Source organism: Electrophorus electricus, chromosome 6 (assembly GCF_013358815.1).
Source record: "Electrophorus electricus isolate fEleEle1 chromosome 6, fEleEle1.pri, whole genome shotgun sequence".
NCBI lineage: Eukaryota > Metazoa > Chordata > Actinopteri > Gymnotiformes > Gymnotidae > Electrophorus > Electrophorus electricus.
This window is the reverse complement of record NC_049540.1, coordinates 24,683,611-24,753,414: the sequence shown is the minus strand read 5'-3', so window position 1 is coordinate 24,753,414 and position 69,804 is coordinate 24,683,611. Positions and strand designations below refer to the sequence as shown.

The following is a 69,804-nucleotide window of genomic DNA, read 5'->3' as shown; positions in this document are numbered from 1 at the left end:
TCGTTTTGAGCCTTAATGATTTATGTAAAATAATTTATGCAGTGCAGCAGCTGCATATGAGTGCTGAATTTACATAATTGTTTTATTAGATTACATGCAGGACTTCATTTGTTACTGAAAACCATACTGATGTTATGGTAACTTGATTCAGTGTGTGAGGTAATGAATAAGGAAGCTTTTAGTATGAACTTCCTGTAGCTTCCTTATGGCGTTTTAAAACTATAGATCACATAGTTCCAGTTGGTCAGAGTATATGTGGTTCAGCATGGCTCAGGAAGATAACCAGATAAAACATGGTAAGGTGTGGCTATGGCAGCATGAAATGGAAAGGGGGAAATATTCTTCGCCATCTACATTGTAAAGCTTGTGACAGTTGACAGATGAGCTTCCATTAGTAGAAAACTAAGTGTAGTGTAATGCCAGCCTAGCAGTCTTGTCTAAGAGATCAGCTCCCTTGGAGACTGAGAGAACAGAATATTACGACAGTGCTGTGTTTTACTGGTATCCTGTCAGACTATAGCTATAATGTGCAGAACAGCAATAAAATGTTGATAATGTGTTGACCTTAAATTACTACAAATTCATTTGCTGTCATTCGCCAATGGAACTTTCTAATCTTCTTTTGTATTTAAATATATTATTATAGGAAATGCAGGCATAAGTATAGTAGTCACTAATTTATAAATAGTTCTAATTTATAAGTGCAACAAACAATCTCTAACAAGCAATCTCTAACTGTATCTTATATATATAAATGGTGAACCCAGAGCTGTACATGATTTCATTGAAATTGTAACTCTTGATAGGTCTTTACTCAAATTAATTTGTCAAGTTTATTATATGCAGGACATGTTGCTCTCTCTCCCCCTTTCTTTCTAAAGAAGGCTTAAATCAAAATCCCTCATAGTTCTGACACCTAGCTTCATCTTCTCCTATATTATCCTTTAAAGCTGAAAAGAGCATGTCCTTCTCTGTGGACTCTGGGAGTCCTCAAATTGCATGCTGATTTACAGACAGTGTAAATGCCCTGACTACTTGCTTTTTTTTTCCCAATAAAAAGCCTCTCTTGTATGAGGTGAGGTGCAATAAGATTAAATGAGTCTTGGAGGCTTTTCGGTGCCCTGCTTCCAAGGCTGGTGATGGGGGAGGGGGTAGCATGGACTGGCCAAAGCAAAGAGACCGTCTCATTAATATATGATTAATAGCAGCTGGCAAGGTGATTAATTAGTGTTTGTGATGGTGAACATTTACCAGGCCTTTATGCCTTTCACTGGAATGCCAATGTGTCTATTTCTTTATCCGTTTGCCCTCCCCAGCAAGTCTCCTGAAAGAGTGCACAACTTCGCATATTCTAGTCTTGTCCTGCTTCATTCTCTAGCAGCCCAGGAGAGCAATGCAGGAATGAAGGCCCTCAAACATGATGGATTGCTTTTCTTTTTTATTTGCAAGTTGAAAATCCACAGTTGTTTCATCCCTGCCTGCTTCATAGCCCCCACAAACACATACACGTTACTTAGTTGTACTTCTTTTGCATGTCTCGTTGGGGCCTTGGGTTCATTACTGCAGGAATTGCCTGAACATTTCTTTGCAAGAGAATTGATTAGTGGGGGTTTGTGTGTTTTACTCACAGGGCTCCTGTCCTGACACTGCTGTAGCCTCATATGAGCAAGTAAACACAACACACCAACTCACAATTAGATATTAACATCTATATAGTAACATACACATCACATACATACATAGAAATGAAATGAATGACAACAATTACAGGGGAAAACATGTTAGCCACAATAAAAAATGCACGAACAGCCTTTGAAAAGAGAGCTTTTCTTTGAAAAGAATCAGCATGGTACAAAAAGCACTTAATATACATTAAACAGAGAAATTTAAAACTAGTATTATGAGCAATTATGAATAAATATGTTTTGAAGTGGTTCACAGTGGGACACTGTTTTGCGTGCTTTGATTTGACTGGCTCTGAAAGCTATATCATCATATCACATGCACTGGGAGAACAGAGGATATCTGAACTTGTGTCCCACATCATATTTAATTGGACACAAGAGGCCTTAAATTATTATGAAACATACATTGGATACAACAACAGTAAACCATTTAGTGCGTTCACTTCAGCAAGCCATTTGCCATCAGCATTATACAGCTCTGTCACTTGGAGATTGCCCTCTCTGTTTGGCCATATGGCCATTAATAATTTCAGATTCACATTACAACCTAACACACAGATGGGCTTTCTGTTTCATGATGCTCAGGACTTGCAACAGCCTTCATAAAATCACTCCAAAGCACGGTGCTCTGCTCAACAATAAAGACAATGGCATAAATTACCCTGTTTATAGGTGTACATTCCAAATTAATGCTCGCCATTAATTGAGATCGCAACGTCAAAGAGGCATCTGTTAGCTTAGCCCAAAAAAGCCCTCTTGCACTGTTGGTTCGCATCCTGCTACTTATATTGTACATCACCTTTAATCTCATGAAGTACTAACATTACCCTGCTGTAACCTACATAATGTGGTGAAAGTTAAGAGAGTTTTAGCACTCACTAATCACCGATTTGATGAGTGTTTATACCACGATGTTAAAGCAAAATGGGATACATACCTAGAGGCACACTAGAGACACCAGGAAATCACACCGCTTGCGTGTGGTCCTCGTGTCCTCCGCTTCCCATGATGCAGTAGCCTCTTTTCGATCTTTAATGTCTTGATGTGTCTGGTACTCTCATTCCATCATGGAAAGAGAACGTCAGCTGTAAGAAAAAGAGAAATTCATCAGAATATATGGCTTTTAATGTAAAAGCCTATCAGCCTTTCTCTCTTTTTTATTGAGTTTGTGGACTGGAGTGATGCCGGCAAAGATCAGAGGGTGAGCGCATGGCCACCTGCAAGGGACGCTTGCCTCCGGCCCGCTTATACAATAAAAAGCCTTTTCTGGGAATTTGTTCAAAAAATGGCCAGACTTTTCATCGTGGCCATAGAGAGGAGTAACTTTTCTTTAGATTATCCTTATTATTGATAATCTCTTTAACTACAGGGTGAGTCGCTACACCTGAACCTCTTCATCTGGGGCTGCTGCAATTGCTCTATAGTGTCAACACTAATCCCATATTTCCACGAGAGGACATTGCCTTTCTTCTCTATCCACATGCCTCTACGGGGGCTTTAAAGAAACAGCAAAAAAGAAGTAGGTTTAAAGTAATGCCATTTTGTTTCAGTGACCTGCATCTCTTGCTTTTTCTTCTCAGTAGGAGGAGCTAGGCTCTAGACTTCATCTAAGTCTGCTAGTTGTACTGCAAAATTTATATATCATGTTAGTAACATAAAGGTAAATTCTAGGCATAAATCTCTTTCCAGAAATCTCAATATGGATGTTACTGTTATGGAACTGTTCTAATAAGGACTTAATCCATATTGGTTTGGGGAATTTCCTTAGACGATGCGGTTCATTTATGGACTAGTATAGTACATTACATTTAGTTATTTTATGGTATTAAACAAATCAATTAAAATACTTTGTGATCATGCATCTTAAATCAGATCACAAAGGAGTTAATGGTGAGTTGATGGTATCAGTAGGACAATTTCAAATTACAGTAAGATGACAAGTTCTGCAATGCCTGTGGTGCCTTTCCTACAAAGAATAAAATCATGAGCTTCCAGCTTTCACTATATAGTGTTGAAAATGTGTGTGTGTGTGTGTGTGTGTGTGTGTGTGTGTGTGTGTGTGTGTGTGTGCGTGTGTGCGTGCATGCACATGCCAGGCATTACCAGTAGAGGAGGACATTAGTTAACCACTAATAAATTGCAAGTCATCAAACTGCTTTCATACCAAAACACATATTCTTACTGCTAATAAGCTTGAGAATGTTTTTAGATAACTCTGCATTGATGCTGTGTCATAGGGTGCTTGACAATTTATATTGCTATGTATGTAGGTATGCATACTTTATATATATTTTTTTAAAAGCAAAAATATTATGTTAAATCTGTTCCACAAGCAACCAACAACAACTCAACCAACAAGCCAATCAACTCAATGACCAACAACTGACCCAAAACTCCTATTCCTTCTGGAAATGTTTCATTATTCCTGTTTCTGCTGGACCTTTGAAAAAAATCTGTTTTAAAAAGGTTCTGATTTAAATTGAAAATAGGTGGTGTAAGCTAGATTTTTAATAACATACTTGACATCAGAGCAACTTAATACCAGTGGAAATGAAAGTCCTCCCATCTTTGGTTCACTTTTATTGGGAATCCTGAGATTACTTTGTTCTCAGCCTGACATCATTTTTGAGGCTTGGTTTATTTTTGCATGGGGTAGTTCACCATAGTCCATGCAAATCAACAGGCTTGATTTATGCACCTCTCTAGTGCCGGCTGGAACATTAAATTTAATTTTGCTGCTGCAACCTGGTCCCACCTTGTGCAGGCCTGACACGGTGAACCGGGCCTGCCACAGCACCAGAATTCATTACTTCTCCCACAATATGCGAAAGCAACATTTGAATGAAACATTTGTCTCTTGTCAGAACAAGAGAGACAAATGTGATTCTGACCTTGCCTATTTTTTCTTTTTTCACATTATAAGCATGTAGAAACACTTTGAAATTCAAATTTCTCTGAAGACAAAATTTTAATCTGCATGTTTTTCTTTGCTTAACTTAGATCTCTGCTGTGCTATTCCTGTACCCTATTTAATTTTTCTTTAGCTTTTAAGTTAGAATTAACTCAAAGAACCTTTCAAATAATTAAGCAAGAGTGAACTATACCATGCAAGATACTTCAAGAGATAATACAAGGCATTCATTTTTGTAATGGTATACTATGCTTTATTCAAAATCTTTATCTTCTGCATATCTTTTACAAGACTCAGTGGGAATGTTTAAATTTGCAGCCAGTTTTACTGTAAACAGATTGCATTTTTGCTGGAAATTACCGGGGCTTGCAAAGGTGTCACCCTGCACCCGGAGCCATGCCATCCAGACCTGCACATGCATAGTGTTGCAGAGAAAGAATGAAACTGTATACATACATACATACACACGCATACGTACAGGCATCCTCGCAATCATACACACATAACAAATTACATTGGAACTGGCTTACGCTGTAGCACTATTGCAACCACACAGCTGAATGCAACAGACGTGCCGGCTTGTTATGTCAGAGCAGCCCCAGATTAGAGCCACATTGCAGTGTATTTGAAAGGAGCGATCCTGATTACATGACCGAGCTGTGAAAGCGTACAACCTTTTGATAAAGTGGATTCTTCCGGCACCCGTGGAGATGGCTGCTGACTTCAAGGGCATGCTGAATATTCTGATTGACTGTTCACCTTTTGCTCCTTCTTGCGATTGTTCTGCCTCAGCAGTGCTTGTTAAGGTACATGCTTCCAAAGCTGGGAACCCTGAGTAGTATGGATTTAGTGTGCGTGCACCAGTATATGAGGGATTTCTGCCATAGGAGACTGTGGTAATGCATGGCTTAAGCTGTCTGCTGCTCTCTTATTACACTCATAAACAAAGGCAGCTATAACTGTTAAAGCTTTTGTATTATGTTTAAGGTTCTGTGTGTTTTTTTATTTGTTTACTGAGATTTACTGAGACCACAGAGAGACGAAAAGAAAGAGAGGCAATGTGTGTTTGTGTGCGTCAGGAGGTGGAAGGGGGGGGGGGGTGATTGACACAGGGATTTAAAGACAGACAACAGCTGTGATCTCATATATTGCTTGTTTCAGTTTAAAGATATATGCCATAAAATTGGCTGGTGTGCTTTGTTGGAAGGAGCAGTGTAAACTATTGAACACCTAAAAATCTTATGAATTTAATGTGTTCTACTATAAAATAATGTGATGCAGATGCAGGTTTAACGCATTATGACTGTGACAGAACAGCAGTATCACCTGCTTTTTCAGATTGATTTCAGGCCCTGAACTTTCAGAGGCATTCTGGAATTGAATGGTTAGAGCAGGTCTATCTGCTCTCTGTCGCTTCTGCGGTGGCATTCCGATGACTCTGGATCCCCTGGGTCCTTTCAGAGCCAGACAGAGCAGCCAATGCTGGGATGCAAATGACTTTTCAAGGTCCTTGTGATTGCTCATTAACTTTCAGCAGGCATAAGTCCTAACTTTATTATTGACTGCACAGAATACACAATACACTGACCTCTGCCATGCGCAACTAAATCTCTCCCTGCCAATCCATCGGACCGATTTTTTGCAACCAACCAGAAAACTGCAGCCAGCCATTTAGTCACCTTTGGTGTTAACATAGTGGTCTCCCAGCTATTCAAACCTATACAGTTTGATAAAGTTCTATAGAGTCTTTTTAAGGAAATATCCCACTCACATCAACTCACACTCACATGTCACATGTCTTTTTACATAAAACGTTGAATGACCTTAAATGTAGAGTATTACTAAGGAAAGATGCACTAACCAAAAACAGGATTTCAGGATTTCAGAGAGGAAGTGTTTAAAAACATTTTTGATTGTGTTTCTAAGTAATTCAAACCATTCTTAAGCATATAGAAAATACAATACATACAATATACAACATATAAACTTCTTATTTAAATTTGTTTAAAAAATAACAAACATAATGAGAAATATGAATATCCATTAAACATATAACATGCTGCATGATGAAGCTTGAAGGCCCTTGGACCCAAAAGATTGAGTAAACAGGATATCATGCAGTCTGCCAAGGACCCAGCAGCAAGCCAGACATATGTGACTGACAAGCTGCATGTTGCCTCTTTAATAGCAGCATCCCAAACCTGCTGCAGCTAGCATTAGAGAAACAGGAAGTGGATTATTTATCCTGCTCCAGGCAGTCCAATTCGGATGCCTTTACCTGTTACATCAAATATTTACCAAAAGTGCTGGAACACTTTCAGCAGGCCATTATAACTCTCTCAGCTCTGCAGAGGCTCAGATCCTGGCTAGCCCAGCGCTTATGCAGATTAGGGGTGGTGAATCAACATATTATAAGCGGCTGACATTCGTCCTGATATATTGAATCGTTAGCACGACAGAATCACTTAAGCAGGATCCACTAACATCAAGTTTCCTCTCGTTATTGACCCCTGCAGACCAGGCCTGACAAGTGGAACTGCACCAAAGTTCATTAATAATGTGAAATAAATCAATTGTGGTGGAAATAGAAGAATCGCTGCAGCGGGGTCATTTAGCTCCATCTTTTTACGATGTATATCGGAGCAATATGTTTCCACTCGTGTTAAACAGTGCCTACATTTGTCAGGTGTTCACTGATAGCCAACATACATCACATATTGTAGAAGTATGAATATTACTGTAAGTCTGTAGGTAGTAATCTTGTTGTATTGAGGGATCACATGCATCTTCTAATAAAATTTCAGAGTAAAATATACTTATTTCATGCATAATTTATATACCTTTTTATAAAATATATGAATAATAATTATTTTTATAAGAATGTTAAAATGAGTTTTGTTTTGATGATATAAAGTTTTTTTTACTGAAAGGTTAGATGTATGATCAAACTGATAAATATCAATGCCATTTTTCATAACCATTTTACTCATCTTTACAAATGGTACCCATAATTCTGGAGAGAGAGAGAGAGAGAGAGAGAGAGAGAGAGAGAGAGAGAGAGAGAGAGAGAGAGGAATAAAATGAGCTGTATTGATTAACTCAAAAACAGTGTGAGACATTGGCTGACAACACAGAGAGGTAACTTGTCTTTTTGAGAATGATTAATTTCTTTTAGAAAAAAGCTGAAGTGGCCTAAAATTGGGTAACTTTTATGACATCATGTGGGAATGGGTAAAACATAATCTAACATTTTGTGATTGCTCAAAGACTTATTGACATTTACTATAATAAATGGTTTTCTCACACACTAAATATGAACAAAGATGCTCACAAAATGAAGATGAATACTCTGATACTCTGAATATTTCAAGAAGCCGTTCAAACTTTTGTATCTTTATCCATCAGTTTTCTGTTGCTTGCAGTAGAAATATAATAGTTTGAGTTACTTCTGAAATATGCTTTAAGAATGAATACTATTTTTATAAGAATCGAGACGACTCATAATGACTTGGCATTAAACATTAAAGTGGTCGATTCTCTTTTGTTATAGAGATGGACATGATTTTAACTGCTGTTAATTTAATAAGCTCAATATGTTACCTTAAATAGTTTGTATGGCTGTGTGGGTTTATGTAACAGGCTACAGTGTCCTCCTTACCAATGTGTCCTTCGGGGCCTATACATGCTTTCTTTTATAAATTGTTATTCATGTGGGTTGTGTTATTGTTTATAAAATTTCTCCCTTATTATTGTTAATGAGAAATTGTTATATTAGTTCTTAATATTACTGTTTATTTTTTTTGCACATTATTTAGCATCTATAAATTTTCCTTTTGATTCTAAATAAGCATTTTGCTTGTCATTGTAAAAAACCCCACATTCATTTCTACAGCTTGTCTGTCTCTAACTTTTATTTCTTCATCATTCTTCACTCCATTGATTCCTTTTCTTCATCAAGTACGGGTGGGGAGTGGCGTGGTAAAGAGCGGGTGGAGAGCGGGTGGGGAGCAGACAGCGGTGGCGCTCGACTACGGGTTGGTGGAAGTGCAGCGTCAGCCACTCAGCACGTCCTTCACCACTCATTGTCTCACAGGGAATGAAGGTCGAATTCACTGACAGAATAAGAAGGGGATAGGGGGAGGTGGCTTGTCACTTAATTTGCCATTCTCACCTAAAATATCTGAAACAGTGACTAATCCTCTTGGAGCCGAGAATAGGATTAACACACTTAGATGAGATTAGGATTGGAGTAAAAACTAATTTTACAGCATTTTTTTAATTCACATTTTTATCATCAGCAGTAAACCTTCTGGAGGATACGGTCAATCTGACACCTGAGCAAACAATATTCAGGTTGTGTGTTTGTCCATGGCCTTCTTTATCCCTCTAAGTGTCAGAAATAAGATGAGCTATGAACTTAAGATGAACTTAAATTTTTTATTTTCTTTGTGCACCTTACTGCAGTCCTGATTGTCTATTTTAAGGTCAATTATCAAAACACTGAAATGCCCATTTAATTGCTTCCAAAGCAATATTGAGCAGAGGTAACTTTTCTAGGTTACCTTTAGCTGTGTAATTGGAAACTAGCTGTCAGAGCATGCATTCAATACTTTAGTAATTTACCACACTACGATATTGTACAAGAAAGGGCCAAAAAAAAAGATGCTATGACTCTTGCCAGGTTAAACATGAACGTCATCAGCACTACTGTTGGAATTCAGTTTTGAATCCTAATTCCCCTGCACCCAGAAATCATAGATAATGCACTTAGCAGTACATGGTTGTGCATTTAGCATTCAACTCTACACTGCTACATGTATATTTGAGACGATTCGGGGATAGATGTCACACTTGTTGGGTGGGGTGTGTCAACTCTACCTACCACTCTAGAACATATCTATTACTAAGATACCTGACAAAACAGTTTTAATACCTAGCTGACATTAACAATCGCACTTCCACTGCTGTAGCCATTTTCATGATTACCAGTAGCATATTGCTGCAATAACACAGTGCACCTTGCTATGCTGACAGCAGCTGAATTAAAGCCATCAGGCTCTACTGATGATCTAGCACTAAAATGGGTGGCTGCTCCAGCCCAGCGAAGATCAAAGTAGAGCTGACCGCTGCTGCCACGTACCAGCAATTGCTGGAGACACCCAGTGTGATGGCCATGATAGGGAGGGCAAAGCAGCCTGCTGCCACTTCCCTGGGGAGATAGCCCATGCCAGCCTGTCTGATCATCATCACATGGTGCATGTGAGCTTGACTCGATTAGGGAGAGTGGATCTTAATCCACAAAAAAACTAGTGAAGCCATAAGTAATCCCACAGCCTATGGACTCAAGGCTGATTGTGAGGGCAGGACTAATGGGAGGAGACAGTGAGAGGCATCCAGACGCCTCTCCATGAGCAAACAAGGTTTGGAGGCGAAGAAAACTTAAAGTAGGGAGCTTAGTATAAAACAGAATAAATATAGACACATGTAATTGGCACCTAAATGCTTTGACTGCGACAGTGACAAGCTCAATAAAGTATTGAAAAGGATCCTCACGTAAACAGTACACTGGTACTACAATTCCTTTTGGGTCATACTCTCACCTTTAACTCCTCCATTTAACCGAGCTTGGCTCCAACAAAACACACTGATAGTGCAACATAATGGGGTGTTCCTACTTCCAAAGCCCTTGCTGTTCTTTCGTCTCTTCTGCCCCCTGTAAAGCAGTATTAATTAATCCTGATTACTGCCGCCGGGCTGGTCATTGTGCCTGATTGAATGGTAGCATTTACGGTCAATTTAGCAACGTTCTTATCAGTGGACATAGGCCTCATTTGTAAAGACCTAATTAGCTGTGAAATACATGACAAGTCAATTGTGGTAAAAGGGGCACATAGAATGAAGCCATGATCAGGATCTATGTCTGCATGCAGTAGATACAGTTGTAATAGTGTCTCTGTAGGTGTCCCGTGGAGCGTTTGCACACTGTCAGGTGTCCTCTAGCCCTTACCCAATAGAGCTAATAAAGTGAGTCACATTAGCTATGGTCACTTCCAACTGTGAAATATGGAAGTTCTGGCTGGGTGGGGGGGTTGGTTGTTTATGTGGAGCTGAAATTCAATATGGAATGAAATAGTCAATTGCATACATAATATACTGCAAAAATCCCTTGCAGTGTGAAAATAAATCATGTCTATTTTTCTGTTCTGCCTGCACATATCTGAAATGTCCAAATGGAAAGCAAACAGTGGAACTCCAAAGACCTCCAAAGGGTCTATAGGGACCAGCAGATAATGGTGCTCTCAGGAGTTCCCTGTGTCTGGGAGGAAGACTGATGCCCATGCCACTGCTGACATACACCAAGGTGCCTATGGAAAGAGAAGCGAGGCCCCAGGCTTCAGCAGGCTTCTATTCCCTCAGGCAGGTGTTGCCAGGCATGTTATGCTCAGCCCCACATATGCTTGCTATATAAAACACCAGGACTCTATCAACCAATTACATACATAAATGATGTGGAAATACAAACATTATAATTTCACCTTGAACTGCAGCTATTTTAAGCACTGCAACTGTATTGTTACTTATGACAGCCCAAAATTCCATGGTGAACAGTTCTCTTTTATACTGCAGCAGTGGAGCCAGCAGGGCAAATATCATTTTGAATGTGTTCCTCACTGTGCTGAATAGGGAATAATCTGAACAGATAGTTTGAGCTGTTGCCTTTGGCAAGCCTTCTCTCTGCCCTGGCCTATAAAGCACACAGAGCTGTATCACTCCACGCTTTCGGTGGCACCCGCCAATTTATGTGGCATCTGATCCATCTTGCTGACTAGCCCATCTGCCCCATGCAGGATATTGGCAACAATTTCACATTACAGCCCGTAAAAGTGCCACGGAGGGACAAATGGAGAAATTTTGCCATCAGTAATTGTTGCAGTGTCGCTCCGTCTACGTTATCATGCTCTGTCATCTCTGATGCCAGGTTTGGAGTTTCTGGCATTACCTGCTTTTTTTTTATATTTAGTTGACAAAATTTGCTGACACATGAACTAATACTATTAATGTCATGAAAGCCCACTATGAAATGAAGATAAATAGCTAATACTGATTTTTTTGTCCCTGCATCATAAAGTTACTCTGAGACCCTAACACTGTACAGTGACAGTTGGTGAACTTAGTAAGCACCATGGCATGACATGTAGTTTGGCATTCCACAGTGTTGAAAACCTATAATTGATTTGTCACTATTTGGACAGAATGAAAGTGTCCAGAGAGAAAAAGACATTTACTCTCATCAAAGGACTGCAAAGTAAACACGACAAAGCCTTTGGACCCTCTGAAGGAAAGAGAAACAGAGAGCAGACAGGAATATCTCACTGGCTGGTCCTGGGCTTAGGCGTCCTGCAGGGGAGCCTGTTTTCTTTCTATACAACGGGTAGGGCAATGGGCGCCCGAGTCAGGATAGGGCCTCAGCCTGACTTGCTGCACTGCGTTTATTTGTGAAGCATCGTGTGCGGTGTCTAGGAATCCAGCATGGCTGCTGTCGCTTGCATCGAGCTCCAGGGCCTGCTGTTTTTAAGTTCCACAGTGGGCTACAGCTCCAGGGTCTGCTGTTTATGCAGTATTAGTGCAAGTTTCAGAGTGGGCTACAGGTCCAGGAACTGCTGCTTAAGTTCCACAGTGCTGTACACTATGCTGGATACACATTGGCTGAAAAGACTTGGGTATTAATAAAGTTAATAATGAGATTTCAACACACATTTTTATGATAAGGTCTTTAATATTAAAGCATTGTGATGAAATAATCAATATTATGTAGAATTACAAGCTGCAATTATGCACTGCAAAAACATAATTTACTGTTTTTGTTTTATCATTGCAGCTGCCATAAAAAAAGCTCTATATTTGTCAGATTTTCTTTTCTTTACTTTTACACAATTTAAAATGGCAGCTGCCCTTTACATTGTGAGAACATCATGATAAGTGGACCAATAGGAATGGTCCAAAAATGACTTGGAATGAAATTTCATAGAACATTTTTTTCTTCTTGTAAACATTGTTTTTGGAAATACCAGGTTTTCATGTACAGCAACTATGTATAGCGTATATTTAGTACTTTATTTCTGCAGAACTGTCAAATTGAAAATATAGTGTACATTAATACTTAGCTCTTTGCAAACATATTTTGAAGCAGCATGTCCAATGATGCTATGGAACGTATATTCAGGTCGACATAAGTCACAAAGGACTTTGATGACTTTTTTTTTTTTTTTCCTGCAGGTCAGAGGTGAGAAGTCCAAGGGCTATTGTGATGCTCTACTTTGTTTAATTAACCATGAGAGAAAAGTTGGGCCTCTGGAGGAACTCCGAATCGCCCTCACCCAGCACTGTGGCAGCTGTTCAAAGTCCTGTTATGAAAATCCTTAATATTTAATACATCGATTAACATTAACAACTCGGGCAGAACTGTTTCAACAATTCCATTATTATTTGATATCTCTCCACAGAGCAATGATGTGTGGCATAATGAAAGGTGGATCTCTATTTCAACCTTGAAGGGGTTCGGCAGCCTGCCAGTAATGAAGACATATTAAACCTTAATGTAGCTTAATGTAGCAGGTGTCATATATCTAATGTACAGAAGCTCTTTCTAAAGCATTATATTCATCGCTACTACCTTAAAAGCTACTAAATCATGTGGGCTAAGTCTAGTCTGGCCATGATTCCCCTTCATTAATCGCTAGAAAAATTGTTAACACACCTTAGCGGGGCTTCCATTAGTGTGTCGCTGCACTATAAATGAGCATTGAAGCCCTGGGGGAGTGCAGACTGCCTGCTGCACTCAGGTTAATGGCCAAAGTTGAACAAGTGACCACTCGATCTGCAAGGACACCGTATTCAGCAGCAGCGCGCTCACTGCTGGATGATGTAGGCCGAGAGCTCAGCCTCAGCTTCTGCTGCTTATAGGGCAGCAAAGGGAGACGCTGGAATTCTCCTACCGTTCTCACCTGTGGCAAAGAGAAAACTCATGGGGAATTTTTTTTTTCTTTTTTTCTGGAAACACAATTTTTAGAAAAATGAAAAAAACTGAGTTATTTTTGATTGATATGGTGTACATTTCAGTCCAGTGCAAATGTACAAGAAACATGCCACAGTCAAACAAATATTTCCTTCTCAGTAAATGTTGCAACAAAAAGGACTCTTTCCACGGTACTTTGCTTGACAGAGGTGAGCTGCTATGATACATTATTTCAATACTTTTTCTGATCTTTGGATGACCTCTGTGGCACAAATATCTTTCTTGTGATAACATCAATCCCAACAACTGTTTTACACTATATCTTTTATTCTTATACTTTGTGACATTTCATATCCTTATCAAAAAAGAATCCATGCATTTATCAATCAGTGCTCTCACACTGAACAGTGCCAACTGAACACAGTCACTTTACCTTCAACATAATGGCTCCAGTTCTCAGGTTAACCCATGACAAAAGTCTTAAGCTCCTCAGCGCTCTGAGACGTGCTGTCTTACACACGGCTGGTGGAGCCAGGAGAGTGTGGCCGTAATTGAGTTTAGCCCGGGCGGCAGCTTCCTCATGCCCATGCCACTTTGCAAGGTAATTACTATGGGGATGAGTCAGCTCCAAGGCAACACATTCCAAAAAGGTATTAGAAATATCAATGGATGTGCAGAGATGAGCACAAATGCTCACTTTGACCCGATGCTTCCAGCTGTGCGAAAATTAGATCAGTGGGAAAGTGTATGTGACAAAGAGGGTAATGAAGTCATGTCAGGCTGCCAAACCTGACGGGAAAGAGAGAGAAAAAATGCCTTGCGGTAATTGCATTTACTTCATCTTGTAATGTGCCCCATCATAACTGCTAATTCAATTGTACATTCATTCTGCCAGCTCCTTGCCATTAAGCACACATTTAATTGCTTCCATAAAGCTTTTAATATGCAGCACACAAAGCAGGGACATGACACCAACACCGCGGAGTACAGCTGTCCCGCCGTCGCTGTGGAGATAACAGCATGGCGCGGGGAGGGGGACAGAGCTGGACAGTCCTCTACCGAATACATCATTATCACTCAGGCACTGGGGACCCATTTCACGCTTGTAATTCCGATTGCTGTGTGTGTATGTGTGTATGTGTAAAGGGTATCATTCAGACACAAAAACAGCCCTAATTAGGGCCTGACAACGTGGGCCTTTGTTGCGTCTCCATGCAGACTGCTGGACAGGAATGTCTTATCTTGCAGCCAGATGAGAGCTTAGGACCACTCCAGAGCCCAAGCTTCTGATAAGGCATACGGCCTGGGTACAAGACAAGGGGAAAGAGAGAGAGAGAGAGAGAGAGAGAGAGAGAGAGAGAGAGAGAGAGAGAGAGAGAGAGAGAGAGAGAAAGGAGAGAGGAGAGCCTCTGAGGCAAGGAGGGGAGGAGCAGACAGAGAATGGAGAGATAAAATCCGTGTTCAGGCATTGCTCCCCTGCCTGGCAAACAGGGCCACACATTAAAGGTGAACAAAGCAGGAGCCCATCAATTCAGCGATATGTACACAATCATTACAGCCGTGAGACAAAGGCTGGTGTCAGTTGCGCTGCCGTTAGAAAGCAGTCTCTCAAATTAAAACCTTGTAGCAAAACTGCATCTGATGGCAGCAGCTATTTAGTGGCAATATTTTACGGGGCAGCCAATGAAAAGCAATAACTGTTTTATTTAATGTATCTGCTCCCTGCAGGGAAGGGGCCTTAATAGAAGCTGTCGATCAATGTCAGGGTAGGGGGCAATAAGAGGTCTGCCTGCAATAAACATGAGGAGAAGATAACGGCAGCCCAGGCTGATCAGCACCTTGTTAACTTCCAGCCCAGCACGCCTGTTTGTCATTTTATTTTGTAACACTCATAATTTGTCATGGTAGATGGCTATCAGAAGGCTGCTCTTGTCTCTCTTTCTCTTGCTTTCTCTTTTCTTCCTCCTCTAATTCACCCCTTGAAGAGAGGTGAGGTGAAAAATAGCAAGAGGGGGAGAACAGACACTTGTAAATAATGTGTATCATCCTGACACAATGGATCTATGCCGCGATCAATGTGGGTATACATTGCAGATGTGTTCTGTATGTGTGTGTGTGTGTGTGTGTGTGTGTGTGTGTGTGTGTGTGTGTGTGTGTGTGTGTGAGTTAGAGATCAGAGGGTGTTCTAGGCAGATGGAGACATCTGTTGATTCACAAGAAACAGGATGTTTACATCTAAGGCCTGAACATGCCTGCTGTCATCAGTTAATATTAGGAAGATATTATTGTTATTCAAATCTAGACAAGGCGGTTTAGATTCAGTAACTTTTGTTTGCACAGATAAATCTGTATTTACCCCAATTTGTCTTCCAATGTAGTGTCACCAAAGCAGATGTAAGGAAGCTGTTGGTATGTGAAAGGAGCTATCTGTCCCATGGATGGCCAAAACCCAGACTGAAACATCCATTTCACATGTACTATTCCCCAAGGCAGTACCAAGAACAACTTGGACCATTTGCTAAAAGCAATGTACCACAGCTGAGCATGTTTAAACTGTAAAATTGGATTAAAAAAATGAATACCCAAGTTCCTGGGGAAATTCAATGCTAACAAAATGTAAACACAGTATCCTGTTATTTCGATAAAGACAATAGACAACTGAAATGGGTTGCCCTTACTTTGTAGCAGGGAGAATTTGCATTTAGAAGTTTAATGTTTTATGAGTTTATGAGTTTAGGAGTGTTCTCAGAAACTCCACTTTCCCTGCACTTTCTCCACCACCTGCAGTGATTAGAATACAGAAGGCTCAATGTAATGAAGCCCAGTGAGGAGGACGAGGCTTTAATCTTTATAAAAACCTTCACCCAAGTCCTCTGTCCCAAAGGAGCAGGTTTTGCAAGGGGAGATTAAATGCTTCTTCACATTAGTAATGTCAGCACAAAATGATTATCTTCTCTGAATAATTTATCCCCTGCACAGTGTAATTTCCTTATCTTTCCCTTTTTGCCTCTTTTACTACAGAGGAGACGGTAAATGGCTGTTAGTCTTCAGAAAACCTATGGATCGTCTTTTCCATCAATCAATTAAAAAACACTTACCTCACACTCAACATGATTTATATCTTGTTAATAGAATTGTCTCACTATATGCCTATATTATTATACCCCTAAATTCCATTAGCTATTTGCTTAATGTTCATTTTAAGGCTAACCTCCAAGGGGAGAGAGATAGGGGTACTATAGTATAATAATAGCCACTGCATACTGGACCTCTTTCTTGGAACGTTGTAGGTCAAGACTCACAGAGGGCTCTGGCTACAGGCACATTCCCCACGGAATCAGGAATACACTACCGTGACCCCATTATTGGCCCACACACAGCCCTTGCACTTCGGAAGTGCAGCATTGCCATGCAGCTATCAGAGAAAGATGGATGTCTCTCCCAGGCCATTTAGAATGCATCACGGTAAACATTAAGTTACTGTAGGCATTATCCAGCCAGGAGGCTTTGGATTGTAAATTTATTGCCATTTGAAAAAATCTTCATTAGTGGAAGCCATGGCAAAGGATGAAAAGTTTATGAATGCAATGTGCAATTGTACTATAGCTGATCATCTTTAGTCTCTATAACTCTCTATAACTAACCCTTAGGAACTGATTAGTTAAATCTAGACTTTAACCAAAATGCTTTTTTTAAAAAAAAAAAAAATTCTGCAACGATGACATAGATGTAAAGAATGTTCAAATGAAACTAAGTTTGTATGAGTGATGCTAATATAACATTTAACAAAGTGCCCTTGACACAGTTGCATGTAAGATACATTTTAAATATTCATTACAGCAGGCCCTAAAGACCCATTACCATTGCAAGGCTCTATACTCCAGGGGGCAGATAGCACTACTTTAAAGGGATGAGTTAAAAACTACCGGATAGTGTCATCGAATAATCAATCCTGTACCTCACCCATGACTGCACTCATCTATTACTTAAGCATGTTGCATAACATTTCAATACATTAAGTAAGAATTAATAGGGGACATGGCGACCTGCTAAAGTGGTTTCATTGAGGTGATCAAGTATGAATTCAAAGTCCTAACTGTAGAAAATAATTTTACATTTAACTCTTACATTAACATTTAACTCTTAACATTTAATTGTACTTAATTCCCATAAGTACCATTTCTAAATTAAAAGTAATGTCTCATATTTTAGCAACAAAGGGAAAATGTAACACCAAAAAAAGAGAAGACAAAATGTGAATAACGGAGACCAGGCATATCCGTATGATGCTTGGTGTTGGTTTTGCAATGAAAGGGACAATATGCTGTTTTGTACCATCCCAAAATAAGTTTAAAAACTACATTTAATTTGTACCTAAAAATGTGCCCTGCACAAAAGAAAAAGAGTGGATTCATACAATAGCTATGTCTGTCCTGAACATATAATATTTCATTCCTATAAATTAAAAAATAACTATTGCATTGAAATTAGAGGTGTTAAAATGGTGTGATTTGTTTAAGCAACATGCTGTATTAAATGTAATAATTTATTATAAGTGTGACGAGAGCTGGCTTAGATAAACCTAAAGGTCTGTGAAAATAACTTCATGATAATAAGGTTATTGTATTAGAGATAGGGTAGCTTTTAGGCTGACTACAAAATGTAGACATTTTATTACCATTTTATTATTATTGCTTCCATTATTAATGGTACTGTTAGGTTATTTTTCACTGGATTTTTTAAAAATTCATTAACTGTTTTCTTTATTTTTGTTTACATTTTCTTTTTGCACTTCAATCAAAATAAATATTCGAATGTATATTTCTGTTAAGAGACACCGTGAAAATCTAGCTAGAGCACAAAATAAATGTATTCTCTATCTAAATCCTTTAAATTATACCTAATCATTATTTGTCTTTTGTCATTTAAAAGAATATACATGCATGCAAACAAAACAGTTTATATTACTACTATTAGCCTACTATTGCCATAAGTCTTTTACCATCACATAATCTAATGTAATAAACTGTAAGGATGCAAATATTCCACTGTAGGTACCTCATAAAGTGAGTAGCTTCAGATATTAGATCTGGATTTGATCTGGTGAAATAATGCGTACAGTAAAAACAGACACAGACACAATAGCACCCTGTGGCTGGAGTGCCAGGCACCCAGACTCAAGCCAAATACTGGCCCCACTTATTAGATTATCCTAAATCTTCATGGCATGATCAATAGCAATGTGTTTATTTTTGTGCCTCAAGTTATTCATTAGAAATTCAAACAGCCTTAAAGAGGCTCATTAGGATCCGATTTGCTGGGGCTCCCGGAGACTTATTGCCCCATGGTGCAGCGAGAGAAAGGCCAAGGGAGCATGAAGGGCAGATCCTCATACACAACCACCTTCTTTTCAGTTTCATGCAAATACATGTCTATTCTGTTGAACTTGTTTCACTAAACATGTTGAGATTAGTATGAATAGTATACATAATTTTACACTTTAAACAATGAGTACAAAGTCACAGAAACTCAGATAGTTATTCTAAAACAACATTAGTCTTTCTTTTTGTGTTTATTTATGTGTTTATATTGGATACATTATAGGTTATCCACAGCTTTGTAAAATCTAACATAAAGCAGTTGTTACATGCACTGTACTGATACAGGCTTTTGAAATTAAACCACTGATAAATGCATCTTATTTTAAAAGCCGGGCCCTAAAAGCTATTCTGTCATTATCACATTATTGCATTACCATTACTCGATGTACAGTAGGCCGTTCAGATCATTCATCACAATTGCATTAGGGAGCTCAGCTCCCATTCGACTGGGGAAATGGAACATTAATTGGCATTTGTTCAAGCTAAACAAAGGACATCAAGGGAATGCTACCAAATTAAAAGACTTTCAAACAAATCAGATAAATCTTCGGGGACCAATGCAGTTTTAAAAAAATGACCAAATGCACTAGAAAATATTTTAAATCAACTGGTTCATGAAACAGAATGTTGCAAAGGTTATTTTAAAATATAGCTCAGCTCTTCTGAAATGTTGCTTACTATATAGAGTTCAATGGGACTGTGTCTTGCACTTTCTTTTTGCATTAGTTTCTAAAAGCAGATAAACAACAACCCTGTGCTACAACAGTTTTGTGATGATTATGACAAAGGCCAGAGAGGGATAAAGTCAACCCTGTAGCAGCATGTCATCTGAGACAGCTTGAGCATGCCCTTTTATAGGAGACTATAGCTGAGGCAGGGAGGGGAGGATGGGGGTCTTTTTTTCTCCTCACCTTCCATCTCAGTGCACCTCAGTGAATTGATGGAATGACCTGGACTTGATCTTTGAGGGCAACATGCCTGATGGTTCCTGCAGATTGATAAATTGATTCAAAACTATTACCATGGTAAAAAAGCAATAAGGTCATAAAAATTGCATTGGTCCAGCTAAGTAAATCCTGGGCATTTTGGCAAAGAAGTAGCTCAGAAGAATGGCAGGAGGAGCAGGGCATGAGGGGGAATGAGAGAGCAAGAAATGACTTTGAAGAGCTCATCATCTTCAATCTATTTTTCCTGACTGTGCTTCATGCCGCCGCATAGAGGCACTTCATTACGGGGGAATAACAGTACACAGGCTGGCCAGGCTGGCCTGCCTCCTGCTCCCTTTGCTCCCCTGGGGGGCTTCAGATGGTTAATACCTCATCACTGGCTTCATTGAACGCTTTAATCTGCACTCCTGTGATCAATAGAATCCCGCTGTAAATTAAAAGGGCCATTTCGTGTAATCAAGCCTGTTAATGCTCATTCTGAAAACCATTATTTGTAGAAGGCATTTAGGGGAAAATAGCCGCAGTGACAAGCCCCCACGTTCACGGAGATTATCAGAGGACAAGGATTTGGTCGCGGCAGAAGGGAAGGGTGAGAGAGGGGGATCCAGACTGTCCCTCTGAGGGACAACGTGCCCTGCAGACACACAGAGGGATTGAGGAAGGAGACAGAGAGACAGGCTGGGTAAGACTGTCTTCTGCTGAGACACAGAGAGAGAGAAAGATTGACCGTAATGGGGAGATGGGGGTGAGATAAGATAAGTTTAGAGAGGGGAGGTGCCTGTCTGCTTCAGCTTCCCTGCACTCATACACGGGCGATAGGGGAAGAAAATGAAATTTTCCAGCCCGCCATTTCTGTGGCAAATTCAATTACAGCAGGCGCTTGTACAAAAAGCTGTAACTTCCCTGGGCCTGAAATTGGAAGAAAGCTAAGTGCTGATGAGATGGTGAATAACTGTGCCGGTTCTGACAGCAGGCAGGTGAGAGAATCTATACACATCACAGACAGCTAGCTGGATGGTCCGCCTGTTCTCAGGAGACGAGATACCTTGTGTAATACCTCTGGATTTTTACACATTTGAAGTGTTAAGGAGTTATGATAAATATTGTCTCACGGGTTTTGGATGATATTCATAATACCAACTTTTGACGACCTGTTAAAAACACATTCACATACAAGTATATGATACAGCCAATAAATCACAAAATATTTTTTGTGCACTTTAATAATCAATAATGCATTTTTTTTTCTGTTTTGAAATAAGATTCAAGTTTATAATCACATTAAAATATTCATGTTTGTTACTTCTTTTCATTTTCCACTTCAGCAAATCATAAACTCAGCCAAACCAGAAAAGTCAGGCTTTATCAAGCTTGCCAAGCGAGCGTAAAATTAGTGGCCTTTCTTGGAATCCTAATCGCCATCCCCATTTGTAGTCCTAGTCTTTGATTAGTCTTGTTTCATTCTTCTTTTTTCTTTCTCTGTGCATGGCAACAATTCCAGATAAAAAATAATGCCAAACATAAACAGTTGGATTTCATTTGGAGAAAATCCTGTGAAGAGTTTATAAGGAGAGATGCAGTTTGTGCTTGATGCAGACTCAGTGAGAAGAGATGACAAAAACCTATTAAACTTGTTTCTTAAAAGGTCAGTAACATTTTGTATAATGACTTTGACTGTTTAATCCAAATATATAGGGCTGCTACTAAGCCCTCTCCTGACATTGATAGACTTGAGTGGCAGTGAAGGATTTTCTCTTGTCAAAACACCAGAGGCAGGAAGATAATGGGAAAATTCTCCTTAGCTGGTGTCGACACAACAAGTTTTCAAAAAACATTGCTTCTCCCCGCAGTTATTGGAATTGTTTGACTTGGCATGACCAGGAAAGGAGAAAGAGGGGCTGCATTGCCTTCGTCGATAGGTGAAGATGGTAAATCTGGCAACCTGAACAGGGGATTTGTAATGTGATGTTTGCTCTTGTGATGGCCTCCAAATCCGGTGTCAGCATCTCATGTGCAATGTAAGACAATTTCCGCACCTGAAAAGAAACTGTCTCGAGTCAATAGACTATAAATTGCTCTTGGAAATGGGATGATCTTAAATAAAGGCCATTTGCTCTTCTTGCTCCCAAGGGGCTGGAGGCAAGCCCCGCCTTTTTTAATAATTTATGTGTTTAGCTGTTTGGTCAATTTACTTTGCTCTTGTGGTGTTCTGTGGGCAAGGCCATCAATCAGATTCATGATGGCAAAAATCCCCCGCTACAGTATTACAGGTTATTAAAAGGATGATGAGAAAGTGGCTGCATATGTCAGCCAATGCCCCTTTTGTCATTTACAGAGAGCATGGCCCTGCGCATAATCTAGTGATTCATCTTCACCCTCCCCATCAACAAGTGGCAGCAGTCTCCAGTCCCCAGTGATGAGCCTCCCTGTTCATTTCACCTTCCAAACACAAACACTGGCAAAGCAGCTTGCTGTCTCTCACTGCACATTTGTTTCATTCCTTACACCTTGCCTGGGGGGTTTCTCAGGCCAGCAGACTTCTGAGTAGGTCTCCACAGTCACCACTCAGGTCCCCAGTGGAGTAAGTTCACTACTGTCATTACTTCAGAAGTGTAACCTGTTTCACTGTGCACACTCTGGGCCTTAGGAGCACATGCACGTGTGCACAAACACAGAAACCCTGAAGAGCAGACAAAGTTCTATTGTTCACTTGGAAGTTCTCTTCTTGTCAAACAGTATTGCCTAAACATGATTTAAAAGTTGGATAGATCAAAGTTCCAGCTGTGAGTGTTATCTCACTAGTCAACTTTCCCCTTAAAATGTCACTGTCCTGATTAGGTTATATTTTATAGGACAATATTATACAAAAAAATGCCCTAGAGAAGAAAAGCAATTTTCACTGTCATCAGTGAAACAAAACACACCAAAATTATTTGTGCATCTGTGTTAACACTGAAAGCACTCGTTGGATCTTATATTACATCCAGTACAATTAGCAGTGACATGTCTGAGATGAATAATGTCCCACAAAAATGTGGATCATTTGGGAGGGTTAGAGAAAAAGATAAAAGGGGATACACATTTAAATTGCAAACCATCTACTAGAGCTCTTTTAGCAAGATTGATGGCAGATTTGGGGGGTTTTGATTAAGCTCTGGTGAAATTACTCTGATTAGTCAGTACTCAAAATCTGAGGAAAATGAATCTCTTTATGAATTGAAATAAAGTGTTATCATTTGTTATTTAAATAAGACAAATGATAGAAGTCATCTCATTGTTTTTATGTGGGACTTGATATTACCATGTTTGATATTACCATCATTCAGGATATTAATAACATAACTGAAAATTTCCACACGTTAATCATCAAACATTTGAAGGCTGAATAATAGAAGGTATTAACTCATAATCTATGAGCTAAATACATTACGATGTTATTCTGCAGTCATAATGCTACAATGACATAACAAGGGCAAGTAAGTTATGCAACAAGTCACAAACAATCTCTAAAAAACATCATCATACTGGGCTCAGATACAGTCCATCCATAAAGTCAGTCCTGACTTTAGCAGCTGGGCTTTTTTCTAAATTAAAATGAAAATGAAAATACATTAGCAGATTTAAAAATACATTTGATGGGAGCACTCATAAATTTAACTATCAGTTATGAATTCAATTTTAATTGTCTTTAACACCACGTAGCTAAAGTGAATGACCCAGTGGTAGTTACAAGCACAATGTATTAGACATTAGTGGCATTGAGCAGTTCTTTTGTGAGAGGAATAGGGATTTTATAACGCAATTTGTTATAAGCCACACAAAATCTCCAGGTCTTGATAGATTTATTAGAAAAGAGCAAACTGTGGTGCCACCACAGCTCCGGTGACCCCATACATCATGGCCCTCGCGACCACATATTAAGTGCTTTTCTCATCCCCCGCCCATTAAAAGTAAATAATCTGCAGAGAATGAGACATTTGTTAAGGAGGCATCCTATTTTTCATACGTGACAGCTATCTGTTCATGCGCAGGGCAGGAAGGTGTGCTGGCGGAATGGGGTGCTGGAGCGGAATGATGATGGAAGATGCAGCAAGGAAGCACATTCCTGTCATCCCCAGCACCACTGCTCAGAAGACGCAGATGCCTGTGGATAATAACTGTGTTGAACATGCTGCATAGAATGGGTCATCATTTCCAAATGTCCATGTGCAGAAAAAAAACAAAACACTTTTAACCTCTTTATAGACAGGTTAAAAAAAACATCATTTTTACTAAAAAGAATTTTGAATTAATTCAGAGTACTAAGCTATCAGATATATAATATTGTATGCTATACATCACACTAAAATTGTTTAATTGTAAGGAAAACCACTGGCTGAAATGAGATGCAAACTTTGTGCAGAAGCCACATAATTAAGTTCATTAACTTGATTATTTCTTTTTCCTGTAGATAAAGGAGAGAAAGAAAAAGCAACCAATCACTACTTAAGTACATGTCATATTAGAACAAATGAACATTAAGGAGCTACATCAGTTTCATGTATTTGCATATTCATAATGTTATATTAATTTAATGTTCCTCATATAAATCATGCAAATTTATGAAGTGAAGGTTTTGTTTTATTACACAATATTAAGTCGTGTTCAATGCACAAGGTGGCTTTGAATCAAAGCACTAGCCAAGGTTAGCTAGTGTTATTTATGGCCTACCTGTCAGTTAATACACAGTTGGGCTTTATTGCTCTTTAATGTTCTGGGGAGCAATAACCAGGAGCCAGAAGTCCTATGATGGTTATCATGAGACCTACATGGCTACTCGCTGGATATCCCCATGCTGACTCCATGGGTACTTTCTTCAAATTATATTAGGCACATACTGTAAATGTGCCCTAGGGTCAGACCTGTGGGGCTGACTTTCTCTTAGGTGTCACAACTATACTGCGGATTATACTGCGCAAGACTATTTGACCTTCTTTTTGTTTCACAAAACAAAATAGATGGACCTTATAGTACTTTTTAGAATTTGTGTTTAAAAATGCTCTATTGGTCTCTATCAGTTTTTAAGTGACAGGGCAATTCATTTTTGCTTATTCATAAATAATTAATCGTTTCATAAAATCACACTTCTAAAATCTACAGTGTATGACTTTGCCTATATCTTGCCTCAGGAACATCCCTCTTCAGTGTCCAGTACTCTGCCAACATAGAGGGAATCCACTTTCCTCAGAAAGAATTCAGAATTCAATGTCCAAAAATATATAATAAACAGGTTTTCTTACAGGAAGCAATATCTTTATTGACCAATGTTATCTACAAGATCTGTTGGTGAGGTGGGAGCATGTTGTAGTTTTATATACACCTATAACGTGTTACCAAGGTCACCTAAAATAAACCATTGCATGTTGTATTAGCTGCATTATATCGTCATTAGGAACTCCTTAACTATCATGGACAGTTATCATATTGACCATATCGCATATGGTGGATCCATATGACAATGTCAGGAATGCAAAACATAATTAGTTTTTTGGCTGGCATGTATGTAGAAGGATCCCATTATAAAGAAGAAAAGGATTCAGCCAAGAGGTTTTACTGAGATTATTACAGTAATGTGATGAAAAATACACAGACTCCTCGGGGGATCTGTTGTGCTCTTCTCACCACTGCTGCTCTGTTGAACTGTGCCAGGAACCACAAAGGCCTCTTTAAATAACACCCTGCACATGTGGAACATTTGGCATATGACCAGGCCAAGGGAAATGATTAGTCGTCAATAGAAAAAATGTAAAGCCACTTGATAAGACCCCTGGTTTGGGTCGTAACATTGTGATTGTTCTTAACTAGTGCAAGTGAGAGAAGCCAGCTGGGTCATATCTCCCTCATTAAGGGCTCATTGGGGGGACCCTGTACCATCAGCCTGGTCTGGATTGTGCATTTGCTGCAATTTGCCACGATTAATAGAGGAGGGTCACACCGGGTCACTTTCAATTTCCACCCAGAGGGGCAAGAAATGGAAACAACTCATTTGCACAGATCTGAATAATTCCTTCCTGGAAAAAAAAGGAGAGAAAATATGGGCTGGCGAGAAAGAAAGAGAGGATAAAGGGAAGGGTTGAGAGCTTGAACATTCCCGCACCTTGCACAATAATAATCCGTGCAGCCCCCATCGCCTTGCATAAAGGCAATAATGAATATGATGGAGGAGGTGAATCCAGATGTAGGAATAAAGCCTCCCTTTCTCCCTGCTGTCTCACTTGGGAGCGTGTGTTGCGTCTAGCGAGCTTTTAAACTTATCATAAATGTATTAAGATTGCACTGGGCCATGAAACAGCTGTAGACAATTAATCTTCTGCAAATCTTATCTGAAGAATTGGTTTCTGCAAAGTAACATCTGCTGCGAGAGGCGATTAGTCATGGGCAACGCAGGCCCGCCACACTTTTATGCATAGGGCACGATCATTGGCAATGAAGTAAAAATTTATAGTTTTCCCTGTTCAGTAAAAATAACATTCAGCAGCATTAAAACATCATCCATCAACATTGTCTTGGGGCTCAAAGCCCACTGCAAGCAGAGAAATTAAAGAAAATATTCATTTCTGTGTGAACTTGTAACGTGCTGCTCCAGTGAGCTGATATTTTTGGCTTCTATTTTTTTCCCCCTCTTTGGAGAAAATGAAATTGAACAGTGCATTTCAATATCACTTGCATCGCTTGCTGTTGGCCCTGATATGATATGTAGACAGTGTGACTGCCATTATGAGTTTCCCATGATGTCCCAGAAAGCATTGCTCTTGACTATGCAGCAGAGAAAAAAAATACATAGGCTGTCTAGTGTGTGAACATACGTTCAAATTAAAAATCATCACCAAATTTGTTATTATACCTCATTAACTATCATAGGAAGCTATCATTAACTAAACAGTCCTTATATATGCGCAATAGACTAATTTGGCAATAGTGACAAATCCTCAATTTCTTTAATAGCAGAATGAGCAGTTCATATAGTATTAACATGTGAGAGTCATTCTAGGTGGACCGCATTAAGAAAAGGAAAATCAACTCACAATGAACGGGAGTGTTTATGAAGACACCACTTCCTTTATCTTCTCTACATTAATTATTTTCATGTGACTTCTTATTTCCCAACTGTCGGCACCTCACAGATGGCAATATTATTTACAGCACACACGGTGGCCTGGAACAGGGCCAGATGAAAGCTTAATATGAATTTGATCATCTGTAACTTTGGCAGCTTGTCAATTAGTACAATTTTTCAACAAACAAAGTGCTTGATCTTATTTTTTTCTTTCTTTTTTTTCATAAAGTTTTCCTTTCACTAGAGAACCACCAAACATCAGAACATAGATATCCATTTAAATTCAAGTGAACATATCAAATATATCAAAGAAAGATTAAATGTAATTTGAGCTGTAGCTACTGCAATTGTAGCGAACTGTCAATTTCAGTAAAAGTTCCCATTTCTGAATCAACAAATTTTGCAGTTTGCTACAGTTAAGATAAACAGAGATTAAGCCCAGAATAGCCCATTAGCTAGAAGTTCCTTATAAATAATAAATGTATCAAACCATTTATGAATGTGTATCTGGTCAGTACTTAGAGTCTGTCATAATCCTACCATTCCCAGAAGACCAGCTATAGTAAAATAAAACTGTCATCTAGATTACACAGAATGCACCCATACAGGCTGATGGAGCATTCTGTGTGTAAGGAAAGAGCAAACACAGGATTCATTAGACTACCTAGTGAGGATTCATGAGACAGGGTTTTATACCATTCTTTTCCTATATACAAATATTTTATATACAATATTTATGTTTGTTACAAATATTTTATTTGTATATATAACAAGACCTGAAAATACATACTCATAAATACATGTAGGTTGTGGCAGATAGATACTCGTACCTAGCTATGTAATCATAAATATAGCTGCAAGTATTTATACATATGAAGACAAGTTGAAATGTTTCTTATTTAAAGTAAACTCCATATACATTACCTTTAAAAAATTATAGGAAAAAGCATGCCAAAAAAATTCAAAACTGCCCATCTAACATAATTTACACTTCAAATGTTGTGCAAGAAACTACCTGCCTTTGTCCTTTCCTGCTTTCAAGTGTGGATTAGGTTTAAACCTCTACATGTATTGTTCAGTGTGACATGCTCAATTTATCATTAGTTGTGAAGAGAGAACGGATGAGTACACTTTCAATTTAGTTCAGATGCTTTCTTCATTCATCATGCATTCTCATCCATCATTTCCTCCCCTTGATTTGTACAAAAACACACTTTCATAAGTTTAATGCAATTAATCATGAGCCTGGATAATTTTCTATTAATGGACCGCAGCCTTTATTTCATTATTTATTTGATGAACTTGCAGAGTGAATTTTATGGAATCTGTTCAGGGTAAGATACCCATTGCTCAGAAGCCATGAAAGAGTAACACTCTAAATCAGTTGCTTTGTTGCTTTTCCCCTTTATGGCTTTATGTATATTTCCACAGAGCTGCTTGTCTGTGTCTCCACGTGAGCAGGCCTTTGTCTTCATATAACAAGTCCTGACAAATTGGAAAAGTTGAAGCGATAGATAGGAGGTGACCTGAAAACAAAAGCAATCACGGCAAAGGGTGAAATGCCTGGAACAGTGAACCACACACACACCTCACATCCAAGGTGAAATTCTGCCACTCTGTCAATAAAAGAAGAAATGTGTCTCACATCACAGAAGACTACAGGCAACTATTTATGGCCATGCTCCTAAAACTGGATAATTTTATACTGGTCTGTTTCTCTAGCCTTTAATATTATGAAAAATCCATTCTATGATATCCCAAAGCAAAAGCTGGCAAATTTATAGTTAATTATAATGAAACCTTCACAGTGGTCTGTGGGTTTTATGGCAGCATCTGAACACTGATGATTTGTTTCATGAGATATCTACAGTGTTTGTTTTTATTAAGAATGGTTATTCAACCAATTTCAAAGCTAAAGATTTTCACATCAAAAAAGAGACCAAAATATGCAATAAAGGCTCAGTTGTAAAGAGGAAACTAGTGATAATTAAATAAGAACATAATTATTTCTCAAACTGAATAGCTCGGAATCTTACCGCAAATCAATCAACTCTCTGCTCAGAGAAGTTCGGACTCCATCGTAGCTCAATCAAAAAGGGGGGAAAAAATCAATGCGGCCTAATTATAGCCTGTTTCATTAAGCTATGTTAATCAGGCAGAGCTACAAATGAGTTGGTGTTATGTTTCCTCTTGCTGGATCCTCATAGTTCAGAACAATGAGAACAAGACTATATCCTATATTCCAGAGCCAAAGTGCTGGAATTCCCACACATGGGATAGTACACACTGTTTGGAAAAAATATTCTGCTTTATGTGGTGTGCACTGCTGAAATGATTATGCAAATAGTTACATTTTTCACTTTGATCTAAGTTTAATTCTAAGCTGTAAACTGCTTACATAAGTTTAATATAAATAATGTGCAACTGATTTCATAAAACTACATTTTTACAGTGAATTAACAGTATTTAAACTTTACCATGCATTCAAGAATTTCACTGTGGCAAAATGGCTTTGTGTGCTCTATGGAATGATGGATAATTGAAGTGTTGATCTTCGTTTGCCAGTTTGGGGCCATAGTGTGTTACAGCGTGTCCTTTGGTTCCTGCCATGGTCCAGTATGAGAAGTTGGCTGAGCAGACCCGTGGAGGCTGAGCACACACGTCTGATTGGATTATTTATCCTTGCGGCAGCCATGTGCTCAGCCCTTTCATTTGAACCATGTACACTCTTTGTAATTCATTTTTTCCAGTCAGGCCTGACTGTACCCAGTGTCAGTGAAAGTGCATGTTATAGGCAGTTGCATCTTGCTACAGAAAATTGGGTATTCAGCCACTGGCTATCAGTTTTAATATGTTAACTAGTTTTAATCTGAATGGAGACTAAATTGTCTAATTGGAAATTGGGAAATGTGTTTTTATAAGTTGCTCACCAATATAGTATACGCGCGCACACACACACACACACACGCACGCACACACACACACACACACACACACATATATATATATATATATATATATATATATGAAGATGTAAGTATGCATAAGATATTAAACTTAAAATAGCATGTATTAGACTAATCATACCCTACATTGAACCTAATGCCAGCAGCAGCTGAGCTAGGATTCACAATTAAGTTGATTCATTCAGTCGTGAGAATGAACATATTCTTATCCAAAATCCAGCCAGGCATGAGTAACAGCCTTCCTTAGTGAACACTTAGCATTTACAGCTTGACTCTATGAGATGCATTTAATGGGGTAGTGGTAGAGCACAATCAAGTATTAAGACCTGTCAAGGTGTGAAGGCACTGGAGAGGGGAGGGAGTGTGCTGAGATTTTTCTCAATGTTCCTCTATTGATTTTTCCCTGAGAGACGCATCGTACCTCACAATCTCCTACATTAGTGCAAAAGGTCTGCTAGAGACACAGAAAGGATTGTGGAACAATGTATTTAAAAAACATTTTCCTCTAACTAATGGTGGGTCCAGGGCAGAGCCAGGGTCATTTACCCTTCTGATTGGGTAAGCCACTCTGTGTCCAGGCAAACTGTGATTTAAAACAATGTTTGGCTTGAACTAGATTCTCTGGGAAAATGATCTAATTTAGTGATTTATTCATATTTACTGAGTGTACTAGCATTGCATTTGTATAGATCACATCTGGGTAAAAAAAGAAAAGAAATAAAGAAAATCTAATCAAAACACGGAGGCATGGTGGGTAATCATAGAGAGACTACACAGAGGCAGTCCTGCAGGGGTCACTCCTGCGCTTTTTATGATGTCTCTTTGAAATCTATCGGAATCGCATTAAATTGGATATGAAGATGTGCAGACACATACATCGCAGTAAATGGTGCGCTGGAGCATTGCTCGCAGAGAATCCCACCTCAACAATCGGGTTATGAAATCAGCTTCAGATCCGATTAATAATTCACAATCCTGTTAGGAGAGAACAAACATTTCTGTTCGAGCAATTTAAGTTGCAGGATTGTTATTAAAGCCCAGTGCTGCCCTGGGAGTTGAGGATGGTCTGGATATAAGCTGGCGAGTGAGAGAAAAAGAAAGGAAGAGAGAGGGAACCTATGAAATCTAAGCCTGCTCCATCCCTCTGTGCCAAAGAATAACTCTGTGCTATTTCACACTCACTGCTTTCTTTATTAAAGTGCCGTCACAGTAAACATGTATTGCTCACACTCCCTGTCTTCAGGCTGTTCACATTCACCAGAGTTGCATGTTCCCTCTGGGCAAGGAAACTTTGAGGGTTTCTGCTCTGAAACATTCACTTCTAATGAGCTTATAATGACAGGCGTTGCAATTGAGCAAAAATTGACCTAGTAATATTGCAATCAAGAAGTCAATGACGCTCTTAATATCATTAGTAGTGAATGACAGAGGAAAGACACATCTTTTGAAAGTTTGAAAAGTCTTCAGTTTTTCAACTAAACCACTCTGAAAATATTAATTTGATTTCAAACATATACTGTGTTGCTTACTAACAATTAGCATTAAGAGAGAAACTGAGACAAAGAAGCTGAGCCATATTTAAAGTGTCTCAGTATATTAAATTAAAAATACACACTGCTTTTAAGTATATTAAGGTTACATCATATCACTTGGTTTCAAAGAAATTCTTCAGCACTGATAACACTGATTAACAGCTGTGACCATTGTGAAAGCACACAGACTACACACAATCTCTTAGAGACTTCTCAGTCTTGTTTCTCAAGTAGGGCATATTTTTCTTTCTTGATCTACAGTGACCTCCAGTGGTCTAATAAAGCAAAAGAGCCAAACGGGTCCTGAAATTAGTAACATCTTTATAAAGTGCTGATAAAAACACACAAAAATACACAAACACATAAAAGCATGCACACACACATACTGTATTCAAACAATTTGGAAGAAATGGCACAGCTAATTTCATAACAAATCACAAATATGATACATATACAACTATGCATCAAAACAACCAGCCTGAGTGATATTTTAACAGTTGAAAAGAGCAACAGCTAAAAGAAGAAAAAAGAAAATGTGATTTAATATCAGATGATCAAAGTATAAGAACAAAACTGAAATCATAATTTGCATTTTAAAAAATGCTGTCAATTCAGTATACAGCTGACAATTCAGTATACAGCTTTCACTGACATGCTCATATCAAATGTCTCAATCAACGTAGAAAAAAGCATTTCCCACTTTCCCCAAGTATTTTCCACAAGTCATACAACCCCTAGGTGAAAATATACAGAGTAGGCCTGATACCATGATAGAAAACTGAATCAATCAACCGTGACTTCCCAAGAACCATTTAGATTGATCCCAGACTGCAGGCTTCCAGATGTTTCTAGAACAACTAGTGTAGACCTGTGGAAATGGCAGGGTAGTCTCTTCAGTGCCCTACTATCATACTGCTGTACATCTTCTGTTGAGCCTCCTTGTAAGACTCTTTTACTTTCCCCCTCTTTAAGCCTCCGTCCCTGTAACACAACCAACTCGGTCGTTAGCGTATACTTACCTTAAAAAAATCAATACTACAAGAACAGGCTAGAAATTGCCCACTAAAATCGTTTTAGTCAAGTAATAAGTATTCATTATGTTTAGACAAATAACCTAATGTGTATTGTTAAGTTATGGAAAACATAAGTTCATGTTTTTATATAAGAAGTGACAAACAGGCTAAAGGAGGCATAAATATGGCTGAATTCTCACCAGGACAGATCAACCAATCCCCCCTGGTGCGCTATGGCTGATTTCACCCTGTTGGCAAAATTGACAGCATCCTCCCCATCCTAGCAAAAGCCAGTCAAAGCCAAACATAAACAATACAGCACCATCGATTTACATAACCAAGCACACAACACAGCACCACAGTTTTACATAACCACTGTATCTGCCTTACCTGTTGGCTCATAGGAGGCAAGTACCACACATTGCATACTATAGCCCAGCTGGTCATCATCCTGAGGAGATACGCCACCATGCTGTACTTTGCACTGTTCCAGAAAGCATCTCCGAACTGTGGGTCATACTGGAAGAGGAGGGCAGGTGTCATCAAAGCCATGGGATCTAACTAGGACTGCTCAGAATGCCATGTTGGAGTTTGTCTGCTTCTATTAAAATACCTTTATTGCTACTGGGTGTATGGTCTTTCCGATCTCAAAGCTTCCCTTTTTGAACATCATGACAGATGTGTTATTAATGCAAGTTCCTACAGTAAGTGGAAAGAGAAGGTGCACATTTGAACTTCTGGTCCTTTGGCATTAGACCAAATGATTGACATCTCCTTAACTTCAATGGTGCCTCTTCACTTTGCAGTGTAAGTAGTCCAATTTTGTAAATGTATTTACTTATTTATTTATTTTTAAATCCTCTTATCCTGTGAAACAGAGTATTATGCAGCATGCAGTAATAATTTGGTATGACAACCTTCCAGTCCAACGTTAAGTCAAATTAAGTCAAATTCCTGAGAAAATGTTCCATGCATTTCTTTTTGAGCCAGACTGCTGATTCAGCAGTTAAGTGCTGGACAGTCCAGGTCCCAGCACTACTGGGCCTTAAGAAAAGGAGAGGGCATGTACAATATATGATATATATATATATATATATTTTGCTGGAGCAGTTAAAGGTATTCGTTGCTATTGTTTTATGATCTCTGATATGTCCATATAAAACGTATTTATATGTCGCTGTGCATGAATTAGAACTACTTGCAATGCTAAATCGTATCATTTCACATCATATAATCATATTGCTATACAAATTCACATAGCTAATCAACAGAAGTAATGCAAAACACATCAACACAGTAGAGGGCTTACCCTCTGGGAAAATAAGAATGGGCTGTTTGGTTTTGTCAGCAACATGATCTCTCAGTCTGGAAAACAGAAAAAGCAAGCTAGTGGTTAAATGAAAGGTTCCCCACAGGCATGGTTGTAGTAATGTAACATCTGACTGTGCACCACAGGCAGACAGATTCTGCACTACAGTCACTGCTAGACTGTTCAGAATCTCACTGTTCGCTTCCTGCGCTAACTTTTGTTTGTATGTGCTGTGTCACCTTTTGGCCACTGCATGGCGATCTTTCATCTCTGACCTCTCAAACCATACATGGGGGCAGGATCTCACCATGGACCGCTGAATGAGCCCCATCAGGCCGCCATGAACTTGACCGACCTATGAAGAGGTGAGGTGACTGATACACAAGCTACTGGTAGGCATTATTTACTAAATGTGTTCTTGTCAGCCTACAACATGCATGATACAAACACCTCATGATTTCACATGTGCATTTTAAGCTATCAATTGCAGTCCATAAGATAGCATATTGTATTAAATGCAGTAGTGGTTATACCAAACTAGACTACAATTAATTTTTTAAAAATCATTAAAAGCTTAAGTACATACCATAGCATAACATCCATCATTAGCCAAAATAACAATATCGATTGGAGAAGTATGGTTTGCAACACAAATGCCTCCTTTCTTTGGATGATTTTCTCTGCAATCATAAAAACTGTTATAACTGGTAAAGAAACACTAGACAAAACATAGAAGAAGAAGAAGAAGAAGAAGAAGAAGAAGAAGAAGAAGTAGGAGGAGGTGGAGGAGGAGGAGGAAGAAGAAGAAGTAGGAGGAGGTGGAGGAGCAGAAAGAAGAAGTAGGAGGAGGTAGAGGAGGAGGAAGAAAAAGAAGTAGGAGGAGGTGGAGAAGGAAGAAGAAGAAGTAGGAGGAGGTGCAGGAGGAGTAGGAAGAAGAAAAAGTAATAGGAGGTGGAGGAGGAGGAAGAAGAAGTAGGAGGAGGTGGAGGAGGAAGAAGAAGAAGTAGGAGGAGGTGGAGGAGGAGTAGGAAGAAGAAGAAGTAGGAGGAGGTGGAGGAGGAGGAAGAAGAAGAAGTAGGAGGAGGTGGAGGAGGAGGAGGAAGAAGAAGTAGGAGGAGGAGGTGGAGGAGGAAGAAGAAGAAGTAGGAGGAGGTGGAGAAGGAAGAAGAAAAAGTAGCAGGAGGTGGAGGTGGAGAAGAAAGAAGAAGAAGTAGGAGGAGGTGGAGGAGGAAGAAGAAGAAGAAGTAGGAGGAGGTGGAGGAGAAGGAAGAAGAAAGATACAGGGTGGGGGAGGATCTGAAGCAGCTACCCACTTGTTGTGGTAGTGAATTTTGGCTGACAAGCCTCTAGCACAGATCCTGTAGCAAGTAATGTGGAGCAGATCACTAATCCTGTCCTTCACACTGACAATGACGGAAAGGTTAATGTTAGTACATAGTTCAACTCCTACGGTGGCTTCCCACATAACCACATGCTTGAATGCGAACCTTTGAAAACACTCATGTTAAAGTTTAATCGCTTATTGCTCATTGGTTTCTATCACTTTGCTCGTGCAACACAAGTCTTTGTGCTTAATTCTTGAGAGCATATTTATCAAACTGGAATATTACTTGCTGTTGGGCAGTATGCCCACCAGTGTGGTGCCTATCACTAGCCAGCTCAGTCCAGTAGCAGCAAGGATGATCCTGTCACAAGGACACATACATGTAACAAACAAATAAACGTAAGGAGTTAGGTCAAGTAAATGAACAGACACATAGTTTAATAGCCAATAGCACTAGCAGTCACCTGAGACTCACCTAAGAGGTAAGAGGATACAGTAGCGAATGAACACACCCAGGCCCCATATGATGGTAACTCGCATGCTGATGTAATGGAAGTTGTTGTTTGTCCGAGTCAGCAGGTTCCAGGAGGCAAGCTCCTCAGACGTAAAGCGCTGAGTGACCTGATCTTCCACAATGCTCTCTATGCCCTTCTTACAGAAGTAAAAGGTGTCACACAGCGTGAAGTTTCCCCCAGTAAGAGGGTGTGGATGCATGCGACGCAGCTCCACGATCTCTTCTTCCATAGAGCTGTCACCTTTCTGAATAATTCCTGAAATGGTGGACCTTCTTCAGACTCAGTACTGCAGCCAGCTGTGTTCTTAATGAACTCCACGGAGAACTTTTTCTCAGTGATCATGATTGGATAGGTTGTTTTTCTGTATTTTTACATTAAGATGTTACGATATCTTTATATACACAAAAATGTAGTATATAGTATTTATTACACATAATATGAATGCAATAAACTTTTTGTAAGAAATTGCATATCAACAAACTAATGGAACACATACTCATGTATTCATGCACTAAAAAGCTACTATTTTACAGTCTGAATGTCAAAATATGAATAGAGAACAAAATAATTCTAACTCAGTGAAAACTTTGTTAATTAAAGTAATGTTTTGGTCAGGACTACCAGGGTTCCTGAATACTGGTGTCTAGTGTTGACTGGTGTAAAGAATGCTTGTCTAGAAAATTATAATTGTGACTGGTGTATATAGTGTCATTCAGTAGATTTCAAATAAATAATGCCTCTAGAGTTGATCGATGTCATGTCTTAAGCTGGTTAAAGTTCAAATCTAAATGCCAGCTGTCCAACTAAAATTATGAAATCAGTGACTTACACTCAGTTCAATTGAATGGATATTGCTAATGCCAAGAAATGTTCCAGTGAATGTAGATAGTAAAACAAAAATGGAGCCATTTCATGAAAAAAATAATAAAGAATGAAAAAATTATTTTAGAATAAAACCTAATTGCATAATATAATATTGAACACTGGCTGTGCTTTTAAAATGTTTTGACTTGACTTGAATCACAGACTTGTGCATGGAGAAATAAGCTGCTTTATACTTCATTTTGCAATGAAGCCTGATGTGTTACAGATTCCAGCCAATAAATATATAACTGCTTGTGCACTGTACACTAACACAGTCACGATTAATCCTAAATTTCCCTTACAATCAGTAAATCATATAACATACTGTTTCACATGTGTACTGCATCTATCTATTTTGGTGGTCTATGGTAAAAAATACATCTATGAATATACTCACCATTGGGTAGATGACAGGGGACTGCAGGTACCTTCTGTGCCCTCTGAATTCTCAGAGCTGCCCACTATTCAGAGAACGAGTTTATTTCTGGGTGCCCTTTTACACAGAACTTTAACACATACAAGCCATTGCTTAACTGGTATGGCTATTAAAACTAGACTAACTACACATTGATGACATTGTAAAATGTAATTTGCTATTAAGAAGCAGTGGTATACTCTATGTTTCTGTTTTAAATTTAACTTTGGAAACATATTATATGAGATTCATGGGAAAAAGCACTGACTTCACTGTAACCCGCAAAACCTCTAAATGCCTTGTGTAACTGGAAACTGTTCCCGTGTATTTACCTCCAGTGTTTTGACCAGCACTTTAATGTAGAGGTCTGTGAAGCCCAGCGACAGCCCGAACATGGCAGGGAGCACAGTGAGCGCCAGCACCACAGAAATCCACATCCCCAACAACACATTCGCCAGCCACCAGGATCCCTCTGTACACGGCTGTCAGCCAGTGCTCGATCACACTGGTAGCAGGTCAGCTACACGGGGAAGGAATGGGAAAACTTTACTATACTATGTTCTGGCGTTTTATTACCTTGTCCTGAATAAACACTTTATTTCGTGATTTTCACCAAAATCCAGTCCAAGCGACGAGAAGGCACTCTTGCAAGCTGATAAGGTTAAGCTGTTCTGACGCCTAAAATTTAACAGTGTAAATAAGAATATGTAAAGTGCAAAGACATCTGAGTGATTTATTATGAATAGGAGAAGTTCAAAGACGTTTAGTTAGCTATCTGGCTCTATTTGTGTCACAACATTGCCCCTTTAGATGTTCCGCTCTACAGTAACATGGATGTCAACGTCGCTTGAACAATAACTACACGAAGCGTTGCACAATCGCTTACCGGGATGACCTTGTCTTCATTCCAGACGCTTGAGACTGATGTTACAAATCTAAGATCTTTTCTAAATTAACTTTAAAGTAGCTCATAACAAAGTTAAAGTACAAAATTTAAAAAATCTAGAAATATGATATAATAGCGCCTCCCACTGTCGAAAACAATGGCTCCACCACGCACTACCTTTCTCGGGTTAAATCAGGGCTCGGTATTATAATCGTTGGCACGGATTGGTCATTAAAGTGTAGCTTTTGTCAGTTTAAATCATTAAATGCTTGTAAAGTAAATCATCAAAAAGCCTGCTATTACTCATACTCCATAACCTTTCCCTGGAACTCGGACATTTGTCTGGGACAAATATATGGGTTCGTCTGGGTTCAAAGGCAACTACTTACGCCCAAAATCGCCTTGGCAATTGTGTTTTTTTTCTCAGGCAATAACCAAGCGAAAGTCAATTTAGGATTAGGGTTTAAAAACTGTATTTAGTCGAATAATGACTACATTTGCCTTGGTTGGAGCCTGTGACAACGATTATTTAACATTAAGCAAACAGGTCAGGTTCAAACGTAACTTAACTTGTAATTTCCATTCCAAACCACGTGGCGGCGACAAACTGAAATCTGTTGTAAACGACAGTCCTGATCGTAGAAAAAAGATAATCCGCAGAAAAGTTTGTGAAGATTTAAGGAGCTATTCGCTGTTGTTAATATTAACGCAGTTGTTGTTGTTTTTTTAAAAGAACAATTAAATTATTCTATCTAAGTTAAATCAAACTCAAAGCCATGGAAGAATACAGTACTACTGTGCGGATATCTGGATTCGTTTTGAGTTCATTAATGTTTCAACACTTGAATAGTGACTCTGATGTTGTAAGTAGCTAACTATCTAACGTGACGCTAGCTAGCTAACCTAGCTACTATTGAGCTCTTAGACAGAAAGCAAGTTGTCTAAATTATGTGGCTAGGTTAGCTAATTAGCTTTAAAAAACAAGTACGACATTGTAAGCAACAGCTTTCATCACGACTGACAAATCTTTCAACGACCCCCTCGCTTAAATGTTCGCTTTTCTGGTGCCTTTGAAACAGGAGGGACTCTTTCTTGGTGAGAGTGTAGGAGAGGAGAAGAGCAAAATAACAGACTCTCAGACGGATCACATACAATTTGTACACACAATAAGTAAGCCACTTTTGCACATTTCCAAAATAACTACAATTTCGCTATACATAAAGAACTTAAATAAATTGTCGTTTGTCATCCTTAAAATGCAAGGTGCCTTATTTTTCAGATGTTCAAAAACACATTACTTGCAGAAGGATTCATAGGTAGGTGGAGCATTTCCAGCACTTTCGATTCTGTTTATGTTGCATGACCTTCCAATGTTTTGTTTTTTTCTTACTAGCTTCTACAATAATGCTTGTGAAGTAGACAAAGAGAAGATTAGGCAAATTCTGTCAAATTACAGAGAGGTACTATGATTTTTTTCCCCCACTTTGCTACATGTCATACTTGAAAAAGTGTCAAGAATATATAATGTCTGGCTTTAGTAACAAATTTCCCTTCTTTTGACCAAAGGAGAATGTGATTGGATGGTACAGACAACGGAGAAACACCAGTCAGCAAATGACTTTAAAAGAACAATTGGTTCATCAGAATTTGAGAGAGCTCCTGCCATATCAGGAACTTATTTTCTTGTTGCTGACGCCCTCTGAGGTGACTTTGTCAGGCTCCACTCACCGCCTGGAATACACAGCCTTCATATGGCATGGCAGGTGGGCAGAGTCGCTGCTTGGCTTATTATTACACAAGCCTGATATTTCTGAACTCTCTGCGATTCCTTTCCTTCTAGGCAGTACAGTAGCATCCCCATCTCAATAAGCAACTTGGGTATGCTGGACCAGCAGGACTACTGGCGAGCCTCAGCCATGTGCCCTTCTTTAAACCACTGTCAAGCTGTTAAAAAACACAGGTACTTTATATATTTTTTTAAATACTCTAGCTCCCATGCCTCTTGTTCTTAACACCATGAGTTGTTCTATTCCTTGTGTCCTTAGAGCCAAATTCTTCTCTTCAGATGAGGATCTCAGAGAGGTGGAAAAAGTCAACAATATGAATGAGGCCTTGTTGGAGGAAATGAAGGCAAGTATTGGGACTGGTCTTTTAATTCTAAATGGTGGCTTTGGAGCTTCCCAGAGAATGAGTCTTGTTCTTAAATATGCATGCATTTTTGCCCTGCTCTAGACTGCATGTGATAAAGTAGAAAGCAGTGAACGCTTAGTGGAGAAGCTACAGGCAGAGATCACTGAGCTCAGAAAGGCCATCAGTAAGCGGAAAGAAAAGGATCAAGAGACTGACAGTAAGAGACTGATTATATTTGCAACATATTTTGTTGCATAATCGATCAGTTAATTTAATAAGCTTTCAACAAATTATTGCATAATTACACTTTGTTTTATTTTAGCCAAAGAAAGCCCTACTCCAAAAGAACCCAAGGAGAATGTACTACTGTGTGCAGCTCTAAAAGCTCTTTTCCCAAATATGCCATCGTTTCAGACGCAAACTCTGACCGTTCAGGGCTTCTCAGTATTAGAGATGTGCTGCAGCACTGACCATGGCATTGACATTCCCACGAGACTGCCACTGGTACTGGAGTATGAACATGGCATGAGGAAGAGGAAAATGAGCAGAGGTTGTAGAGTAAAGGGGAAATATCATCCCACTAGTATTTCACACAGAAATAAAAGGAAGCCCATGACCGTGGATACAAATGAATCATTGTCAGAAAGCGGGACCGAAGAAGAGGTGGAAATAACCAGCCAATTTGACCGTAATTCTCCAGTTTTTTAAAAAAAGGCTAGTGATTACCTTGTTTGTGCTATGTTTAGACAGCAGTATGAGTGGACTACATCAGATTTGTTGTCTTAAATGCTGTTGAGATCATTTGGTGAAATGGTCAGTACATTGTGTATTTAACGATTGTTAAAGGAACATATCAGCCAGATATAGAACAGGAATCTCATTAACAGCCTGCCTAAAGAAATTAATTATTAAAACCTTACAATAAGGAAATCTTAGTAATTTTGCTTTACCTTATTTTTCCTATGGTAAATTTGGTTAACTTATAAACCAATGGTAGAGAAGTAAATTAATGCCATGTTATTGTTTTTCCTTTTCTTGAATGTTTAGACAATGTAACAATGCACTGAATGCAGCCAGCAAAATGGCTTACAGTTTGAAAAGTAACATTCAACAAATAAATTCCTGTGTCAAACAAAGACAGGTTTATGCATTTGGTTAGAATTTTATTCAGTTGTTGAAATCAAATCATGGGAGACTGGAAACTTGTCAGATGAGGCTGAAGCTACTCCAAGTGTCTAATGTTGCAAATGTTGGGATCTTTCATAAACTGTGGATCTTTCAGCGTAACTGACATGAAGCCTGTTGACAGAAAAACAAAGTGACTTATAATGTGCAGCCACACAGTTCACAAAAAAATTTATATAGGGTACAAGGAAATAATCACAATTACCCACTGATCGAGCCTTCTTGATTGCTTTTGTAATCTCTCTTTGTTTCTGACCACACAAGCCTTTAAGAGTTGCATAAAATTAGTTTTAATTAAACATGAAAACCATGACATTTGGAACAGGTAAGAAATAAGTTAAACAACTCACCTGTTATGTGTCTCCCATATATTCTGCCTGTGTGTGGAGAGATGAACTGTGACAACAACTGCAAAGAAATGCATTCAAATGTCAGCTCAGCTAAAATCTGAAGTAGTGAATGCAACAAGAGACTTGGTGAATTGTGCCTCAAATTACTAACCTGAATATTTTTGTAATCCACTGAAACGTCGCAAAGGATGCATCTTTTCTCAGGTTGTTTGAACGGATTTTCCATCTTAATGGGCTGACAGAATACATTTAAGAGTCATCACTACTACTGGTGGCTGTATTTAACACAAGGCTGATTATATTGTGCAGAAACATTTATTGACTTACCATATCGTTTATTTTGGCTTCTTGTTGGGTGGTGGCGAAACCTCGAAGACACGGCGCTGTGTGACAGAAGAAGAAGAAAAAAATCAGTAAGCAATTGCATACCAACAGTATTGAAAAACAGCAACCGTATGGCTTTAAAATTGTAAAGGTTTCTAGGTCACAACATCAAGTTAGATAACCAACCTAGGTAGCACTTAGTTGTTATTGCCCCCAAGTCAAAGACATGGAAGATAATGAGATAGCAGCTAGATTGCTAACGTTACCTAGCTAAACAACAGAAACACAAGCTAGTTATAAATTAACGAACGTTTTCAAAATAAAGAATATCGCATACCTGAAATATTGGGTAAGGGCTTGGACAGGACAAAGTTAAGCACACGACAGTTTCTAAAAGCAAGCATTGTACTAACGTAGTGGGGAGCACCATGACATTCCTTATATTTCTGAAACCACGTTAAGGCATTTGAGCCAATTGTTTACCTACCGCCATCTACTGGACTGGTGCGGCTTCAGCGTATAGATTTTATAGTTTTGTGTGTAAAACATAACATAGATGTGGACCGTTCCAGAAAAAAAATATTACATCTGAAATGAATTAATTTTCTAAACTTTTTTTATTATTTAAAATGCCTTAAGATGTATGTAGTGAATTCCGACAACATGAGGCAAATGCCGGCTCTGAATTGGACAGCTGTCTTTTTTTTTAAGTCTTGCTTCCAATAATAAACCAGCCGATAGCTCGACAACTTAGTCTAACTAGCTAGCTGCTTAGTTATCTAGCTATTCAGCCTATGTTGCTCGTTTGAGAATTCAATGTGTTTCTGCAATGTCATTAAGAACTTAAATGTTGTAGCTAGTACTACCATGGGTCACTCGGACTCCCGAGCTAGGCACATAGGTACGATGTGCTATCTTGAATTGCTAAATTTACTTTTAGACATGAATTTGCCAGCCTGAGGCTACAGGCTAGTTAATAGCTGAGTAATGGAGGTATCGCTGCACAGTAGTAAGCTAACTTAAACAACGCTATATAGCTAGCTAGTATTTATGAATGCCATCAGGTATGAACACAGACGTGGACAACACCTGTGACATAGTTGTGAAACGTAACTCTTGGTCTTCCAAAAAGAGGACTAGGGACGGAATGAGGAGTGATTTCACTCCAGCTAAGAAACGCGCGAGTGCCTTACTCGGTAAATGTCATCCGAATGCTGAGCAGAATGCTGTACCTCAGATGACGGAAAAGGAAGACACAGTCAAAGAGCAGGTAGCATGCACACCCAATCATATATTGCCTAATAATTTACATAAAATGACTTATGCAACAGTTTTTTTTTTCATTTATAATAAGCCGTTTGTTACAGGATTGGGGGAAATAACTTTCATGCAATTGTTTTTTTTAGTACTACAGTGATAATGAAGATCTTTTTGATGGCTATGACAGCATCATGGATGACTCCTCCTTCCTTGCTAAACTTGAGGATGTGGAACAGAACATAGAGGAACATGAAAACAGTTGTTTGGCCCAACAGACTGCTAAAAGCATTAAACACTCTTGTGAGGATGATCTCACTGATTCTGTTTTAACAGAGGCTTTTCATGATGCCTCACTAAGGGAATTTCCAGCCTCCCACACTGTATTTCAGCGAGACGTGTCAAACATCAAAATTCCCACTCTCGGCATCGTGAGCACATCCACCCCAGATGTGAAACAATCAAAGCAACCTGCTATTTCTACAAATACTTATATAGATAGCAACAAATCAGCACCAAAGGCTAGAAGAAGCATGACGGATCAGTTGAAGAGAGCAATGCTGGAAAATGCAGCCTCGTCTAACAGGATCTCCAAGACTGTTCTGCAGAAGGAAGCTGTGATGAGTGAAGAAATTAATGTTGCCATGCAGGCCATTGAATCTGTTTCCATGGAAGGGGACCTTGGTCCTTTCTTTGGCCTTCCATCCAAAGTCAAGGATTTGATCTTAAGACTGAAGGGAATCCAGGACTTGTATGGTGATTAATTCACAGTCTGTACATGTTATATCCTGTATATCAGTCTTCATTCCAGTCCTTAGGGAACCTTTAGTAACTGCTTGGGAGTTTTTTCAACCTGACTCAGGTATTTAGTGATGAAGACCCTTCATCAGTAGACTTTTTTTGGGGGGGTGGGGGGGTAGCTAGAGTAATGCATAAACGCAGATTGGCTAGGGCTATTATGGACTGGGCCATTACAAGACCATTACAATAAATCAATAATGTAATCAGTAATATTAACTGACAGCATTTTCCCTCTGTTTTAGAGTGGCAAAAGGCATGTCTGAGCTTGGACTCAGTGATACAGCGAAGGAATCTTATCTACTCTTTACCAACTAGTGGTGGGAAGACCCTGGTCGCAGAGATTCTTATTCTCAAAGAGATTCTTTGTCGAAAGAAGGATGCAGTTCTTATCTTACCATATGTATCCTTGGTGCAAGAAAAGGTAAATAAAATAGTGGGGACACTTCATACTGGAAAAACCAGTGAAGATCCTTAAGAAATTTTAAATGCATGACTTCCGGCCATTCATATACTGAATACTGATTAAATGTGTTTTCTTTAGGTTCGAGGGTTGTCTAGTTTTGGTATCGAGTTGGACTTTATGGTGGAGGAGTATGCTGGGAGTAAAGGAAAGTTCCCTCCAGTGAAAAGAAGAGCCAAGAATTCTCTTTACATCACCACAATTGAGAAGGGCCACAGCCTTGTTAACTCACTGATCGAGACACACCGACTGGACAATATTGGGCTGGTTGTTGTTGATGAGGTTGTGATCAGTGATATGATTTGCTTATTCATGTTTGAGCGCTTTTGTTTTTGCAAAAGGGATATATATTTTAAATCAAATACTCAACCAACCTCCCCTTTAGTCAGTATACTTAGTACAACACGTACTATGGAATATCTTAAACTTCACATATTCACTCTGTAAGGCAGATGCTTTCCTGACTAGAGTGGGTGACCTGGCCCCCAAACATATACCCCTTTTTACCTCTCTGTAGTTCTTGCAGTCTTCACCTTGCTAAGTCTAGAACTAGTTAACTTTTAGTTAGTTGCTTTATAGTAAAACTTTTTAAAACAGCTTTCCAATACGCAAGAATCACAGCAGCCACCAGCATGATAATCCAGCATGGTTTATCTGATAATGAGCAGGATGAGCTGCAGGTTAATCTCCCCTCCTTTTCCAACCCAGCCCAAGGGCCTCTAGTTGCTGGACACAGTATCTGCCCATTCCACATGAGAAATAGCTACATCATGGGCCAATTTTAAAGGTGGTTCTTTGAGGAAAATGCTCACTGTTCTCTCATAAGGGTCAGATATGTCCCATATTACATGTACCAAGTGAATGAAAGGAAATGCAACGTTATGCATATAACCATTGTTCCCTGAACAAGGGGAATAATGTACAATACATGCTTCTCCTCATCTTTGTACTTGGAGAAGAACAGTGTTGGAACTAGGGAGATGCATGTAGCAAAGGGTTACACGTGTGGGGGTGGAGTCACCCACCCTCAACACAAGGCAGCATCTGCATTACAGGTGTGGATGATTCATCCAGACATGCAAGACATGATTTCCCATAGTGCTTAGCTTCTCTTCGAGGAATGGTGGTTAAATGCCTAATGTTGTGTTTTTCTTCTCAGTAATACATTTGTCACTGCAATTTTAAGATGATAGAATTCTTAGAGTAGTGATTATGTAATGAGTCTGGGGTTTATGATGTGCTATAAATGATCTATTTATAAACTTCCTCTCAGCTCCACATGCTTGGTGATGGCAGCAGAGGGGCAGTTCTAGAAATGACTTTGGCAAAAGTGAAGTATGTCTGCAGTAAGTTGACCTACCAAATCCTCTTTAATATTCTCATATTTTTAAATGATTTTAGCATTCAACAAATGTTTGTGTTCTTAACAGAGGGGACACAAATCATTGGAATGAGTGCAACCTTGGGCAACGTTGGAGATCTCCAGAAGTTCCTAAGTGCTGAAAACTACACTAATGACTTCAGACCTGTAAATATCATGGTTTTAAGTAATTAACAACTTTTTGTGACAACAGCAAAAATAAATGTCAACTAGAAGTAACATATCCTGCACTTTGCTTTGTCAGGTCCAACTGAAAGAATATGTGAAACTGAGGGACAGTATATATGAAGTTAACCCTAAGGAGGAAGACGGCCTTACATTCTCTCGACTTCTGTCTTTTAAGGTAGATGAAGTCAGTTTGGGGTGAACAAGCAGGTTTAATTTACGTGACCTTCTTTTATTATTTTTTTAATTATGATTTCTTTAAGTACTCCAGTGCAATGCAGAAGGTGGATCCAGATCACATTATTGCTCTGGTTGCTGAAGTAATACCACAGAAGTCCTGTTTGATTTTCTGTGCCACTAAGAAGAACTGTGAAAATGTAGCTGGTATGATTTGCAAGTATTTGAATAAGTAAGTATTTCATTTAAAAATATATTTTAAAACAGTACCTTTTTAATTTCAAATGTTAAAGCACTGTACTATAAATATTTTCAGAGACTTCCTAAAGCACAGGGAGCCAGAGAAAGCTGCACTCCTGGCTGAGCTAAAGGACAGTGGAAGTGGCTGTCTATGTCCCGTGCTGCAGAAGACTGTGCCCTATGGCCTGGCATACCATCACAGCGGTCTGACCAGTGATGAGAGGAAGCTGGTGGAGGAAGCCTACTCCTCAGGGGTGCTCTGCCTCCTCACCTGCACCTCCACCCTGGCTGCAGGCATCAACCTGCCTGCCTGCAGGTCAGAGGCATTTAGATGTCATCTAGTCTTGCTGGATTTCTGCAGTTGTGGATAACAACACTCTTTTTTTCAGTTAATGTTAGATGTCAGTGTGGCCTACTGTCAACATCATGGCAGTTATGATATAATTTGGAGGACATCCATAGGAATGCTGAGTTTGTTTATTTAACAGTCACTGTGTTTGGTAATCTTAATCTCTTGTGTATGTACCAAAGGGTTATACTCCGCTCCCCTTATGTGGGTGCAGACTTCTTAAAGAGGAGTCAGTACAAACAGATGGTGGGAAGAGCAGGACGTGCTGGACTTGATTCAGTGGGTGAGAGTATCCTCATCCTACAGGACAAAGACAAAGACAAGGTATATATCAGCAGCCCTTTTGTAGCTGTCCACACAAACCACAATGCATCATTCACAGAAAAAGGTATGCAATTCCATACATGACCTTCAAACGTTGGTCTCTGCTTGGTCTTTTCACCAGTTTTGCTTCAGTGCAACTTGCAATATTGCCATTCAGTAAAAGATGGAAAGATATAATTTTGAAGATATCCTGCCACTAAAAACTCAGATACTGGGCTATACTGTACACTGTTTGTTGTTAGGTTAAGAACCTAGTGTCTGCACCAATGGAGACCTGCTACAGCAACCTTCTGCATGACGGGAATAGAGGTCTTCTAAGTCTCATCCTTTCCCTCATCGGCCTTAATGTAAGAGGTTAGCTGTTTATCCCACAAAAGTCTAGAAGTCTGTCTGTAATTTAACCTTCTTAAGTCAGTCCACATGTCCACCTAATGGCCCACAGCATCAGAGGTGTAATGCAATCATGGTTTTCATTTCAGGTAACCCAGACTGTGGAGCAGGTGCTGGGTTTCATGTCTGGGACGTTACTCAGTGTGCAAGAGGTTCAGGTTTGTCAGCAGAAAACACTTAAGGAGCTCATACAGGAGTCAACAGAAATACTGAAACAAAAGGGTCTCATTGAAGCTTCTTCATATGTGCCTGATAATGCTATTCTGCAAATCACCAGGCTTGGCAGAGCAACATTTAAAGGTGAGACTTCAGAGTGCATGAAAATATTTTAGTTTGCAATATTTAAGATTTATTTTGGCTTGTGTTTTTAATGTAAAAATTCCACTTAAAAATGAACTATTCATATAACATAAACAGTTAAATGTATAGTGCATTTGAGTCACCACTACATCTGCTTCAAGCATTCTTTTTGTTTCTTGTCCCTTCTACAGGTTCTATACATTTAAGCTATTGTGATGTACTCTACAAAGATTTGTCAAAAGGTCTGGAGGGTTTACTGCTCAATAGTTTCATGCATTTGGTCTATCTGGTCACCCCTTACGACATGGTTTCCCTATGCAAGCCAGACTGGATGATATATTTTAGAGAGGTGAGAGGCTTGCAGTCTTGGACTTAATTTAATTTCTTTGAACTTCTTTAGAATAAAAAAAACCCCAGCTATTTGATGCATTGCTTTTAGGTATAGTATTCGTAAATTGATTTTGGGTCACACCTGAAAATGTTTTGTTTGTTTGTTTGTTTAAATCTAAATAGTTCACAAAGCTGTCTGCTGCTGAGCAGAAAATCGCAGCAGCTCTCGGTGTGCCCGAGAGCTTTGTGGCTAGAAAAGCAGCTGGACAGAGTGTGAGAAAGGTATGTCTAGATTCATCATCTGCCACTCTGTTCTTAATATGCCTTTTCTTTGTTACTCCTAAAGCAGGAAAATATTTCCAGTCTTAAATTCATGAAAACAGCAGTTAACCTAGCTGGGCTAAAAGCCATTAGAGTCTGGCAAACCTTCATTAGAATGTAGGTTATCATTACTGCATCTTTCCTCCTGATTGTCTCTCGTGTGCATCTTAGTGTGTGGATGCTGTGGTGGTGACTAGGCTGTACTTGGCTCTGGTGCTTTATTCCTTGCTGAGGGAGACCACCCTGTGGAACATCTCTGACAGGTTCCAGCTGACCCGGGGTTTTGTCCAGGCTCTTCTCAGTTCCGCCTCAGCCTTCTGCTCCTGTGTGCTGCACTTCACCGAGGTCTGATCAGAGCACATTATAGCCCCCTGACATAACACTGCATTTATTACATCAGCCTTAGTCTCCACATCATCTTTTTGTAATTTTGCTGGCAACTCCGCATTGCCTTTGCAGGCTCCATAATAAACTTTTGGCTTGTGAATGTGACTTCGGTGAGGATCTGTACACATTTTAGTCTCGACTTGCCCTTGCAGGAGCTGGAGGAGTTCTGGGCCTTTAAGGCCCTCCTCACCGAGCTGACCCGTAGGCTGACCTACTGTGTGCAGGCCGAGCTCATCCCCCTGATGGAGGTAGCCGGAGTGATGGAGGTGTGTATCGGATCTCATCACCTCTCCTCAGGAAACAATAACATCAAATTCTACACTCTACCATCTCCTCTGACATAAAGAGTTTCCTAAACAGCATGATTAATAATAATAATAATAATAATAATGATGATGATAATGGAACTGTCATACTTGAATCAGATGCAAAATAAAATGTGCACAGTAAAGGGAAGTGAACAGTAGTTACGGAGTCTGTGTCCTCTACAGTAGGAAAGTACCATCCATATCATGCACATCATTGCGCTAGTAATAACTGCACGATCATTCGCTCTAAACATAGCTCAGAAAGCTAGGGTAATGGATAAAAGTGATGATTGTGGCTGGTGTGGCGCTGTCTCATTTCCAACTGGGCTGAACTTCAATGAAAAGTTTGAAACGACTCATACTGGAACATGAGCACGGATTCCATGGGTAAGGATTCTGTCTGAAAAAAATGCAGCAGAAGAGTGGCATACTAAATGTGCATTAATGCCAAGTATAAACAGGGCCTGCGTGATGTCTTTTCCAATGAGTGCTTACTAAAGGATTACTTACTCATAGTGGTTTGCGTAAGTGGAAGTGAAACTTCACTCTGGTTTTATATACTTTGGCTAAAGAGTCTATAGATTCAATAACGAGTGTTTCTGGATCCATACATGTGTAATGAGAAAATGGATCAGGTAGTATTGGTGAAATCATAACACATTCACTAACACTACTATACTAAGTGCTTATAAAGGATATATCTTGTCTGTTTTAATTTTTCAGTTCCGAGCCAAGCAGCTGTACAATGCTGGGTACAAGACACTGGCTCATCTTGCCAATGCTGACCCAAATGTTTTGGTCAACAGTATGGAGAACCTCTATAAGAAGCAAGCCAATCAGATTGTATCCTCAGCAAAAGTGAGTAGGGGGCGGATCGGTAGTGGTGGGTATTTGTTTTTGGCGAGTGTGTGTAAATGTCAGTGGCAGAATTGTAAACAATGATTTTGTCCAGTTGCTTAGTGAATGAGTGGGTACTAAATCTCATGTGAACTGTTTCAGATGCTGTTACAGGAGAAAGCAGAGACGCTACAGCAGGAGGTGGACGACCTGCTCATGTTACCTAATGACCTCCCGTCTGTCTAACATTTGTCTTTTATGTAATTTAATGTGTATATTGTTTTACCGTTCTGTATCAGTGCTAGCCCATGTGGCTAAATTAAAATACGAAAAAAAGTAAGCTTACTCTAGTTTCTCGAGATTTTTTATTGCAAGAGCGCCTAGTGAATAAATATAACTGTGAATCACATTCTGTACCTACTTTTTTTTTTATCGGCACTTAGCTTGTGCAACAGTAGATTCTCGTTTTTATGGATGCCGTTTTCAGTTGTGGAGAGTTCAGTCCCAACCTATACGGAACAAACACGCACCGGTGGTTTGTAGACTTTCGTTCTACCCATATGAACTCAAATAACTAACAGGAAGTAAGTCTGCACTTTCGACTATTTAAGTCAAAACCTTTTTCCTCGCCATATTTAGTAACAGGCAAAACAGTACGGATGTAGTCTAGGGCTTACAACGATAAGATGGGACAACCTGGAGCCATGAAGTCCTCGGGGGCATTGGCTCCGTTAGCCCTATTTAGTACTCTACTTTTTCTCGCACTTTATGCCAAGACGGTCCTAGCGTTGTTTCTTGCAGAAGATTTTGAATCTGTAAGCCTTGATATGAATGTTCACAGTGTGCACAAAAGAGTGAATGAAAGATTCCTCTCAGTGACTATAGATGCGAGTTTAGTGGCTGAAGAGAGGTTTATGTACCTTCTTGGGTGAGTGTTACTTATCCTGACAGTATTTTGCTGCTTCGGCGTCACAGGTTACGAAGTAAACTCAATATTATATATTCAGCATGTTTTGATGACTTCTTTAATATAATAAAGTTCTCTTTATGTGCTATTCCTGAAATAACAGGTCACCAAAACTAAGAGCTCTTGCAAAAGCCTTGACTCCAGCGTTTTTACGATTCGGCGGAACTAAACAAGATTTCATGAAATTCAACCCGCAGAGTGAATATTTGTCATCAAAGAGCAATAGCAGAAAGTCTGTTCATTATCAAGGTATACTTTTTTTTGTCGTCGACGTCAGAGCTGTGGTGCGTTTGTCCTACTTTGTCCATATGTTCAACCGAGGAGCATATGTATACTGTTTATCGATTTGTGTTACCTTGTGGGAATATAATACCCCGGGTGTTTTTGCGCTACTTTTCCGGATTTTCTGTCGTGACGTTATTGGAAAGTTCTGCCAAAGGAAATAATCCTACAGGTGGCACAGTGTGACAGAAAATGCCCTTTTAACAAATGAACAAAAAACTATAGGCAGATCAATACTCCCAGTGTTAGTATAAAAGGAAGGACAATTAGCATAAAACAGAAAGTAAAAATTAAACTTTTTTTTTTTGTGCCAGACTATTTTAAACAGATGTACTGTACGATTATCAGTTTCTTTATAATGTTGTGTTGGCTATATTGGTGGGTATTTGGTGTGGTCAGTGTTGAATATATTGGGTATTTGGTGTGATCATTGTTACTGCGGGAAAGACATTGTGTGAGTGCTTAGTAATGCAATGGTTATGAGGTTGTGCACATGTATGTTGGACCGCTAGATTTGTAGGATGAAATGTTAGAATGCTTGTTTATGGTCATATGATAAGATGACAATTACAGCATGATTCCAGTTTGGCTGTAATAAGACAATATTCACAAACTCCCCATCTGCAAAACTATTCTATTGACCACATACAGGGAAAAATTGCAATGTATTTAGTTATTCTTGACTTGAGTAGCTAACTCTGATCATAATCTATAAGGGCATAATCGTAGTCTGCATTTTTTTTTTTTTTTTTTTTTTACGATACTTACAAACGTGTTGGGAAAAACTGCTTTTACTTTTCATAGGGTATTCATGTGACAGATTTGAGCTGCCTCCATTGTTAGAAGATAAACTGAAGCAAGAATGGACACTACAAACATCACTCTTGCATCAGGAAGAACTGCAGAGAAAATATAAAAAAGTAAAGTTCTCTGGTAAGCAAGTTAATTCTGTCACGACTGAGTACATACAAATGTGTACTTTTCTAGTGTAACCGATGTAGCCCACTACATCCAGTTTTCCTCCATTTTATAGGGCCTATTGTGTTGAATGTGGTCATGTTAACATGCAAATTGCTATATTTTCATGGTCTTACAGAATATGCTGTTGACCTGCTCTACTCCTTTGCAAACTGCTCTGGACTGGACCTGATCTTTGGTTTGAACGCACTACTCCGAACGCCTGGAAACACCTGGGACAGCCAGAATGCTGAGGTGCTAACGAGCTACTGTGAATCCAGACACTACGTCATGTCCTGGGAGCTAGGCAATGGTCTGACTTTGGATGTTTGTTTTTTTCCTCTGACTTCTATCTTTGAAGAGTTCTGCAATCAATAGATATGTTTCAATCAGTTGTTTAATAAAAAAATTTTTAAATAGGTAACTCTTTGTGGTGTTGGCCATGAGTGATTTTTTTTTTTTTTTCTGTTAATATTGGAGCCTGATATTGCTCTACAACTTAATGTTTCCCCAGAGCCCAATAGCTATGAGAAGAAGGCAGGAATCAGAATAGATGGCCACCAGCTGGGACAGGATTTCCTGCATCTTCGAAACATCCTACAGGAGTCTAAACTCTACCACTCATCAGGGCTCTATGGACCAGATGTTGGTCAGCCACGAGAACACCACAAAGATATACTCACAGAGTAAGAGGCTAATAAATTGGTCAAAGCAGATATTGATGGTTTTGTTTTAGAATTTTTTTTTTAATTTAAAATCTCAAAGTCCCAGATTGTTGTTAGAATGAAGACCTGATAATCACTTGTAAAATTAAGTCAGTGGTATGTTTTTTATAGGTTTTTAGAGACTGCAGCTGATGCCATTGATGCAACAACCTGGCACCAGTATGTGCACTACAAATCATATGCCTCCTGAATGAGCAAGCAGAATGCCTGGTCTTGTTCTTGTACATGATTATACATGGAATGTCTAGTCTGTGCTCTTCAACGGTTCTATAATTATATAAATGCAACACCTAGTAGGTTTCTCTATAAATAAGCCTTTGCCTGATATTTTACCTTATATACCATATTTGTTTATTTTTCCTTGAATACTAGCTATTATGTCAATGGTAGAGATGCATCTTTGGAAGATTTCCTAGATCCTCAAGTCCTTGATACACTGGCTGTCAAAACTAATGAGGTCCTTGAGGTAATTGTATAATTTTTAGTATGTTTTATGTCTTGTAGTTGATTAGAACACTGTCATGGCTTTAATGGATTTTGCAGTTGTGGTCTGTAAGTAATTGGACAGTGTAACATCTATAATTGAGTCTACACCCTTTAGCTGTATTGTACATGAACACTTGTGCATGAATAATACAATGACACAGCTGGCCAAGAAACAACTCAGGCATTTGCCCAGTTTCTTCTGTCTCCTCAAAGACTGACCATGTAAAAAGACATTAACATTCTTATATGGATATAGATGTGAATACCCCTTTTAAATTAATGATGATATTGTATACCCCACCGGCACAGTTTCACATTAAATTTAAGTATGATGGATTACAGACTCACAACCAACATTGTCACTGTTCAGTTGCTTCTAGACTCCACTGTATTTTCTTATCACAGTGCAGTGCAGATGTGCTAATATCAATATAATTCAAACATAACAGCATGCTTAATGGTAACAGATGTTATGTTATTTACTGCTGTATTCATTTTTGTGCAGACTGTGCTTTCTGTGTCTCCTATGAAGAAAGTCTGGCTTGGAGAGACGAGCTCAGCATATGGTGGGGGTGCAATGGGCCTCTCAGACACTTTTGTTGCTGGATTTATGTGAGTAAATGTTCTAAATGACTTTCTGTACTTATTCTAACATTACTCAACATCTTATCAGTTATAATCTTTTCTTTTAAATTAAGGTTGTAGTTCAACACAGCAACTGACATGAAAAATATTTTCCGAAACTATTTTGTTTGCCGAAGGTGGCTGGATAAACTTGGACTTGCTGCTAAGATGGGTTTGGATGTTGTCATGAGACAGGTGTTAATTGGTTCTGGTACATACCATCTAGTAGATGATAATCTCGATCCACTTCCGGTATGTTTTATGCATTAGTCAAAAATGAATGCCATGTCCTTTGTGTGTATATTCTATATAGAGAATCTACAAAATATGAATCCTCCTGATTGTTTAGATTAAGATCTAATACTCCTGATTAAGTTTGTATATTAGGCAGTTTTCTTCCTGCCCTCATCCCAGTATCCATATTAGCTATGGCTGGCTGTATATAGTAGTGTTCAAAGTGTTTCTCACAGTAAAATCCAGTGGTTATCTTGCTATAATCATATCAGCCCACTTACCCTGAGACTTCATGGCAGGATTACTGGCTGTCAGTGCTGTATAAGAGACTTGTAGGACCTGAAGTTCTGAAAGCAGGAGTTCTCTCGAATTCGGTGCCAAAACGGCTGTTACGGGTATACCTTCACTGCACTAACAGAAACAGGTACTGAATTTAAACATGTGCTAGGTTCTCCTGAGAATGAATGAACAACCACTTGTTTCAAAAATGAAAAAGAAGGAAATTATTGTGAAACATTTCTTCTTAGTTCAAGTTATAGACAAGGAGCAGTTACCTTGTTCACCCTAAACCTAAGCAAACATCAAATCAACATCAGTTTGCCAGCCCGCATTTCCAACAGCAGCATTAAGGCTTTTGTGCTCCAGTCAGCAGAGCCAGGGGAAAAGGGGCTGTATTCCAGGTACAGTTGACTACACTCATTTTTTCCCCATATTAGTATTCTTGCACTAGGTCTGGTTGGTCTTGATTGAAGTTGATATGATTTGAGGTGAATTCTTTTTAATCTCCAGGGCTATCAAGCTGAATGGAGCGCTTCTCAAGATGGTTGATGAGCGAACACTCCCTCCTCTTAGTGGAGCAGAGGTGCCTCTCGGGGAACCTCTCAAGCTGCCTGGACTGTCTTTTGCCTTCTACATTCTGCAACAAGCCCATGCTGCTGTTTGCTGACAGCATCTGGGAATATGACCTTATCAGAAATTTGTAGCTGGTCTGGCTTTCACGTCTGAGGAAAATTGGTTAAAGAGCTTGAAAGTTTCAAACTTGATGTATATTTTTGCCAAATAACCTTAACCTTCAACTATGTGATTGTTTTATTTATTTATTTTCTTCTGAAAGACTTTAAAAAAGCTTATCACAGTGCAATTTAAGAAAGAATGTAAATGTTTTGTTAATGAGATAAACACTGGATTAGTTATTACCTTAACAGAATTAAAATTACATTTATTATTATTTTATATTTTATTATACAATTTGACAGATGAATTTGAATTTCAGTATTTGTTTGTTATACTGTTTATATTTGTTATACTGAATATGATCTCTACACAATAAAATTATAATTGGTTTTCTGTAACATGTGTTCCTGAAGTCCGTGAACAGCAACATTCAGTGTCTGATATTTGTCATTTGTATACTTATTTTTCAGATTTTCATGATTCCAGTAACAATATTGGCCAGTCCTTTCATTTTCATATATACTTACAATGGTTTCTTCTATCCATGAAACCTCTTTTTTTGGGAAGCTCAGCAGAAGAATCTCAGGCATTTCTCTCATTTTAAGGAATAAAGTGGAAAAAAGTGGCACACTACTGATTTTTATTAGATGATGACAGCATGAGTCGGCAGTATTAACAGTGATGTGCTGATCTCTGCTCACGGTCCTCACTCCTCCTTTTCCTCTCCATGTGTGATTATGTAACAGAGCGATTTGTAGTCCAGGTTTCCTGCTGAGTCGATGTTTGAGGACTGAAACATCTGACGTACCTTTGATTAAAACAATTAAGATGTGTTTGTGAAGATGGCACTAAAGCACATTTAAATGTCTGTATTTTTAAGTTTCTCACCTCTTCTGCACTAAACTTGTTTGCTTGTGTCATTAGGATGTGTTGTATTCTGGAATTTATAAAATGCCATTGATGAAATTTCAGTTTCACGTCTCAAGAAAAGATGCTAAATTGTGACTTCTTGAGCAAGTTTATGTTGAGAACTCAGCCATTAACACTTACTCATCTTTATGTACAAAGCCTTTTGCATCAGGATCAAACATCTTGAAGGCATTAAGCAGGGTATCTTCAGGATCAGTGCCTATATTCAGAGACATTCATAACCCATGTGATATGTTCTGTGAAGTACTGTGGCAGGAAAGGTATGCTCGTAGATACATGCATAAATAATACAAACAAAACCAAAATTATTATTATTTGCAACAGATTAATTGCAACTTTGACCTAGTTGCCATCCATACTCAATTTATAGCTTACCATGCAGTTTTTCTCCAAATAGATTAAGGAACATAGTGAAATTGACTGGACCAGTGGCTTCTTTAAGCATGTCTTCCAGTTCACTGTCTTTGACATTCAGTTTACCTGTGAGTAAGCGGTCATATTTCACTGGTTCTCATTTACATACAATATGCAATCTATGATACAAGGGTTTATGTATAGAAATCACGGATAAGGTACTAAAAGGTATACTAACCAAGAGATGCATATGTGTCTTTAAGATCTTCCTTGTCAATGAAACCGTCCCTATTTTGATCAATAAGTGTAAAAGCCTGTATTAAAAAAGAGATTTGACAAGTAGATAGTTTGGTTGGATTCTCATACTTGTTTTGTGTCATTTTGATAAAATAAAATTCTTACCTCCTTGAATTCCTGGATTTGAGTCTGCTCAAACATGGAGAAGACATTAGAGGAAGCCCTCTGGGCACGCTTGGCACCTCCCTCTTTCTTCTTGGTCTTCCTGCTGGCCTGAAAGGTGTAATCTGTTACTGTTAGTTATATCTGTTAGTAATCTGTTACTTCAAAATGTCCAATTATCTATAAAACTCATATTATGTAGACAAGGCTGTAACACTATATCAGTCAGTCCTCGATAATGGATATAATTAAACTATTTCTAGCTTAAGATAACCTCTTTAAAACCTACAAAGTCTTCATAAAAACATACCATCTTCCACAAATGCTGAGGCTAATGTTCAAATGTGTAACTAATGGGAGTGGAACCACTTAAATACTACAGCTGTCAGTGAAAGGGAGAGGCACGGAGAGGATGAATGGCATCATACACTGCCCAGCAGGGACGACTCTACTCCAGCAGGGACCATCAGGCAGGTCAAAGTACACCAAACATGGGCAAGTTGTCAGGCTAGGCCCCAGAAGTCCAGAAGCCAAATTAGTACTGTTAATTTGAACCTTTATAAAAGTGTTTGCTTTGTACTTAATACCTAAACAGGAAAATGGCAGTTCAAATGAAAACCACAATTTTTTCTAAATGGTTCAAATTTATGAAAGATATTTTATATGTAAGTGGCTATATTTTAAAGACTTGGTTTATTTAAAAATATTTAGTAGTAATAAGTTGAACTGTAGTTAATGTGGCAGTGAATTTAATGCAAGGTATTTTTTTAGCAATTCCAACAACATAAACATAAGAATTGCTAAACCATATGTTTTGATTTGTTTGAATACATGCAATATGTAAGGTCAATTTTTAACACGGTTGTTTAACGCTGCAGATTTTCCTGTGTTGATTGAACTGTTCTGTATGTAGAGGGGCCATATGTTTTGCTAATTTCAGCAGACCAGATAATTCCAGAGCATGGTGAGAACATTAATGCTGTCTAAAATTAGCCTCCAAAATGTGAATCAGACTCGAGAGATTTGCTATTTTAGTAAGATAATTATAAGACATCATTTGAAGTAGACAACTGTCAGGAATACATAGAGATCTGTGAGTTTTAGGAAATTCTTTCTCTGTGACATTTTAGAAACTATGGCATAATGATATCCATGATCAATGTTCAAATAATGTGTTAAAAATTATATATTCAATAAAAATTACAATCAAAGCAGTGAAACCAAGGCAACTTTATTTACACAGCACTTTTCATATTCAGTGGCAATTCAAAGGGTTTCACATAACAGAATAAAATTACATAGCTTATTACATCCCAAGATCCATTATTGCACAAAGAAAAAGAAAGAGGTTATATACATAAACAAAAGTATCGAATTAAATAGAAAATAAAATTAAACATAATTGATTAAAATAGATCAAATTACAAATGGAGAGGGTCAAAATAAGATCTGAATACACTAGGAACTAATAGAAATGTTAAAAATTAAAAGTACTATATTTAGAATTAAATTGTGTCTCCTTTTCGCACGTCACTTAATTAATTAAATAAATTGATTAAAGGAGCAATACATTTTTTTTCATTCAGAATTATTTCAATGATGATTCTTCACGTTATGAAACAGACATGATACTGATACACAGTGGCTTGGATATTTTGTAGATTCTATACTAAATCTGTTTCAAACATGGTCACCTCCATGAGGGGGCACCGGCTCTATGGGGCATAAACTTGTTCATTTGAGGACTGCAAAGCAATTTGATTCTTCATCTTGTGTGAGCTACATTTTATATTAAAATTTTTAAAATAATAATCACTTTCATAGATAATGTTTGTTAATTTTTGGTGGTAAAATTTACATATTGCTTCTTTAAATAATTGGGTTTCCATAACCTAGTGGCTTGTCCACTAGATGGCAATATTCCCATACTGTATACTCTCCATTAAGACTAAAAGTTGTCTTTCATTTCAAGTAATTTTGAATGATTATGATGCAAGAGTGTTCTTTGTGTTCAAGGTTAATTTGCAAACACATACAATTATTTAATACTGGGAAGAATATCACCTAATTGTTTGACTATTGTAAATATATGGACAATGTCACATACTATTCATCTAAATTATTTACATTTATGGTATTTAGCTGACACTTTTTATCCAAAGCGACTTCCAATTATGACCAAGTACAACTGAGGGTTAAGGGCCTAGCTCAGGGGCCCAAAAGTGGAAACTTGGCAGCGGTGTGGCTTGAACTAGCAACCTTTCGATTACAAGTCAAGGACCTGAACTACCGTTACCACCAATGAGTTGTTATTGTGTTATATACTGATTAATTTATACCAAACAAATGAGTAATAAATTCCAGCGCACAGTTCCTGTTCATAATATCTTTACATTTTGGACATTATCCGGTCCTCAATAAGGATTTTTGAGAAATACATTTACACTGAGATTTAATCTCAAAGAGCACGGCTAAATTGCATTAATGGCGAATTTACATTATCAAAATGAATTTATTGGTACTCTTGTTAATAATCAGGAATCTTTACTTCCATCCATTAACGTGATACTATAGTCTGAGTGGATGTTTTCACCTGGTACAGTGGTCAGTGCTAACTTTGGGATGGCACAGGCTGAAGGGCTCGTTGTTTGCCGTGGCCCTCGATAATGCCTGGTTTGTACCAGGGTTGCACACTCTTGGAGGTTGTGCCAGCCACACATCTCCTCAGTCTCATGGGGGAAAGCGTTCTGGCCGACTGGCCAACGAACACAAACACACACTCTGAACCGGGTGTTGTTTTTATTATGAGGCACCTTCTGGCTACAGCGCCGCGAATTTTCAGAGGTGGCCTAGAAAATCATGGACATATAATGTATTCATTATGTTTCAGAAGACAATTAAATCTTTTTTTTTTTTTTTTATTTTTTTTATTTTGAGACAAATAAATAAATTTTTTTGTGACTTTTAAAGTTACTGTATTCTGCGAGCAGTTATAGGTTATTACATGAATGGACTATGGTGATAAGTGTATGCAATGGCCAGGGGAAAATAAAATAATAAACAGATTAATTGTAGTACTTAATTAAGCTTGTACGTTTTATAGTAGGCTAGTTGATGCCAGTTTCGTAGAAGGCCAGATGCAGTCAATGAAACCCAGTGTACGACAGCTACTATATTGTTTGCTTATGTGTCACTTAAAGTTCATTTGCCCCTGATGTTGTTGCGGTTACCGCGCTTGTTGTTACGGTTATTAATAAATCGTTCGCGCAGTAGTGACCGCTCATATTCGGGTAGGCGGAAAGAAACCGTCCGGTACCGCCCCCTTGAATCGGTAAACCAACCTGAACCTGGCATGCTGTATCGTAGACAAGCTAAATAAACTAAGGAAAACAAGTCAGCCGTGTAATGTGTATGTAACTACGCACTTGAAGACGAGTTATAGGTGCAAACATAGAAAAGATTCTGGATGTACGCCGATGAAGACCGCAGTGGCCGGAACTGCAGTAGCATGTATGTCGTAGCGACTGTATGAAGAGATGACCTCGAGAATGAACTATTGATTTGGAGCCGTAGCAAATGACCGATGGACAAGACACACAAATTAATGTTGGGGATATTTACAGGTAAGAATCATTCAGCCTCCTAGCGAGAGAAAAGTCAGAAACATTACTTTCCATGTCTCCAAAGCACCCATTTTGCCAAGTATGCATTAGGAAGTCTCTGCTATTTTTGCATATGAATGACACTAGGAGGGAGTGGTTAGGCGCGTGAGTATGTTTGTCAGAATGCTGCTAATCTTCTTTGAGAACTTTCAGTTTTTTCATACTTAAGCTTAATCAGCTGTTTAGTTGTTATATTTAAGTTGTTCTATTTAACGTGCTGTTGATGTTAACAATTGTAACTTTAAAAATATATTTTTTTTTGTTATCCAGAGGCCTGAAAACAAAGGCTTTTGTTTAAGAATTGCCATAAATGTGTGTCAAAGCCCCACATAGATAGTTTAGTACATTATGGAATTTCTGTTGTGCTTTATTCATATTAAGAGAACAGATGCTTCAGGGTTTGTATGGATTTTTATTTATTTGTGTGCATCTTGCCACCTGTGTTTTTTTTTCTACCTGTAGTTGTTGCCCTATGCAAATATTCACAGGCTCAATGGAATGCCACAAAGGACACAATAAATAAGACTGTGTCCTGTGGTCCCCATGACAACAACAGCGACTGCGCAGGTAAATAATTCGGGCTTGCACCTCCCTGTAATTTCATTTCTAATTATCTGCCATGAACCAATAAAAGCAAGTTTAAAGGAAAACAATATCTCTAGCCTTGTGAATGAAACTATTGTGTACATGCTATCAGTTGCCATAGAACATGCTGAGAAAATATTCACAAGGAATTTAAAAGATAATGGTGAAAAATATTCAATGTCTTTGTTTTATAAGCCATCACAAGACACATATTTCAGATCAGTGCTTTTAAAGAAGCCTGATGTCAGGCAAAAAGAATGGGCTCATTTCACACACATCTTTACACAATGCTATGTATGCTGTAGACATGCTGTAGATAAATAAGATAAATTTTAGATTTGCAAAGGATTCTCGGTTAAGAACACTTCAAAGCATCTATATTGTGAGGTAATCTCCTGATGTTGAACAAGAATATCATGTTACATATGCTTGGGAGTAGTAACCAAATCCTACTCCATTCAACTTGTAAGTCATTCTGAAGGCATCAGGACTTCGAGTTTCAGAAGGCAGCTGAAATGCAGCTGGTTTGCTGCCACGCCCTTTAGCCACAGTAGCCTTTAGCGTCGTACAGTAACACACACACACACACACACACACACACACAAAAAAACAAAAAAAAACAAAACAAACACACACAAAGTCCATTTTGACAAAGACAGAAAGGTAATACTTTAATTTGACTCCACTGGTTATTTCACACCAAGCTGTCTTTTCAGTGTGAAAAGTAGTAGCAAAGATTGTGATTATCTTTCTAGTCTACTGATATCTCTCCTGGGGTAGAAATCTGGAGCAGTGGAAATGGAAATCTTTGGACTTTGCATTCATACACATTCAAAAGTAAGCTCTGCTCTCCAGTGTGTGTCTAATGCTAATTATTTCTGTCTTGAATAGATGAGAAGGATATTCACAGACAGAGTGGCCACTTTTCCAAGTGTCCTCAGGAGTATGAACACTTCTGCATCCATGGGACCTGCCAGTTTGTGCAGGAGCAGAACACTCCAGCCTGCAGGTAAGCCTTTGATCTGTCTGTCCCTTTCCTGCCAACAGGTCTGGCTTTAATTTGAGTCAGAATGTAGGAGCAAGTCTCTCTTGAGCATGTAGTTAGGTGCAGTGGTGGTCTTCTAAAGTCTGTTGTGGTTTTCAGTAATTTTTCCTTACAAAATAAATTATTTATGTCATAATCTATCATTATGCCATGCTACCTATTTATTATTGTTCTGTTCCCATGCCTACCCTATAGAACAGGGCTGATCATATTCTGGCTTCTTCTTCTCTACCATGGTGTTGAAATGTCTGGTTTTTATACAGATGTGAAAGTGGATATATTGGTTCAAGATGTGAATATTTAGACCTTGGCTGGCTGGTGGGAGATCGCAAGCATATAGTCATTGCTGGTGTTATAGTTGGACTGGTCTTTCTCCTTCTCGTCATTGTCTTCACATGCATCTGTGTACAGTGAGTGACAACTTTTTTCCATGAAAATATGTAGTACCATTCTGTGGTATAATTTCCAGTCTTGATCTATTTTTTTTGTATGTCTGCTTTGTTATGCCTAAAATGTAAGATTACATTTCTTCAAGAGCATTCTCTGCACATTTCCTTATTCGCATTCCAGTGAGTTAAAAAAGGTGTGGGCACCAATGACTGGAATGTAATCAGATCACAAAGTGCTATTTATGAGGCAATCTAGTACTGTGGCCAGATCCTTCTGTTGTGGGAAATGTCCATATGTTCTCTCTACACATGTTATAATGTTACTCCCATATTGTACAAATAATTGTATCACACTGGCCTCATAATCAGACTGAAAAGGGCGGGTGTGAAACCACTGTGTATTTATCAGATTGAACCAGTGAGATTGAACCAGTGACTATGCTCTAATAACATATGCTGGATATTAATATGAAGTTGTTATAAGGTGATTTGTACAGTTAAGGTGATTTATTAACTGAACTGTACACTAGCAACATAATGAAGAGTATTTCTGTACTTTCCTTTTTCAGTAGCAGACTGAAACTCTGTGGAAAAAAAAGAAAAAATGGAAAAAGGGATGAAGTGGAGAGGCTTAATACACTGAACCCAAACGAAGCTTCAGCTGTCCCTGCAGACACATCTGATACAAATACTGTATGAAGTGAGTATCTTCAAGATCCCTAAATCCTTGCATGTCCATGTGGCCATATGTATTTGTCCATTTAGTTCACCACCCAGTGCAATGCTAATAGTCTATTTGGTACCTGATTGTTCAGAGCCAATCATGACCCAATCATTGATCTGGATATTAGAATTGAATATACAAGCCATACCATGGCTAAATACATTAGTAGTGGTGGTGTTACTTTTAGGTAAAATAATTTTAAAAAGCATCATAAACCTCTGTGTGCTTCTAGTGGGGTAAGTCTTCAAATCTTGGCATCTATTAAGCTGAGCTAGGACCCATCTGTCAGATAAATCGGATGGTACACTGTTTCCACTCCTTAAATGGACAATGAATGTGATCTTCCCTGAGGTGGATCAAAAGCAGCAAGTCACTCTTGGAAGCTGTAAAAGGGCATGTGTGCATAAAGTCTCCAACCATAAAGCATGTCTGAGTTGGCGTACATTATTTGTGCATTGCTCACAGCTGGACTCTCTAGTGAAAGCTAAACCATACTGAAAGTCCAACTACCTCAGTAGGAACCAGAACTTGACCAGTTCTCCCACTCTTTTGTGGTTTTCTCAGCAAAAACTGCTATTAACAATAGGGCTTCAATAAATTTGATTAATATGACTGTTAATGCTGCGTTCTTCTTGTAGAGCTGTTGTGGGAACTCAACAGTAGCAAGTATAATTGCTAAATTTATGAAAAATCATGTGAGTAAACATCTTGGGTGCCTAGACAAAACAAACAAAAGACTCCCAAATAAAGAAAGTGCTGATTATGAAGAGCAAGTCATAGGAGTTCTGTTTAGCACGGCAGGGAAGTACTGGTCTAAAGATGGAAATCTCTGCAAAGCTTGGTTAAGTTTTAACCGTTTACTCAATGCTTGTTTACTTTATGAGGATCCAAGTGGATTCGACAGTCACTGATATTCAGCCATTCAGTATAGCAGATATTCAATGATATGAATGACTGAATGTGTTACAGTCACTAAAACATCTGTCTCTCTGGGATTAAGTAATGTGTAAGGGGGTAACTGGATTAAAATCTATCAGATACACCTTCTTTCTACAGTTGATTTACTTTCTACTTTGAACAAGAACCAAAAACACAATGGTTTATGCAATTAAATGGGTATTCTTATTAACATGTTTTATTATTTACCTGTGCAACTAGCTGTTATTCAGTGGCCACAGTCTGAGTTCCTTCCTTTAGAATACAAGCTCTATGACAATCCTTTATAAGCAGTCCTAGTAATAAGCAGCACTGATTCTGAGTATGCCTGAAAACTGGGTCTCACCTGTTCCTGATATCAGTCATTGGAGGTAGCTCAGACACATGTTTTCAAGTGTGTAACCCCTTTGAATTACTGTTAAGTACAATCACAATGTAGGTCACAATTATCGAAAATTATCATTGTAGCTTTTCTTGTGCTTCTCTATGCTGTGGTATCAGCCCAGATGTGTGTGTTGATTTGTCTCCAGGGCTGTGTGTAGCTGGACGACAAGGCTTGCTCCTGCCAGACAGGATGTTGGGCCGAGCGATAAATGAACCCAAAGGCACAAAGGAAAACAACTGAGCTGTTCTCCTCAGGTGTGCAGTTGAAAGTGGACTTTAAATGGCCCTAAGAGCTGTGGCGTTAGCCAGCCTTTGTGCACTGTTGCATAGTTCTGCCTATATGAGCTGACCGCCTCTCTGGCTCGAGAGCAGGGCCAACCATTACAGATAGGAGCAGGAGGGTAGACGTTTAGTTTAACTCTAAAATCAAACAGTGTCAGTTTTGAGTCCATCAGTCTCCCGTGGGTTGTGTGGAAATTTCTGAGGTTACTTCATATTACCATTGATCAATCATTCAGAAAATATAATAGAGGTATTATATCATACAGACTGGGCTTGCAACAAAAACAGATGTTATGGAGAGATGTCTTGAGACCCTCAGGGGCAAAGTGCAATGAAAACAGGCTTTAGATACGTCTTTCAGTAGCATATACCTCGTAGTCACTATTAATTATTACTGTAATTATTACTATTGGATTTCATGATGCTTGTATTTTTTTGTCGAAATGTTGAAGGACCAACAGTTTAAATCATTTTAGAAATTACTTTGATCTATTTATTATTTGGAATATGTCCTGAACAAAAAACAGCCTCAAAAGCTTTTTCTTTCTTTTTGTTAATATGTGTTAATATGCTGTGCAGTGACATTCATTTGTGGTAATCATTAATTCTTGTTTTGACAAAAATGTCCTAGGTCCTCTGTAGAAAGCTTTTTGTGAAAATATAACCTATCACAAATAAATCATTTGTTGTCACATATTTGCATACAAATGTGCATTTATTGTTTCTCACATCCCCCATATCAGTAGCAAGAACAAAAGTGTTGCTTCAGACACTGGTCTACATATTGTTACAAGGTGCAAAAAGACCTTGAAGTTTATATACATTTTCAGGTCAGTTCAGTTAACTGTTTCAATTCAGTCGACTGTTTCAGTTCAGTTAACTGTTCGGTTCAGTTAACTTTTCAATTAACTGTTTCAGTTCAGTTAACTGTTCTGTTCAGTTGACTGTTTTAGCTCAGTTAATTGTTCAGTTCAGTTGATTTTTATTTGGTTCAGAACTGGTTAAGCAATGGATTTTGATGCAAAATCTCTCAAAATTGGCTTTGTGCACCAAACTGAAATTTCCACACCAACATTTCTAGATAACTTCAAGGGTGCTGGAATTGGATTTTGATTGTTTGACCCTATTACAGAGGTAAATGACATTTACCACGCTGCTTTGTGTCCTAATTATGATGTTGCTACACTCGCGAGCACATCTTTGTTATTTAACCACAGTCATAACTGATAAAGCTTTGAAGTGCCATAGTTTCAAAGAGGTTTTATTGCTCTTAAGTCTTAGAAGTCTGAGTGCACTTATGCTGACCGAAAGCATTCGGCGTGATCAGCACAGCCGACCTCGTGTTTCACTTTGGCCATAAATAGCTAGATGACACTGATCAGAGCATGTCAGGAATCCTACATCTCTGTCAGCATTAACACATGCTACAGGCATGCTTCGCAGCCACTGCACCGAGGTTAACTGCATGTTACATCGTTCATGCAAATATTTAAAACCAGATGAGGATAAGGACTGCCCTGAATTTTACACAGACTTTATGTGTTCTGCATATATCATATGTATATAGACAGAAGTATCTTGGGACAGAAGAATCTCTGTCTGAAATGTCCTTTCTTTGGAAACCTTTGACTAAAGCCTCTGCAATTTTGAACATCTCTCTCTCTCTCTCTCTCTCTCTCTCTCTCTCTCTCTCTCTCTCTCTCTATTTATATATATATATATATATATATATATATATATATATATATATATATATATATATATATATATATATATAATATAATGTATGTATGTATGTATGTATGTATGTATGTAGTATTGTAATATAAAGTCTGTAATTGAATTCCTGTATGTACATGAGTACACTTGTACACATATGATGTATGCAGAACAAGTCGTCTAGTTATATCACCTGAAGGAAGGGATGACTTCTTAAGTAAAGGACATACTGCCATCTAGAGTTTGATGCAATGCATATTCAACTTCACCTTAAGTAATATGGAAAATAATAACACAGTTGTTCAAAGCTGAACTTCAAAATATAATAATCAAGAGAATAATCAAGGCTTTGAAACATGCACATATGTACATGTGCACCATTTTACTTTGGATTAGAGAATTTTTTAACTGAGTGATTTCCAAAGCAGTGAACCCATACTATGATAATGGTGGTCAGATCAGCATGACAGTATTAAATATAATATTTGGTCTATTTGTTTTGTTCTAAAACCATCAAAACCATCAAGTTGAATACAGATGTGACAAATTAACTTTACAACAAACCCACTTATAATGATGCACACTGTGGTAAGACTGACCTCTCAGTGTGATTTTTTATATTATTATTTAAAGATTTATCGGCATACACGTTTAAGGTATACACAATATGTAATGAACAAAGAAGCTCATTATTTCTAATTGGCACAGAGGTCACACTGAGATGCTGGAAAGGAGAAGAGGGAGTTGCTAACTGGGTCTTCAAATAAGGATATTCCTACAAAGACTAGTGCAGTAGTAGTGCAATATTCAAGAAAATATTTCACACTTTTGTTAAAAGCTTACTGTGTGTGTGGTTACATATTTTATGTTTGAAAATGGAGCTACTCGATGAAAGAAAATTAATGTGGTAGTTATTGGACAACAGGCATAACATATCTCTAGATGTTTGCATGCATGAAAAATGTGTGCCTCTGTGTATTATAGTAGTCTGTCTGTCTGCCATGGTAGCAGTCCCGCCATCTCCTGATTATACCACATATCTTGATCATTGTTGGTGAAAAGGGTGTCCATGATCTGAAGAAAAGCTTTTAAACTTCACAAAGATCAAAACAGAAGATCTGCAGATCTCTTTGTTCCTCATACTGACACAGCTAGACATCAGGAACTGGCAAACCAGTCTTGCCGCTACTTCTCATATGTTCCTTTATATTAACAAGCTATAGCCTCAGGATTCATTACTGACACATCCGTCTCTTCCTCTGTCAAATTGTTTCATAACCAGTCTATAAAAATGCATTGAGATGACACGATGATGTGAATGATTTGCCACCCAAATGCAGTTGTTTTCCATCACCAAAGAATAAGCATGTGCAATAGAATCCTGAATAGTATGTTGTTATTGAAAACACCATAAAAGTATCTCAGGGTGATGGTGAGATCATGTGATATGGATTTCTGGGAAGAATGTTGTCTGTGTTAGGCATGTTAACTAGACACTGGCATCATCAAAGTCCTCTGCATATAACATTCTTATTCACCATTAAATGATACTGAGATAGATTCAAAGGATGTTTTGACACAGAGGAGAGACATTCTTGAAGATCTCAGACAACAGGTTGTGAATGCCCATCATTTGGAATAAACTACAAACAATTTCCATGACTAAACATCATTTTAATCGAAATCATAAATACTTCATTGTCCACTTCTTGTTTTTTGGCTCACAACTATTCCCACTCTTTGGAGGGGAATAGTGCTTTATAGTGCTTTATTTTTCATAATACATATTTAATTAATCTTTGAGGTCTAAGAAGGAAGCCATATAAAAGGAAAGATAAACAATAACATTAACAAATTAAATAAGAAATGGGAAAAGGTTGTAAATAAAATAATAATAATAAAAAATAAAATGAGTTTATACATACTTGTCATTCAACATTTATGCATAAGTCTAATTTATAAATGATAACTATTTACAATAATATTATTATTAATGTGTGCACGCGCAAAGTATTCTACTGTTTTCCTGTTAATCTTACTGTGGATATATCTCCTATTAGACAGAGTGATAGAGAAAGTGGGCTGCTTCAATAGTGTGGTTAAATGATGAATAATTTGTTGCCAAAAATGCTTAATAGACATACAGTGCTATATGATGAATGTAGTTATCAGGGGTGTCTGGTGAGCAGTGTGAGCAGATTTTGGAGGCTTATGAATCCTATTTTATATCATTTTTGTCCAATGTAGTGAATAATTTAGCATTGTATGAGATGCAGATTAGTACTGTTAGTCATGTTAAATATGTTTAAGGATTTGTGACTATCAGCAATGGGAATAAATGAAAGATCTTTCAGTTTCCTACATGCTATCTGATTTGGATATTATACATTTTGGATAGGGGTTTAATTTGTTGAAGGAAGATTAATGAAAACAGATTTGGCAGGTAAGTTGATATGTTTGATGTTTTTTCTTTTGAGCATGTAATTGATTTAAGTAGATATTCAAGGAATTTGATACGTCCAATACCATATATCTGGGTTAGATGTGAGAAAGATATAAAATTCTTATTTTGTGCTTGAAATGTGTTAAACCCTTTTCAATCTATTTATGGAATTTTTTTGGTAAGTGGGAGGTCAGGATTATGCCATATGGGTGCAAATTTAGTTCGTGTTAAGATGTTTGTGATCGTGTGTCGACCAAGCTGTCAGAGTGCCAGTTATCATTGGCTTGTGTCTGCAATAAAAGGGTGCTGTTTAAGTATTGCAAAAGTTTGAGATTTGGACTTCACTGGCTAGGGTTTGTTCTATTTCTCTCCAAAGTTCATCTAACTGACTAGACTTTATCCATTTGAGAATGTTCTGTAGTTGATTTGCAAATAGATGTTGTTGAAAATTAGGAGCTCCAAGGTCTCTGTGCTTTTTTAATTTTTGTTTAATTCTTGGTGGTTTGTTTTTCAGTAACATTTGGAGAAAATGGAATCAAAAGATTTAAATCTAATTTTTTTTGTGTGTGCCATTATCACAAATGTTCCAAGTTACAAAGTTAAATGATAGCATATTAGTAAGTTAAATTCTGCAAGATATATTGGTAATATGGTGCTGTTGTGTAGGTATATAAATGAGTAAATGGGTGTTGAAGTGTGCTAATGTCACGGTACGACCCCTCCTTCCAAACGCCTCCATGTGTGTGTGCATGTGTATATGTTCATTGGTAGGACCACGCCCGCCGCCCCCTCTGTGTCTCATACTTGTTTCTCGTTCTCCATCGTTGTCATGTGTGCATTTAAGGTC

The 69,804-nt window shown here is 38.5% G+C and overlaps 7 protein-coding genes across 10 annotated transcripts; 4 read left to right on the top strand and 3 right to left on the bottom strand.

The window, feature by feature from the left end:
* Window positions 1-31,835: 31,835 nt before the first annotated feature.
* Window positions 31,836-38,264, bottom strand: gpat3 (glycerol-3-phosphate acyltransferase 3). Of its 2 annotated transcripts, XM_026999424.2 has the most exons (13): window positions 37,861-38,260; window positions 37,307-37,494; window positions 36,957-37,020; window positions 35,656-35,950; window positions 35,467-35,541; window positions 35,170-35,259; window positions 34,443-34,536; window positions 34,096-34,211; window positions 33,857-33,912; window positions 33,161-33,246; window positions 32,938-33,066; window positions 32,748-32,827; window positions 31,836-32,515 (listed from the first exon to the last, which is right to left on the bottom strand). In XM_026999424.2, exons 2-13 carry the CDS (start codon window positions 37,409-37,411, stop codon window positions 32,428-32,430), a joined length of 1,278 nt encoding a protein of 425 aa, XP_026855225.2. In that variant the 5' UTR covers window positions 37,412-37,494; window positions 37,861-38,260; the 3' UTR covers window positions 31,836-32,427. The 2 variants fall into 2 exon arrangements, with proteins under 2 accessions (XP_026855225.2, XP_026855226.2); XM_026999425.2 differs by lacking the exon at window positions 35,170-35,259 and having other exon boundaries at window positions 37,861-38,264.
* Window positions 38,265-38,508: 244 nt separating this feature from the next.
* On the top strand, window positions 38,509-41,128 carry abraxas1 (abraxas 1, BRCA1 A complex subunit). The gene is made up of 9 exons (XM_026999288.2): window positions 38,509-38,723; window positions 38,940-39,030; window positions 39,140-39,176; window positions 39,254-39,320; window positions 39,427-39,623; window positions 39,701-39,820; window positions 39,906-39,990; window positions 40,093-40,207; window positions 40,313-41,128. Exons 1-9 carry the CDS (start codon window positions 38,637-38,639, stop codon window positions 40,696-40,698), a joined length of 1,185 nt encoding a protein of 394 aa, XP_026855089.2. The 5' UTR covers window positions 38,509-38,636; the 3' UTR covers window positions 40,699-41,128.
* mrps18c (mitochondrial ribosomal protein S18C) lies at window positions 41,129-42,321 on the bottom strand. The gene is made up of 6 exons (XM_026999289.2): window positions 42,187-42,321; window positions 41,853-41,908; window positions 41,677-41,760; window positions 41,526-41,583; window positions 41,381-41,440; window positions 41,129-41,289 (listed from the first exon to the last, which is right to left on the bottom strand). Exons 1-6 carry the CDS (start codon window positions 42,251-42,253, stop codon window positions 41,213-41,215), a joined length of 402 nt encoding a protein of 133 aa, XP_026855090.2. The 5' UTR covers window positions 42,254-42,321; the 3' UTR covers window positions 41,129-41,212.
* Window positions 42,322-42,582: 261 nt separating this feature from the next.
* helq (helicase, POLQ like) lies at window positions 42,583-50,221 on the top strand. Of its 2 annotated transcripts, XM_026999421.2 has the most exons (18): window positions 42,583-43,119; window positions 43,256-43,862; window positions 44,150-44,328; window positions 44,449-44,649; window positions 45,641-45,713; window positions 45,798-45,895; window positions 45,993-46,091; window positions 46,177-46,322; window positions 46,407-46,646; window positions 46,862-47,003; window positions 47,246-47,350; window positions 47,483-47,693; window positions 47,885-48,042; window positions 48,207-48,305; window positions 48,516-48,689; window positions 48,884-48,997; window positions 49,763-49,897; window positions 50,039-50,221. In XM_026999421.2, exons 1-18 carry the CDS (start codon window positions 42,904-42,906, stop codon window positions 50,120-50,122), a joined length of 3,081 nt encoding a protein of 1,026 aa, XP_026855222.2. In that variant the 5' UTR covers window positions 42,583-42,903; the 3' UTR covers window positions 50,123-50,221. The 2 variants fall into 2 exon arrangements, with proteins under 2 accessions (XP_026855222.2, XP_026855223.2); XM_026999422.2 differs by lacking the exons at window positions 42,583-43,119; window positions 43,256-43,862 and adding an exon at window positions 43,870-43,968.
* Window positions 50,222-50,467: 246 nt separating this feature from the next.
* Window positions 50,468-55,365, top strand: hpse (heparanase). The gene is made up of 12 exons (XM_026999363.2): window positions 50,468-50,804; window positions 50,947-51,092; window positions 51,930-52,058; window positions 52,222-52,395; window positions 52,597-52,768; window positions 52,919-52,966; window positions 53,180-53,273; window positions 53,799-53,905; window positions 54,055-54,169; window positions 54,451-54,575; window positions 54,679-54,831; window positions 54,941-55,365. The coding sequence occupies exons 1-12, from the start codon at window positions 50,563-50,565 to the stop codon at window positions 55,095-55,097; spliced, it is 1,662 nt and encodes a 553-aa protein (XP_026855164.2). The 5' UTR covers window positions 50,468-50,562; the 3' UTR covers window positions 55,098-55,365.
* A 199-nt stretch (window positions 55,366-55,564) lies between these two features.
* LOC113570755 (myosin light chain 5-like) lies at window positions 55,565-56,885 on the bottom strand. The gene is made up of 6 exons (XM_026999366.2): window positions 56,792-56,885; window positions 56,628-56,703; window positions 56,411-56,515; window positions 56,156-56,234; window positions 55,994-56,042; window positions 55,565-55,913 (listed from the first exon to the last, which is right to left on the bottom strand). The coding sequence occupies exons 1-6, from the start codon at window positions 56,825-56,827 to the stop codon at window positions 55,812-55,814; spliced, it is 447 nt and encodes a 148-aa protein (XP_026855167.1). The 5' UTR covers window positions 56,828-56,885; the 3' UTR covers window positions 55,565-55,811.
* Window positions 56,886-60,083: 3,198 nt separating this feature from the next.
* Window positions 60,084-65,491, top strand: btc (betacellulin, epidermal growth factor family member). Of its 2 annotated transcripts, none has more exons than XM_026999365.2 (6): window positions 60,084-60,411; window positions 60,913-61,017; window positions 61,927-62,044; window positions 62,344-62,490; window positions 63,042-63,169; window positions 64,660-65,491. In XM_026999365.2, exons 1-5 carry the CDS (start codon window positions 60,372-60,374, stop codon window positions 63,166-63,168), a joined length of 537 nt encoding a protein of 178 aa, XP_026855166.1. In that variant the 5' UTR covers window positions 60,084-60,371; the 3' UTR covers window position 63,169; window positions 64,660-65,491. The 2 variants fall into 2 exon arrangements, with proteins under 2 accessions (XP_026855166.1, XP_026855165.1); XM_026999364.2 differs by having other exon boundaries at window positions 60,086-60,411; window positions 63,039-63,169.
* The last annotated feature ends 4,313 nt before the right edge of the window (window positions 65,492-69,804 follow it).

Coding starts and splice junctions, on each gene's coding strand:
- btc (XM_026999364.2), top strand. CDS start 60,372: ATGGACAAGACACACAAATTAATGTTGGGGATATTTACAG. Junction 60,412..60,912: donor AATGTTGGGGATATTTACAG/GTAAGAATCATT, acceptor TTCTACCTGTAG/TTGTTGCCCTATGCAAATAT. Junction 61,018..61,926: donor CAACAACAGCGACTGCGCAG/GTAAATAATTCG, acceptor TGTCTTGAATAG/ATGAGAAGGATATTCACAGA.
- LOC113570755 (XM_026999366.2), bottom strand. CDS start 56,827: ATGTTTGAGCAGACTCAAATCCAGGAATTCAAGGAG. Junction 56,704..56,791: donor AAATCCAGGAATTCAAGGAG/GTAAGAATTTTA, acceptor TTTTTAATACAG/GCTTTTACACTTATTGATCA. Junction 56,043..56,155: donor GGCTTTGTACATAAAGATGA/GTAAGTGTTAAT, acceptor TATAAATTCCAG/AATACAACACATCCTAATGA.
- helq (XM_026999421.2), top strand. CDS start 42,904: ATGCCATCAGGTATGAACACAGACGTGGACAACACCTGTGACATAGTT. Junction 43,863..44,149: donor GGGAATCCAGGACTTGTATG/GTGATTAATTCA, acceptor CCTCTGTTTTAG/AGTGGCAAAAGGCATGTCTG. Junction 48,043..48,206: donor GGATGATATATTTTAGAGAG/GTGAGAGGCTTG, acceptor AAATCTAAATAG/TTCACAAAGCTGTCTGCTGC.
- abraxas1 (XM_026999288.2), top strand. CDS start 38,637: ATGGAAGAATACAGTACTACTGTGCGGATATCTGGATTCGTTTTGAGT. Junction 39,031..39,139: donor ACAATTTGTACACACAATAA/GTAAGCCACTTT, acceptor CTTATTTTTCAG/ATGTTCAAAAACACATTACT. Junction 39,991..40,092: donor CCTTGTTGGAGGAAATGAAG/GCAAGTATTGGG, acceptor GCCCTGCTCTAG/ACTGCATGTGATAAAGTAGA.
- mrps18c (XM_026999289.2), bottom strand. CDS start 42,253: ATGCTTGCTTTTAGAAACTGTCGTGTGCTTAACTTTGTCCTGTCCAAG. Junction 41,761..41,852: donor AAGCCAAAATAAACGATATG/GTAAGTCAATAA, acceptor GTATTCTGTCAG/CCCATTAAGATGGAAAATCC. Junction 41,441..41,525: donor ATATGGGAGACACATAACAG/GTGAGTTGTTTA, acceptor CAACTCTTAAAG/GCTTGTGTGGTCAGAAACAA.
- gpat3 (XM_026999424.2), bottom strand. CDS start 37,411: ATGTGGATTTCTGTGGTGCTGGCGCTCACTGTGCTCCCTGCCATGTTC. Junction 33,913..34,095: donor CGCCATGCAGTGGCCAAAAG/GTGACACAGCAC, acceptor TCTGTTTTCCAG/ACTGAGAGATCATGTTGCTG. Junction 33,247..33,856: donor CATTCTTATTTTCCCAGAGG/GTAAGCCCTCTA, acceptor CACTTACTGTAG/GAACTTGCATTAATAACACA.
- hpse (XM_026999363.2), top strand. CDS start 50,563: ATGGGACAACCTGGAGCCATGAAGTCCTCGGGGGCATTGGCTCCGTTA. Junction 51,093..51,929: donor AAAGTCTGTTCATTATCAAG/GTATACTTTTTT, acceptor TACTTTTCATAG/GGTATTCATGTGACAGATTT. Junction 53,906..54,054: donor ACTTTTGTTGCTGGATTTAT/GTGAGTAAATGT, acceptor TGTTTGCCGAAG/GTGGCTGGATAAACTTGGAC.